Below are 72,089 nucleotides of genomic sequence, written 5' to 3'. Positions count from 1 at the left end.
ACAGCGTGTTAGTGTTCTAAGGGCCCACTCTGGGGCCCCGGCAAGCACAAAGCATTTGATGGGAGCCGGTGGTGGTGGTTGGAGGCTGGGGGGGTGTTGAGGAGAATGTGCATTGGAAGGTTTGGAAAAGGGAAAAGGGGCATTATCTGTCGTATGAACGGTAAATTGTTTACTGGCGGAAACAGGTGGAGAATAGCCCCCTCCCTGCTCCCTACAGTTACATAAGGCCTTCACTCTAAGCCGCTAAAAGCCCAAAGCCTCTCCAACACTCCCACCCAGGCCCACTCTTCCCCTTCTCTCAGCCTTCCTTTTCAACCTTGGCTGTTAGACCCAGGCCACCGCATCCAGCGTCCGCCTGTGCTTCACCAACACCGTCACCGATGGCCCAATATGTTGGCTCAATGTTCCCTGTGAGACACCCCAGTCTCAAAGTGAGGGCCTGTTGAGCCTTCATCTCAAAACCCAAAGTATTGTTTCTTTTTTTTTGTAAAGGAAACAGAGAGGACTCAACAGGCAGGCCACCCATTACAATGCCGAAGGCTGTCATTGTCATTTTTGTGTACCCTTTGTCCACCCGTTGACCTTTTAGAAAGCGTTTATGTGCTATGGAATAGCCGCCTGAGTTATATTTTTACTTACAGTGATGTATTGGATAATGTGCTAAGCAGGTAAATGTCATCTTTATTTGGCCAAACCTATCAATAAAGTTGTTATTGATCCTGAGTGCTTTATCCCTCCCCCTCTATTCCTTTGAGGAGAAATTAATCAAGTTGTTGGGATTCGTGTGGTCACCATAGATCTTTTCGAACACCCCTTCAGGTTACAGATAGCCCAGGCAGCTGTTGAATTAGTGCTTTTGAGTTCCTCTTCTTCTTGGCAGCTTGTTTGAGAATTAGACATCGATCAATTGCTATGGATTGTATTACAGCACAAAGATAGAAAATACTTTTTCGAACCAATTCCTGTGCAAAACTAAAGGAAAAATGAAAGAAAGAAAAAATAAACTATCAACGAATATTGAAAAACAGCCATTAAACATTTTGCTCAGTTTCCTTTTGATAAATGCCTTGAACAAACATTGCTGATGGTTTCAAGAGGACAAATCTGCTATCTTTCAATCAAGTCTTCTGACTGCATATTGAGTTGTTTAAAATGAGTGACTGTCATCAACTTGAGAGTGGAGTGAAAAGACCGGCTTTTGAGATGTGTCAACACAGAGCACAGCCTTCAAACTGCCAATCCATACAAATGTTGACCCTTGAACATGAAGTACAATAAAATATTATGGTGAATCTATTTTTTTGAGGGTAAACTCTGTGACCATTTGTTATATCCAACTCCCCCAGTGCCCTTGGATGAAGTTAGACGCAGAGAGTGCTGGTTAAAGGACTATGTGGAATTCTAATTATCGTGCACCTTGCAGTCCCATTTATCCATCAATTCTCTTCTAACACACAACTCAATATGGCTTGAGTGCTTGGCTTTGGATTCAGTGATGGAGACTTAACAGAAACACTGTTTTTGATCGCCATCCTGTGGCGATGTGAAAAATAAACACAGCCATGTACTGCCTATGGATAAGAGAATTGCCATCTGAGAGTGAATGTGACTCAGTAAAAAACAAAACAAAATAGATGTAATTAAAATACATAGTGCGATTGATTTAGCTGTCAGTGGTGTGTCACTTCATGTGAGGAATTTCAGTTGTCTCAAACACACTTTGCAATTCAGTGTGTAAGCATAAAAATCACTTAAAACAAAGCAGGAATTTAGAATAAGAATCTACACTGTTTTGGTTCATTTGTTAAGTGTAGATGCACTGCACGTAGCTTGTCAAAGAGACTGGGGCTCTGGGGCACCTTATTTCTACGTGTGTGCAATACGAACAATTACCAATAGGAGGAAGCAGACAACTTGACTATAAACTCTTTGACCTAGTTTTGGTCTGGAACATTTTGTTCTAGTCTGTGCTCCCTCACATGAGGTCAGACCATAAAAGTAGGTCTGAAACTAAGCACTCAGGCGACTTGTCTGACTTTTTTTCTGTTTTGTTTTTTTGCTGGCATTATGACTGTGTGAGAAAAGTTCTCTTCTTGATGTCGACATTGAAGATTCCAGGGCTTATTCCTTCAATCAGAGCAGTGAAAAGATGTTCACACATTGAAGTTGCGAAAAACATTGTGTCATCGTACATCTGCTGCATATTGTGCATTTCAATGCAATACATTTCTAACTTTTTGCTCCCTATACTGGTACACCAACCATACAGTGTGGTCTGTCTGGAACTTTTATTTGATCAGTGTGCGCTTCTGCCAACTCATGCATCTCAGAGATACCTTGAGCTATTACAGAATTAAACCCTTATCAAATGTGTTCATGCCTTAAGGGATTTGTGTTTTCTGAAAAACAATAAATGTTGTTTCAAGGAGCAGTGAACTGTGAGTGTGAGAGATCAAGTTACAAAGTGTGGAAGCACGTGTGCACACATGAATGTTTGTGTGTTTCTCTTTCTGTTTTGGTGTGTGTGACAGGGAGAGCTCGTGTGACAGTATGCTACGTGCGAGACACAGTAGGAGAGGAGAGAACATCTGTGGACAGACCGCTGTTTTGAGACGGGGGGGTGGTAGAGGTTGATTTGGAAACAGATTGTGCAGTACACACACACACTTTCTATTGTTAACTATGTTCTTGAGACATTGTACAACCGTCCGTACACAAACACACACACACACGTCACAGAAAGTTAACGATAAGAGGATTATAGTTGTGTAAAAACTTTACATTGGCTACCACCACCCACAACAACTAGAACAGCGTGACATCATCGCTCTCACGAGAGAGAACAGAGATGCCAACACACACAGGCCTGTACCTGTGTGAGGAGATGCTCTGATGCAATGGTTCCATCAGACTTCGCTTGCAACGTCAACAAGGGCTTGATTCAGCTGCAGGATCTCCAGTAAGCTGTCGGCAGTCACGTTGCATGCCTGCCTGGTGAACACAATGTACAGCGCTACTCAGGCCCCAACTAAACCAATGCAAGACTGTTGCTGCTCACCTCAAGAACCTCAAACCTTTTTTGTTCCGTTCGTGTGTGTAATCTGTCCAATACTGATTTGTTGGAGGATGGGGGTACTGAGCTGTGTCGTGTTCATGTGATACTCAACGCGCTTAAAATGCAACAAGTAAAAGACATTTTGAGAATTTGAGATTGTGTCTACAGACAGGGCTGTGTGTGCGTGTATGCACTTTAGAGCGTGTGTTTTTGTGTAAGTGTGTGTTTGTGTGGGTGGGCTTCTGAGAAGAATGAAACACAATTCAATAGTCTTATAGAAACACTTTGTTCAATCCATACAGGCCATCTGGATGGAGAGCCTTCAGCAGGAAGCCATATTTCATATTCCGCCTCGCTTGCTTCGTTGTTGCATGCAGCGTTTCAAAGCGAAAGCAGTCACGTTCAGTACACACTGTCCTCACTCAGGTTTCATCTAAGAGAAGTGTCTCTCATTCTCGCCTACGCACACACACACGCACACTGAACTCACCACCTCGAACTAGTGAACGAATCAGCGTCACGCAAATTGTTGATAACCTGGTGAGTGACACGATTTTGGATGAACGCCATTATGGAACTTTTAAACGAGCAACTGTCCAGTTAGTCAAACAGTTCCTGCATTTACAACCAGTTTTGCTGATAGGAGGTTCTAAAGAGTGGCTATAAAGTTTCCAGCAAGAACATTCCATAGCTTCTTTTTCTTTCCTCTTTTGGCAGAGCAGAGGCTCACAATGCTGAACTATTTAATGAATGGTCAATACCAATGGGTCAGAGTACCGAACAATGTAAGAGTAGGTAGTACAGACCAGAATGGTAAGGTACTAACAGACAGCAGTAAAATGCTTGGCTGTAAGCTACTTGAGTGAGGAACATTGTTTAGTCAAGTTAAAATCAACTACCACTTTAAAGTCAAAACAACTCCCAAGTCTAAAGTCATGTGTGATGTAGACTACCAATACTTTTGTGTTCTGAGTCTTTCCTAATCCCCCACTGTGACAGCGACATTAAGGACCAAAATCATGTGCATATCAGGGGAAGTGCAATCACATGAGTCCTGTTTGAAATCCTGTCCTTAGAGAACGAGAACATTTGAAACGTCCCCTTAAATGGCTTTGAACTGGAACTTCCAATACGTCAATAGTTAATGCACAAAATACTTGCTTTGGTACACTGGAACGACACGTGGCCCAGCCTCACTTCAGAGAACCCCTGCCAGAGAGAGAGAGAGAATTTCTGCCTCTCAACTGTTCTTGGTCTTCTCAGAGGCAATGGCCACAGGGGAGAATGGGGAGCTGCGAAGAAAGGCTATGATCTCTCCAGTATCTACTAAGGATATGATATTCTGACTCTGAAAGAACTTTAGAGAAAACATAGATCCTACAGCTCTGGACTAGAGACTAGCAAAGGTGTACACCTAAGGCAGGCAATTTTCCCAACTGTTATCCTAAATAGATCTGTAATTTCCAGGTGGAATCAAAGTAAAAACAAATGGTTACGGAGTGTGAAGTGGGTGGCCCTGTATTAAAGTCGGGTGGTACAGCTTCACCTTCAACAGCTTCTTGTGTGGATGAGCATAACTCTACATGCAGGTCATGTTATACATCCATCATGTAAATGTTACAAGAACATAGAAACTGCAAGTGGCAGCTCGGATCTAAGATGGATTCGAGAGACCGCAGATAGAGTGCAGCTAGTTTAGATCAACACTTGTATTATTGTTTTGTTGATTTTATGTAAAGCACTTTGAGCTGCAATTCTTGTATGAAAAGTGCTATATCAATAAAGTCTTACTTACTTACTTACTTACTTACTTACTTACTTACTTACAAGAAGTCCATCATGAATTTCAGTGCATCATTTGTGACATTGAGGGAAAAAAAGCAACAACAGCAGTTGATCTCTATATCAAAAGACATGGTGTTCCAATTAGAGGGGAAGTGTGTGTGTGTGTGTGTGTGTGTGTGTGTGTGTGAGTGTACCTTTGGAGCGTGTTTGCACAGACACCGGGCTCACACTCTACTAAGTACAAAGTCTGACCAAATAACTATTGGACATGTGACAATGATGTCCTCCCAACATAATCCTCTCTTGGTAGATCTGTTATGGGTTTTTCCTTTAACTGATTCGGATGTGCTATAATTAACAACCTCAAGGCAGTAAACAAGAACAGGTAGTCCTCAGGTTTCCCAAGTCATTTGTATCTTATTACAGTTACAGTGTCAGATTGTCTATAACACTCTAATACTCTACTGCGTGACCTTAACGCATAAGGTCAGAGATTTTTCCTGCAGAGAGAAAGAGAGCGAGAGCGTGGGAGACAAAGAGCGAGTGTGGGAGGGTTGTGTAATGTCACTGTGAATGTTACAAAGTGTGTGTGTAGAACATCAGCAATATGCATGACCAACAACGAGATCCAACATGATAGAGATGTCCTTGTTGTTGTAGCTGAGTCAACAAACCTGACAACAGAAAAGAAAACAACTGATCATGTGACGTAGGAGAAACGGCACATTTAGGCACATTTGGAACCAGTTTCACCTCGAAAGGTATTGGTTAGGTGCAAAGTATCGTGTTTACCAAGAATTTAGTGCTATTTAGAGGAAAACACAGATAAACGTAATCTCTGGAGTTGAGTTGCATCCCTATTGGGCAACGGAAAGTTTTCATGGAAACCCTTTATATCCCTATAAATTGACTTGCGTAATGTCTCTCTGTCCAAACCACCTTCCCTGAAAACATTAATCAATGTTTTCCTCACACACACCCAGACATGCATCCTTCCTGGACACTCCCACTCCATGATGTCCAAATCCTTCATGTGGACAAGGTGATCTACTACAAAGTGACCCTAATTGGCTGTTTCCACTTCTAATGTTTCCTCAGACCATCCTATGTGTGTGTGCTTACTCGTGTCCCCGTCTGCATACTTCAGTGGGTGCCTGCCTGCGACACATGAACGCAGACGCGCAATGACACAGACGCGGTATTGGGTGACGTGATGCCACTCAGACAGGCAGACAGAAAGCCAACCAGACAAGGGAGAAGATCTCAGACGGCCTGTGTGCCCGTACTTTTGTACAAGGTCTGTGTTCCAGCAGCAGAGATGCAAATCAGGCTAGCAACGGTGGCACGCAAGCTGCCCGGGCACCATGCCAGTCACAGGCTGGCTGACACCGTGTGCCAGGGCGGTTGAGCTCCAGCCGGTTCCTCCTACCCAGCAGAGAGAAAGGGTGGGGTTTGTAGTACAAAAAGTACAATAATAAAAATAAAGAGTTGACAATCTTGTACCACACAGCACACATTTATTGCCATGGAATGTTGTACTTCTGCTCTGGTGTCGAGACAGCCAGGATTCACCTCAGGGTGCCCCGCTGCAGTATCCAGCCACAGCCTCAAGGGGGCTGACTGTGACTGGTTTCTAACATCTGAACAGGTGGACACCGGTCTGCCCTCAGACTACCCCCTGTGTTTGTCATTATAACTACTGGCCCGATCCGTGTGTGTGTGTGTGTGTGTGAGTGAGTGAGTGAGTGAGTGAGTGAGTGAGTGAGTGATTGGGGGAAATTCTACAGCTCAAGTAATGCCTGGCAATGCCCCACAACAACTACTCACCGAGCATCAAAGCTGCCAGCAGCTTTTTACCTCACACACAAACAATTGCAGTTTATTTTTTTTCAGTTCTCGCTGAGGCCATGCTGGTTTTTGGACCGTAATCAGCTAAATCTTTTAATTTGTTTTGGCATTTAGTGTTCTCTAAAGAGGTTCCTCTCATTGGCAGGGAGGACTCTTGTTTGGCCCTGATAGATGCCAGCTTGCTTCAAGGAAACAACCTAAGTTGGTGAACACGGTTAATCTCCCAGCTTGGGCCAAGTGCATAGTACAGTCAAAGACCTTGGGAGTCTCTAGGATTTCACTTCATTTACTGGTTGTAACCTTATGACATGATCAGCTGGCATTACAAGCAATAACTGTTACCACTTAACAGACTTAGCATTAGTGATTGCTGTGTTTCTGTAGTTTCTGAGGATACAGGGATAAGATGTGTTTCTGGGAAAAGTAAGGAAACTCATACAGTCCCTGATACTGAGAAACATCTTTTCCCACTCACCAATAAGATTAAGATAACAGTCAAAGGGTAGAGTGGATTTTGTCCCTTCACGTCGAAAGAGATTTGTCTGTTGTTTATTGCTTTCACACACTGCTAACCTGAACCTAAAGTCATTTAAATTGGGTTTGCTTTATCACTGTTTCTTTAATAATTGCTATAGCCTTGATTAGAGATATGAAGTTTTGTATTGGAAACATCACATTAGCAACACCTGTTTAGGTTACAATAGAGTTTCACTTCCACAGACAGAGTTTACATGCGTCTTGAAATATCTCTTGGTGGGGTCAAACCCAGCTTGCCTTTCTAACAGCTCCCTGCCCTCCTGAGAAGGATGAGAATGTTTTTTACAAATGCTTTAAGACACAGGAAACGGCATCGCCCCTTGGTTGGGGTGAGAGGATTTCACCAGTGTACTTGTTTGCCCTCTGCGATAGAGGAAGTTGCGGTGCAGGGAGTAGGTTGCATCAACGTGTTTCGAGCGCAGGGTGGCCATGGGAAACCCAACTTGAAAGGAGGGTCACATGACTAACTTCTACATTTTGCCGAAGTATAAAAGCTGAGGAGTTATTATTACACCAGTGCAAACGTTTCTATCAATCATCCATCACACTAGTAGTAAGAGGGGTTTGACAGAGGTGCGGCAAGAAGTAATTGGCGAATATTTGGAGTTTGGCTATGAAGGGTGAAATGTTTCTATTGTATTGATCTACTGTCTATCTTATTGTAGGCCTATCAATTCATTCATGTTCATATAAATCCTAGTCTGTCTATTTCCAAGTCAAATTCACTTAATTGAATATTAGATTCCAGGATTTAGTAGTTGGCGAAAATGGTAAATGATGAACAGCAAAGATGTTAAGTGATCGTATAAATTGTTCTGTCATTGAATTAAGGATGTCAAAAGTCACAACATCTGTACCTTCTCATGTTTGGAGAGAAAACAAGGCCACCAGCGTAGGGTTTGTGTGTGCATGTGTGTGGATTTCACTCTGTATTTACATCAGAATGAGGACAGAGTGTTCCTTGACCTTGTGGATAAAAACATGCATATAACCTCTTGACTCTGAAGAAGGATGTGGCTGCAAAAGATAAACCCAAGCTGAAAAAACGTTTCTGTCTTCCTCCCAGAAGTGGAAGTTTGCATCAGAATGAGCATGTTCTCTCATTTGCTAGTGCTTCATGATGTAACTCATCACAGACAAATACTATTCCTAAATTATATTCACACGCTGCAAAATGTTCTACTTTGAGAGCTGCTTTGTTGTGTACTGGAAGACTGTTTTATCACAGTTTTGGAGCCAGCAAAGTAAGACTAGTAAAGGAAGCGGAAAAAGAAAGGGTATCATTTTCGAAAAAGTTGGCACTTAGTTCAAAACACACGGTTCATGTCCCGCTATTTTGGTGCTCCATTGCATGTAAAAACGCAAAGTAGCTAAAGAGACACCCTCAGCACCTAAAATAAAAGGGAACATATTATGTCCATTATATTTATTTAACAAGTATTGTATATACATACTGTACAGTTAGCTGTTCCCAGAACCGCTCTGGAATCACGCTATATCAGACCTTGGATGCGCAACAGAACAGTGCAGTGTACTAATATTCACGAGCACTAATGGACTTCATAATATTGCTTCTAGAAATTGACCCTGTGTGACGAATGCCCCTTTCTGGGTGCATACATGTAAGTATCATGCGTACAAACAGCGCCCAAAGGTTCTAAAGTCAGAGACTGTTATTTCCTATGACTTCATTTTCCCTCCATGCCAGCAGGGATGTGGTGGGAGGTATGTACATATCTGTGTGCATGGGTGTGTGCATTTTTGTGTGTGTGTCTCATTGCCTTTAGTTTAGCCCTGGAGAGGTTTGTCTCATCAACCCAGTTTCACCCCTAGGCCACAGTAACCTGGGTGTCTCCTTGCTCTCACCTGTACAGGTCTTGTTATTGGTTAGCAATGCTGTTTTTCCTCCAGGGTGCAGACTTTCAATGGGGCAATAGTTTTCTCACCTGTCTGAGGTGTTATGCAACACATTCTGTTCATGTTTCCACATCATAAGGACAAACAGCTTTAAGTCTTCTAGGCTGTGATATTTCACGCAATGAACATACTATATGTATAATCTAATTGATAAATAAAAACAAGTTAATAATAAGGAAACACCAATCACCTAGAGAATTTTTTTTTGTGTCTAGACGAGAACCACCCATTGGCATTCAGATCTGCCTGCCTTCATAACACACATAGTCACAACCATGTTTACGGAATGTGTTTGCATACTCAGAAACTTTTCCCTTCAGCTTCTTCCCATGCACTCTAATATAATGCTAGAATGTTTGTATTGCAACAGTTACATTTAGTCATTTAGCAGATGCTCTTATCCAGAGCGACTTACAGTAAGTACAGGGACATTCCCCTGAGGCAAGTAGGGTGAAGTGCCTTGCCCAAGGACACAATGTCATTTTGTGCGGCCGGGAATCGATCTGGCAACCTTCTGATTAGTAGCCCGATTCCCTAACCGCTTAGCCATCTGACTCCCAGTTAAGTTTCCTCACAGCCTCAGATTTCTCGTCTCCCGGGCCTGATTCATCTGAAGTAGGTCATACTCCTCACAAAAATCCCTGCAATTGAACAATCAGACTGTCTGGGTCTGCAGGACTGCCCAGAGAGCAGTGAAGATATTCCTGGTGCTGTCCTGGGGTAAGTTTTTTTTTTTCCTGATCATTCTCACTGTTGGAGGTGGGGAAGGGTCAGATCATGTTTATGTTATATAGGAGCACCTGCAGTCACCATGGAGAAAGCTGAATATGTGACTTAACAGAGTGAATGGAATTATTCAAGTCTTTGTCGTTTGTTGTCATATATATATATATACATATATATGTTCAACTGAACTCCATGTGCATATAATATACATCCTGTGATTGTGTCAAGTTCACCTACAAAACCTTCCCCCCTTGTTGCCCCCCCCCCCCTCCCTACCGGCCCATGCTTCTCTACACGTGACCCCCCCTTCACTCCCACCAGACACACAAACTGTCCTCTCACGACCCCCCCAGCACACGGTGTCCCCATGTGCTACCCCTCCACTCCCCTCACCCCACACCCTGCTCAGTGCTATGCCCACCTTGGCTAAGCGCTTGTTTGGTAAATGTACCTCAGCAGGATAGTAGGGGACAGGGGCATGGGGACAGTGGGGGGTGTACTTGGAGAACTACCCAGTCACTAAGCATTGCTTACGGATGACTGGTTTTGTTCCAGACACAGGGGCTAAACTGTGTCCTTGCTGACTCTAATCCCGAGTGGAGGGGTGTGTGTGGTGGTGCTGGAAAGGGGGGGGGGGTTAATAGAGGTTAACCCCAGGGGGTGAGTCTTTCTCAGTTCTATTCCTGTGGTAAGAATTCTCTGGGGGCACCACGGACAAACAGGTAAAGTTTGGTACACACTCATGCACTGGTTGGGAGTGTTTGGAAGAGGTAATGTAATTGAAGGAGGTCTAACGATTGGGTCTGGGGATAGCTTGAGACTGAAATGTCTTCCGCCCATTCACAAGCACATCACACACACACATCAGTGCATTTGTATTGCACCCCACAGAGAAGTGTTCTCCAATTCCAGCTTTCCTTGTGTTGGGGCCTGGTTTACCAGTAACACCCGGGGGTCTACCGGCAACTCTCCCAGTGGGGGTTCTCCCTGCTGTGCCTTCCTGTTATCTGATCTTCAATCCCAAAAGACAGGAAGTCAGACCCTGCCAGATTCTACCGATGGCCCAGACGTCAGCGGGAAAAGGCCCTGGCCAACAGACTGGAAACGGCTCCTTCCTGACAAACACAAACTCATAGAAATGCACACAAACACACTCAAACACACACAGACAAACATACACTCATACATGCATACATACTGACACAGGCACACACAGATCCCTACCTCTTTTTCATTATATAAAGCTCCTCTCAGACACAATCATCTTCCATCAAAACATTTAAAATGCCAATTATTTTCCTAGTGTTAGTGTGTTTGCATCTGTGAGTGTGTATGTGTGTGTAAATCAAGACAATTTCTGTAATATATTAATACAGTAATACATTTATTTTGTTTGGTAGAAATGTCTAAGGCCTCCTCCTAGGAACATGTCAGCGGATGGCCTGATAACTTCTGGCCTATCAACATAAGCCTAGCTGAGTGGCAGGAAGTGGAAGGGCTGGGTGTCAGCTAGGGTTTCCTGTGAGAAAGAACAAGTAGGGTTTGATTTTTTGTTTGTTTCTGTATTAATTTGTGGCTTGATTGAGTATGTTGCATAATATCATAAGTGTATTTTACACCAGAGGGCTGGTTTCAATTTGTGACATAGATGCTTGCAGGGTTCTGTGCTGGTGATGTGTCTGATTGGCTGGTAGGTGGCATTTAACTCTGTATAACTCGAGACAACTATAAACTCGGCAAAAAACTTCCCTCCCTTGATCTGCGCCTCGTCCATTAATTGTATATAGCAGGACAAGTGATCCCTTACTTCTCAGCGTGAGAAATACAAGGTGTTGCATGAGAGCATGAGAAATGGCCGAAATTTAGAGTCTCTCTTGGCTAATGCGTAAGACTTGAGAGCCCTGATATGGTAAAAGTACATGTGAAACACATTTTCATCAACAGTGTTTTTGAAATGGTCTTGTAGTTCCCCTGTCTCACCACCAGTAGTGCTCCAACATGTCCGTTTGGTCTTCTCTGCAGGTGGCTCATGTCCAGAAGAAGTGAAAGCTCCAGTCCACCATCTGTGTAGTGAGGATTCAACCCTGAGCCGACTTGCAAGTTACACATAAAGTCTGTCAACTAAACACCCACTTGTTGAATATCTCACAAGCCAGAGAGAAATATTACCTGTCTCAAATTTAAAATGTTCTAGGTTGACAAACCAGGTTATGAAATTGTACATTTGATGATAAACCTAGATGTTGGATAAGGAAAGGATAAGAGTAGCTAAAGGAGGCAAAGAGATTAAGCTTTATTACCTGTTATTAAAGTAAATAGTTTGCTGAAACTCTGGCACAAGACCAAGAACAGAGGCATTCACTTCAGGTGGAGCTTTAAATCTAGTGGGATAGCTTACCACAGTTATCAGGAAATTAAGATTGGGCTAAAGTTCACCCTTATCATTTACTTATTTTTTTTAAAGCATGGCATGAGAGCAAATTATTACAGAAACATTCCAAAAGTACTATAATAAGCGATTCCCTTTTCAAAAACAGAACATTACTCACATTACCCACCCCTAGTTTTCACGTCACTTTACGGGTTATGTTGTTGAATGCATTCCAATGCACCACTCTCCTGCACATGACATGAGGCACTGAGTGATTCTTGGATAAAAATAACCAATCACACTGCAGGGAATTTCACTTCCTTGTGAGGCGTAAGTAGCTTCCATATGGTCCTATTCACATACACTAGGCACAATCTGCTGACAGGTTTGGCACTACACAGCGACAACATCTCAAGTTCCAGGTCAGCCATCTTGCCAAAACACAAAACCCGCTCCATCGGTGTTGACCCAGTCACGTCAGGTGTCCAAAACAATAGTTCTGTCAGCATTGCAGCGTTTGCCAGTCACGTTTGGACTCCCTGCGGGTCCCATAGAAGGAGATCAAATACAGAACATAGGACATGCAAAATATAATACAGTTATCCTTGTTATAAGGAAAACTTTTTTAATTGTATAGACAAAAATAATAATTGTTCAATTAATTTTTAAATCGTTTCATTTAAATCCAAACCAAGGGTGAGATATGCTTACCTTAACACACCGGTTGACCCAGTGGTCCGGGAGAGAGAGCTGAGCGGGCACATGACCGGCCGCTCACATGCAGGACTAAAAAGGGGAGTCAGGTGGCTGAGCGGTGAGGGAATCGGGCTAGTAATCCGAAGGTTGCCAGTTCGATTCCCGGTCATGCCAACTGACGTTGTGTCCTTGGGCAAGGCACTTCACTCTACTTGCCTCGGGGGAATGTTCCTGTACTTACTGTAAGTCGCTCTGGATAAGAGCGTCTGCTAAATGACTAAATGTAAAATGTAAAAAGCACGAGACTCTTGCAGACCCCGACTGTACTTTATGTTTGAATTGACGGAGTTGCTTAGGTGCTTTGGCTCTGGATCAAGGAACACAAGCCATGGGACAATGCAACAAACACACTTCACGCTGAGTTGACCTTTGAACTGTGGGGAAAAAAACTATGGCAATCTTGACTGACTAGACAACAGATGGTACATTGCAATACTTGTTTCGGGTGATGTATACAAAATTTACTTTTTGGTAAACATTTTTTTTTTGTTGGTTGCTGTAAATACATATAAATTGTTACATTTTGGTAAATTACTACAAGTTTTCTTTCTTAAAGTTGGCCTATAAAAAGGTAGCAGGGTTGTAAATTTACTTGTATAACTCTCCTGGCTAACCACTTTGCTCTCCAAAGAGAACCTCTGTGTGCTCTTTAATAAGACAGTACTAGTTCTTATTAACATTATAAACAGGAATGTCACTTGCACCGATTAGTTTCAATCAGTTTACCAACTAGTAATCTAATTATGTTCTCATGGCCTGGCATATTCTTTCCTCTGTCATGACAACACTGTTGGCCAGTAACTCTCTCTCTCTCTCTCTCTCTCTCTCTCTCTCTCTCTCTCTCTCTCTCTCTCTCTCTCTCTCTCTCTCTCTCTCTCTCTCTCCCTCATGTATGTGTGTAAGCCATATCCATGATGTCAATAGGTCACTAACTGTTCATATTTTTGTTCCTCGCGCAATGTTTCCTTTTTGGCATTTTAAAACAACACAAACAGAACAATTTATGTAACTAACCACCAATTTGCACCTGGCTGGGTTAGAATGTGAGAAACTGGGAAATGTTTACACTTTTCTCACTAATATAGTACTGTAAAAATAATAAACCCAGCTTCTCTCTCCTCAAGCTGGATAAAACTTACCATTAGACCAACCTCTTAGCATCTGAGGGGAAACAAACAGTCAGTCTCAGGCAGATTCACCTCATCCAAAACCACCTCGGCTACAGATGCACTAATTTCCATCTGATCATGGGGCAGAATTGTTAATCTACAGTACTTGATCGGTGTCTCCATCTCCATTTTGGCGCTGTATGCCCCTGAATAGCCTGTAGTAGGTGTCCTTTCCTGTGTTCCTCTGTTTCTCTCTCAGCAGTGCTGAAGTGTCAGGGAAACTACATCCTGTGAAGGAAGGTGAGGGCAGGATATGACAACCTGGTGAGGGAGACTGTTCAGCCCATCACGCTCACACACAGAGGTCGAGACGTGTGGGAACCGAAAGACAGAGAGAGACTCCGTGGGAAGTGAAATAGAGAGACAGCGATAAGACAGTGACATAAAGTGAGATAAGAGAGGGAAACCCTGAATAGGAAAGATAAGATCCAGAAAGAGTGGAACAGGCCATTTAAAGGAGAGGGGGAACTGGGTGTACCATAGTCCTGTGACTGAGTGTAAAGGGCCCTGTGAGTGAATTATATTCTTCGTTATCCACTCACGACGTATGATGTAACAGCAGCAGCCTAATTCAATTTTCAGACAAAAACACGAGAAGCACTCTTATGCCATTTTACATCAGGAATTACCACCAGGCATTATCTGGTGACGTGACTGCAGCAAAGGGTCAAATACCCACATAACCTGGTTCGCTTACGCATAGCAATTTTTGCATTAGCGACAGGATTCCAACTCTGAGCTCTGAGTCAACATGGTGGCCACCTAAAATTAAGAGTGACTTTCAGTAGGAGAATGGTGTTAGAGAGACGTGTTTGGGTGCACTGTGTGACTAATAGCAGATTTCAGGTTTCATAGGGTAAGTTTGTGTGCTCGTGGGATATCTCTCAGGCGCATGTTTGAACTTAATCGATTGGAGATTTAGCAAGCATTTTTCGAGACCTGTCATTACAGTGCTCTGTGCCAGAGACGCCAGTCTGAAGGCACACTTGTTCCAAAGACATTCCGTCTTCTCCTTACTCTGCACAGGAAGTGGCTCGGAAAGTGTTTTTCTCCGCCTAGTGTCTGGGCACGTGCCAATGACCGTACTTTGAACCAACAGCTGGAGTCTGAGCCCAGCCAAAGATAGCTGGAGTGGGACTCTTCTTTTCCCTCTCACCCCAGTCTCCCTCTTTCTCTTTGATATTTCCCTATAGAAGTGTCTCACCCTTCCCAAGTCTCAGACTCTCACTATCAGTGGCCCTCCCTTCCTTCCTCTTTCTCTTAACATGTTTCTTTCTCTTTTCTTTCTGCCTCTCTCCCTATACCTCTTTCTCTCAATTTTTTAACTGTGGCCAAGAACTGTGAACCCCCTTCCCCCGCCCCCCCCCCCCCCGACACAACCACCCGAATATATGTCTCTACTGGTACACCTTGATGGGAGTTACTCACAGGAAGGAATTACTGATTTTTCCACACCTTGATCACTTCCTTTGAAATTATCTTTTTGGTTGATGTCAGGGTTCTGCACAATTCTGAACCATGGATGTTTTTTGGATTGTTTGGAAACCCACATGAATTATACAATTGTCACACAGTTTGCATGATACACTTTCTGGTTCACTTTCGTACTAGTGGTTTCCTATATTTAAACATTACATTTTCTAAGCTGGCTCGCATAAATACCGCCCAAAACGAGCCCTCATTACTGATTAACATGCCCAGAGCTGTTAGTGGTTCACTGGAAAACAGGATGTGATTTCACAGGTAATCTGAGATTTACAACACATCCTATTCAACTCAACCCAACGTTGTTCTCTAATTAAACTGTAGAAAAATAGTTATAAATGCCTTCAGAAGTTATAAAGGAGAAGGCCTGCTGAAATAGAAGTCTAATTCTCTGAGTGAATTTAAAGGCCGGTTTATTTATAGAACAGTTCTAATTTTTTGTTGATGCGGCCATCCATTCACATGTTGTTTCTGCCCAGGGCTGTCGGAGCTAATAATAGCCCTCCGTTTTCCAAAAAAGAACTGGTGTTAATACGCTCCAGATTTATTTTTTCTCTCCACTTTCTTGCATCTTACTCACTGCCAATTCTGCACGTCATGTTATGGAAACGAGTGCTCAGGGATGTGGTAGGTAGCCAGATCCAGCTGCCTTCTGCACTTGAAAAAGGTACAATTCAAGCACACTTAAGAGTTGGATACCTTTACAATAACAGCATTTTTTTTTTATGAAAAAAGTTGAGGTAAAGAAAGTAGTGGATCCAGTAGTAGACTGGATCAAGTTCAAAAGCTCAAACAAACACGTTTGTTCAATAAATCTTGGTAGGTGTGCTACTATAAAGCAACTTTCATTCTGGTTATTATAATCCTGCCAGTCTGTACAATGACCTAAAGATCCCAACAGCTACAGAAATAAACTGGTATAAAATCTGAATATTATTATGTGTTGCAGTATATAGTAACCGAGGGATGTTGGCGTGTACCAGTTCCACACTATGCAAAAAAACAGTTTATCCCCCTGTATCTACTGTATCTTTGAGATCATCTTTTAAGACGGAATTCATGCTTAACGCACAGTCCACACTGACAGTTGAGTAGTAGATTGAATTCAGTTTGTTAATGTGGTACAGCCCATAAAGTGTCTGGACTCAGGGGCTAAAATCACGGAACACAATTGATTGATTTACTGTAATTCTAGTTAGAGTTATATCACCGGTGGAATAAAAAGGGCTCCTGTCACTTATCTAAAGTTACCTGGCAACCAGATTATCTTTCCTAAACCCAACTAACTACTGTAAACCCCACCAGGTTTGGATTCAGAACATTAATTTACCCCAAATGCCATGTTGTGTTTCTCTGAACCCTGTTTGGGAGTGGAAAAAAACCTGGTTCATTCACACAGGGGGAGAAGGGTGTGTTTCCTCACGGACCAGAGGAACAGGATGTGAGTTTATGTGTTTACGTGAAGAGGAACATTCCCACCTTAGCTGGGAATAGAGTGCAATTTATAAGTGTAATTTTCCTAATGGAGAACTGCAAAAGATTACGGACTAGGTCTGGTTTTGTCATGGGTCAGGTCACGGACAAGCACTGGTCAGTTGACTTGACTGTCCCAGGTTACCTTTTCAACCTAGATGTGCATGAGATTAAAGCAGACCGGACATCTTGTTAAATGAAGACATACAGGTCAATGTCTGCCTTTAGAAACGGTACAACCTTGCAATTACCCCTGTAATCCTTACAGCCTGTCTGATCCCCCTACTTCAGAGCCTGGAGAATGGCACACATGTCACTGTCAGACAAGAGCTTCAATTTTTTAGTTGGTGTTACAACATCTTTTACATTAGTGTGTACTGTTCACATGCATAAATAATTTTGAATCCAGAAAAAAAGGAGACAAAGAACACAGTTCTTTTTCTAAATGGGGAGGTGTTATATATGTCTGAGACATTGGCTTTGACCTAGCCAGACATGCAGTGGCCTTTTCAGTGTGCGAGAGGTAGTTGACTCGTGTCCAGAGTGGTGACCCAGTGTGACTTCTGACACCCATCTCTTGCAAATACGAATGGCACATTGACCCACTTCAGGTACTTGACATTAATCCATAACCTCATTTAAGCAAAGCATCAAGCTGTCAAACTATCAACGTTTAAATATAGTGATGTACGTACATCTAGCACTTAAGTATTTTTTCTCTCCACAGTAAAAGCATGGATATAATGTATCTATACAGCTGGAATGATGGAAACGGTAGACGAGAATAGAATGAATGGGCTGACTCAGGATTTCTGGAACTAAAAGGAGAAGGAGCCAACTACTAGGTTGTTGAAGTGATGTCATCGCTGGAAAAATGAATTATGGGGCCTCTTTCTGGCACTAATAATGGGCTCCTCCCCTCCTCCCTTTATTAAAACAAACATTTAATATGTTTACCTGATGGGAAGTTAACTCACAAAGTGGAAAACAGATGACTGACACCAAATGGGATTGTCAGTGGACACAAGATCAGTGGACTTACTAAATGACAAGAACCATCTAATTGTATTTCTACAACAAAAGGTTTTGTTTAGCACTGCAATTGTGTTCACATCCAGTTCTGTATTTGTTTTCTTGTGATAATTATTCATATCTAAAAAGAAACAGCATGTATTGCATGGGAATTTAATTTGCAGTTACAGAAGAATTTACCGTAAAGTCTAGGCCCCCAACTAGAGTGAGTATGAATCAAGTCATTCTGACTGGGTGGGTGTTGGAGAGATGGATAAAGCTGAATAACGTTCTTTCACCTCTTTGCCCTCATACAACATCACTCACAGTGGTGTGACTGCAGCTCCAAATATAGACATGCTACACGTCACAGTAAGCTCTGGTGTGGGGGCAGGGTGGCATGACATCTTCCACGCCCAATCATTTGTGAAAAATACTTTTTTTTTCTGCCTGACGTGCCTGACACAAACGTTGGGGAGGGGTTGAGAGTTGGTAGTTACCTCATTATTGCAAAGGGTTGGAGTGGGGTTAGTGTAGGATTTCTAAAGCACTGTTTCCTGTGAAACATGCACACTTTGTTACTAGGCAACTTGTGTGAAAAAAATATGTATTTGGAAATGGCATTTCTAGGGTGTTTTAAGGCAACCTCTGAATTCTGAGGTATGTCTTTAAGACACAGCAAATGTACGACAGTTTGTCTTGTTTTTGTTGTTGTTTTGGATCTTGTTATTGTGTAAACCAGTACTGTCCTTCTCCTTGTTGTTAAGGCCAACAGAAGTGCTCCAGAGAACGACACCTCATTACAATATTAACAGTCTGCCTAAGCTTCCTCTTTCTGTGGTACATTGTTTACACAGTTGCTTACTCTGTCTCCATGGACACCGTGTCCCAACAACGTCAAAAGAACGCAAAAAAGACTGTCATCCCTTCATAACTCAAGAGGGGAAATCCAAAGCAACGCCAGACTGATTTAAAAGAAAGTGAAACAGCCCTTCCATTCATATTCTATGTTGTCTATACTCTGTTAAGGTAGTAGTGTCTGTAAAACACAAGGACAGGGTTTGTTTATACTTGAGTTCTTTATGGAGCAAACAGCCCTCGGTGGAAGTTGAAAGGGAGAGGGAGATGTGATGAGGAGGAGGAGGGGGTCTTGTTATTTTGTCTGGGTCTGGGACTCTTCCTGGTTGACTCAAGGGGCTTTCCCCAGTCGTCCCTGTTGCCTTTAAATCTTCCCTGCACCCCTTTCTCTCTTTTTTTTCTCTTCCCAAAACACTGCACCTCTTTTACTTCTCAAAGCTCAATGTCCTCTCTCAGACGCTCAATTACCTCCCTTCTTCCAAATCTGGAGGACAGATCCATGTTTTTCACAAACAGAGCAAAACCCTCCTCTCCTTTATGCCTCCCTTCCATCCTCAGACCCACTGGTGGTTGGCCTTATAAGGCTTGGTGACAACATTCTGGTGTCGTCAGTTACAGTTGTTCCTTCCCAGGCTCCGCCCAGTTCTCTCCTGGTAAAACAGAAAGCAAGGTGTTTCCCTATCCCCTCCTGCCGACAAGCATTGATTGGGGGCAGGGGTAAGGGCGCAAGAATAACATAAACTCAGTATGGTTGACATCATCAACTTTTCTTACGTTTCAGGTTTGCTTCTTGCATGGCCTCAAGACGTGTGTATAGTTTAGTGTGGGTGTTGTTGTTGTTCAAATCAATTCAAATCAAATGTATTTGTATAGCCCTTTTTACACGCAAGCATGTCACACAGGGCTTCACATATGCCCATAGAACTGCCCCTCAACCAACCTAAACCCTCAAGGAAGACAAGGAAAAACTCCCAAAAAACTCTCAACAGGAGAAAAAAATGGAAGAAACCTTGGGAGGAGCAATTCAGAGAGGGATCCCCTCCTCCAGAGACGGTTGGTGGGAGAGAGGAGCAGAACACAGGCTAACTGAGTTGTTGTTAAGTTTCCACTTGTTTCCAGACAGAGCTGGTCTGCCATCTATGTAGATGGGTCTACGTCCGTCATTGGCAATGAAGAAGTCCCCGTTGTTTTTCAGCTTAATGATCCCTTGTTTTCTCGATATTTTCCAGGCAGGCCCTTCCAGTGACAGATCTACATCTATCTGCTTATCCTTTGTGGCCCTGCCCAGAGTAATCTCTCGTGACCTCATGAGATACCGGACCATCCGTCCTCTAAGCGCTGCTAGTGTCTGGTTGTCAAAGTCTGGGGAGTTCATTCCTGTAATGCTGTCTACCAAGACCTGCCAGCGTGTTGTGTGTGTGTACTGTATATGTGTGTGTGCATTCCCTCTCGACCTTGATCAAGGTGTTTGTGTCGTTTCTTCATGGTCAACCTCGAAATAGATCTCACCCAAACACACACACACCATTCAACAAACCCTTCCTTATACCCAAGCCACATAAGTAGACGTAAACTCTCTAAGGCCCTTTTATTCTCCTGATTGAACTCTCGACTGAATCTCAAGGGCAAACACACACAAGGATGAAAGGAAGAGGGAGGGTGTTGTGTACCTAGCATTAAGCAAATGGGCCAAAATGTGGTATTCGACCTTCTCGGATGTGAAGAAATTACCTAGATCCGACGCCCACCTCTCTAACAGCAGGGAGTGGTACTGCCAGTACTGCAGCCATCCTGACTGGAAGCCTCCCAGTGTATTTATGGCTCTGGCAGGTAGCTAGGATTAAGCATGGGGCTTTGGCTAACTGTAGGAGGAAGTGTGCCAGAGGCTACAGAGGGTGAGAGGGGGGGGGAGAAGAGATTGAGAGAGAGGGAGAGAGATGGAGAGGAAAGAGAGACAGGACCTACATCAGACATGCCTACACCTCTGACCTTCTGTCTGTCTTTCTGGACAGAAAAGAGGACCCAGAGAATGGGTGTGACCCTTTCTCCAAATCCTTCAAAGCTTAACTGTAAGAGTGAACTACAGTATATAATGCAGCCTACTGAAAATGTCCACGACCACGTGTTGAAATATAGAACTGAAGTCCCCTATTTCCCATATGACTGAAGGATGAATATTTGGTCGCACATCATGGATTTCAAAATGGCACCCTGACCACACACTGTTGCCATGGTAGGGGTTGCTTCTGTTGTTGTTTCTCGGTTGTCAGGCATGGCCCTGAGATAAAACACCTCCCTACTCTATGCAGCAGTGTGACTCAAACGGAGAGATGGAGCTGGCCTTGTTCACTGTCTGCTATGTACACACCAAGCAAGCTGATTCATTTTAGAGTTATTCTGGAACAGGAACTGTACTGACTTACAGGAAGTGTTGCACGGGAGAGTTTTCAGAACCAGGTGATGGTGATATCTGATACTAATGTAACTGTAGCACCTGGATTTCATCCTCAAACAATGTGCTGTCAAAACAAGTGTCCAAACAGCTCTGTCAGTGAAGGAGCTAATGAACAAGAGTAGCTGGAGGCACAAGGCCCTGGCAGTATCATCACACACGCTTTACTGTACAGCCACATTTGCAGCTACTCCTCAAAATCAGGTCTCCTAACAAAGCAAACAGTCAACATAAAAACATTGTCCCAGACATACTGACAGCAAGGCAGCTCATAATGTGTTTGCTCTCTGTGTGCGCGCACCTTTGTTATTTGTCGATGTGCGTGTTTCGTATTTGTGTATGCTTGTGTGTACTGTGTGTGTCTGTGTGTATCGTGCATGTCTGTGTGTATCGTGTGTGTACTGTGTGTATCGTATGTGCGTGTCAGTGGCTCAGACACAGCTGCTCCAGTGGGCAGCTTCAAACCGAATGAGACGTGACATGTTAATGGCCTGCTTAACAGTCAAGTTAATGCAACACACACTGTTAGGGCGGCTGCACTGAGTCTGCACAGGGAACTCCACATATGTTATTTCCTTTCCCGGTCAACCCCAGGTATGTTGGAACCCCCAAGGAGGCTGCTCTGACAGAGCAAGCGGTTGGTTTCAACTCTGGCCACTGTGCGACAGAAGATTACATTGTAATACAAGCCCATATGCTGGCCTAGCTTACCTTATGATATTGGTTCAATTACTGACTGCTCTCTGAGGACAGAAGCTACAGGGCTCCAGATCCTCTGTCAGATGCTGTTAGCCTGAGGTTGGAAGGAAATGAAGCCTATTAGAAACCTGGAGGGAAACCAATGGAGCTTTGGCTGGGATGGCACTGGGGTACATTTGTTCCTGCAAGTGTGTGCGTGTGTCTGTGTTTGCGTGTCTATAGTTACTTTACACATAATCTAAATGTGGGTGGGTGAGTGTGTTGCACTGTATTTGCATCTAGACCTATGCATCTACATCTAATTCTAAACACTTACAGTAATAAGCGCCCGGCTCTTAATTTTAATGACACTTTGTCCAACTCTAACTGCTCATTTGCCTTCATGGCAAATGTACTCGTTTTATGTTTGAGCAGTACAGGTGATAATCCATCTCTATTTACCTTTCCTCTTGGCTGACGTCTGACAGAAACGATAGAAGCTTAACAGCTCAGTCAACTGTCTGTTACATAACTGAAGGTATGTAAGCCCCGCAGTGCCTACAGAGCTACGTATCCTTATCTGGCTGGATGACTGGTGTACTGGGTGAAAGTGTAATCCATTGACTGAAAGAGCGGCTTTCTGCCTCAGTGAACCTGAATAAAGTCTGAGGGCCGTGTGTCTAGTTGCCTGGGTTAATGTGTAAGGCTATGTAAAGCAGGGCTGGGTCCCACTATGGCAATGTATGTCACAGTCAAATGCTTATCAGGCATGATGTCTACAGCACGATGCCTCATGTGGGACTTTGGCCGACATGAAATATATCCTTACTTTTCTCTGTTTGTTCTCGCCTGTCCCTTTTTCCAGTTTATCATCATAAAGGGGGAGGATGTTTTATAAATGTCTGGGAATGCGATTTGAACGGCTGTATCCCGGGGTACAAGAGTACTGTTCATGTATTACAGGTGTTACAAAACCAGAGAGCCCACAGCAGTATATGTCCAGTGTTGGCGTGTGACAGCCTGTAGTCATACTGTCTGGTTCTGCACCCTGAAGTTCTAGAGGCCATGTAGAGCGAAGGCTTGTGTGTCAGTTGATTCGGTCTCCTGTCTGGACTGTGTCCACGTGAGGGTACAGCTAATCAGTCCAACTCTATAATTAGTATAAGAAACAGGCTACTGAGCTGGTCTTTGATGTAGGTCAGTAGCCTAACATTGTGGGTTTGTTTTTGAGCACTGGTGTTGGTAAACAACAGACTTAACTGTATTATAGAAGCAAGACAGTGTGTCTGTCGTGTGTGGAGCTTGTGGGAATGTCAAGCTAAATATCTCAGCTTCTTATCGAACACTCAACAAGAGTATCGTTTTCATGGCTGATTCTCATTTGTCATTTGTGTCATCACAGTTGAATTGGTGAGTGTGGTTGGCTATGGATACAGACATCCCAACCTGCAGAGACTCATTTCCGGGAGGTTGCTCCCCCCCCCCGGGACGCAATCCAGACGCATGATGTACCCCCTCAACCTGCATGATCCCCAATTTCCGGGAGATTGTACAGCATTTGCGGGCGTCAGGGAGCCGCTATTGAAATGTGGGAGACTCCCGGACCTTCCGGGAGACTTGGGATGTCTGTGGATAAACCTGGCATTTTACCTCATGACTGCATTAGTTTTCTGCTACATGCTCAAATGAGGGAATTGGATGCAGTAATCACTTGATTTGATGATTTTTATTACAGACATTGCAGTTTGATGCTTCCCATCGCTGCAAATGTAATTGTGGTTATTTACCACTGCTATGAGCCAGCAGCAAGGCTCGCTTGCCAGCCATTTTATTTAATCATTGTGTGTGTCTGTGTGTGTGTGTGTCTATTGGTCAGTCAGTTTGTTGTTTGTGTCTCTGTCTGTCTGTATTGTGTGACTGAAAATCTGTGTGTGTGTTTTCAATGTTTACTGAACAATCCCCCGTACACTGTATACTCCTGACACGTGCAAACAGTTAACTCCAGATGTCAAATTTATCATATATCAGCCACTGATGTTCAGTTTGTTTACTATTAAGCTATACTGTATAATGGTGTGTAGGGCTTAGGTAATTTTAAAGACATGAAGATATGAAATACTAAGTCATTGCTAAGTATTATTTGATAATGTTGTTGAGTTATTGGGTTATTATACATTCTGAATCATTGCTGTTCCATTGAAGTGGTTGTCCTTGACTCACCTCACTAGTGTTGCACTGCCTTACAAGTACCTACTGTTCCCAGACGCAGCCTCTACTGAGAGCATTAGCGTGAACGTGTGTGCGTGTATTAGTGTCTGTGTGTACATGCTCGTGTATGTTTAATTGCGTACTGAGGTCTGCTTAGGCATGCGTGTGTATGCGTGTGTCTGGATTGGGTAGCATTCCCTATTGGATGACACAACACCCACCAGACAGTCTTAGCCGGAGCTGGGACATCTGAGAGAAGTCTGGCATCCTGACTGCCTCTGACTCAGCCTTCTCAGTAGCAGCCACAGTATCAGGAACCCAGAGTGTCCCAAAACAGCAATTGTGGGGATTTGAATTGTGGGTACAGTTTACCGAAAAAGTCGATGACTCTAGGTGCCTAGCTCCACCAGTCAGCTCCTTGTCCACTTGGATGAATATTCAGAGAGCCCGGTTCAAGCCCTGGTCACCCATGGAAATGCTGCTCAGCGCAGATGTGTGTCAACAAGAGTTCTGGCACAGGCCCTGCCATGCCACTGAGCCTGGGATCTCACCATCACCACACCCAGGACATGCCCTGAGGGGTTATGAAACATTCCTGCTAGCGGCGCTCTGCACAGTCACACACTGAATACCCATACCAAGACAACCTTGAGGATTAATCCCTTCTTTGGCAACACACAATGATGAACCCATGTATAATGGATCTAGCAACAGGCCACTGTGCAGATGTGGGTTACACAAGGTGTGGTTGATTTACTAAATCTTATACAGACTCAGTGGTGAGGGTTTAGGTCAGTCCGATACACAGCTGTGTCAACAGGCTCTGAGGCCCTGAAGCTGCAGGAGTCTATTGTTTCCCCCTGTGCACTGCTGCATCTCCAGGCGGGGGAAGATTTGACTCTCCCTGGTGTCCGTGCGTGTGTGTGTGTGTTTGCGGGTCTGTGTTTTTGTGTGCATGTGAGTTTGTGGTCGTCTTCTGTGCATCCAGATGTAATGGAGGCAACGTTTCACAGAAGAGGAGTTGGACATCCTGGACCTTCACCCTTGAACAGAATTATGGGATTGCTCTTTGTACCAAGCCCCTGGTACCGAGGTTGTTACATCAGCAGATTAGGGTTGAGAAGTTATCCATCATTTGGTACCCATCGGAGCAATCTAGACCAATACCTGTTACGTCATCACTGCAGTGTGTGTGTGTGTGTGTCACAATGAGCTGTTTGGATAAGTTGTTGCTTTGGAAAGACAGACTAACAACAGTAATACCACATGGTGTTGCACATGTGGAAAGACCAACAAAGACAAAATGCTTGGGTGTCCTCTTACCTTCTTTAGGTTTCCATATTGTTGCTGTCACCAACTGTCAGAATTAGTCTGTTATGATAGATTTTGTTCAAATGGTATTTGAAATACTTTGCTTACACAGACAGTGTTGAGTGTTTTCTGAAGTCTGTTTGGAGAGCATTATAGGATTATTTCAATGGGTGTGTTGGGAAGAATAGTCAGGCACAGATACAGATCTTGAACATACAATACCATAGACTTAACCTAATTGTTTTGTCCCTTGAGAACTGTTTTGTCCCTTGAGAACTGTTAACTAAGAGACAAAACCTTTCAAAACCATTTATTGGCCTAGGTCAGAGATCACCAAGGCTTATTGTAAACCCTAAAACTACCAGCCACTGATAACCATTCCATCAATATGGAAAGCTACTGTATGTAAACTCCTTAATGCGGAATCCATGACGATTCTGGAACAGAAATAGAACAGGTTATGCAATGATAAGGAATGTACTGTAACCTCATTTGACGGTTTACAGGGTTTTCATCCTTGGGATTTCAGGTAAAGTGTGGCATTGCTCTTCTCTGATTGAGCCGCAGCAGCAAGCAAGCCCTAATAAGAACAAAAGAAAATGAAGCAGTCTGAAAAAATGTACAAGTCTAGAAAATGTAATACCTTGGTATGACCCATGACAAAAAAGACAGACCAATCTTTGGGGATCACCCATCTGCAGCTGGGTTATCATCTGGTTATCTGCAGCAATCATTGTATGCTTGTGTAATGAGTTATCAGTGTTATCATCAAATTCTATCAGGCTCTTGCAACAAGGCAATTATTTTGCCAATGTAAACTAAGTACTCCACTGCCATGCCGCCCACGTATATAGGCAGAGTCCACCACAACCAGAGTCAACTCAGAAAAAGTATCATTCAGTGTCCATTGATGCATATGAAGTTGCATACAGCAACTCATATTTTGGTGTCAGTACTGTAGTCTGGCATGTCAGCAAATTATCTTTTATCTACAACAGAAGTGTTTTAATGGCAAACCTGTAAACTGTTGTATGTGTGTTTAAATGTAACATTTGCATTCAGGATTAAGTATATGGTGAACAATAAAAGAAGCTGTTAAGTTGAGGTGAAATTTTACTATCACTGGGCCGATATCTTGAAATAGACTATACTGCAGTTGATGCACGAGACAATCTCCTTAAAATGTTCTTTCAACAATTCAGCAGTTGTTTTCGTTCACTAGCTTTATTGGTACATAAATGTTTTGCATGTCAGTGACTTCAGAACTTAACAACATTGAGATTTTCTAATTATCCCCAAAAGCATTCCATAATCAGTCTTTTTAGTCAAATAACATCTGTTGAATGTTAATCACTGAAACCAGTAAAATTATTGAAACGGAGATATAAAATTCTCTACGCCTTTTTTAAAACACGAAGTAAACCTGTGTTGTTCACTTTGAAGCAGTATTTATGGGTAAACAATGAGTCGATTCATTTTGACATTTTTAGAGCACGCAGCCAACAATTTGACCTTTCCCAGAAACCAACGTTTTACAGGGAACTGTCACATTTAACTTCATGCATTTTAGGAATGTACAAAGACATTTATGTTTTGAGGAGTGTTTGTTGACTGAGTTTTGGGTCACAATAAATACAGGTGTTTTAGACATGCATGAACAACAGGAATGTTGCTTGATCATGCTCGACATTGATCAGTGCTTTGATAAAATAGTATGAATGCAGACATCACACACTCTCATTATCCAGAGTGTGAATACTCTTGGCATGCTTCCATACCTCATAGTTGCCCTTACAACAACACAGCTTCACTGAGTCATTACATAACATCTTGGTCATGTGAGTAATGAAATGTTTTTATTGGTCAAAGGGAGTCCTGAGAAAATGTCTCAGTTATTTACAAATCAACTTGGCCTCAAATTTTAAGCTCATATCAGAGCAAACTACCTTAAGAAGCCAACTTGGCCCTGATCCGCTCTCTGTTTGGTTTAGATTATTCACCAGAAAAACATGTTGGGAACAAGACTGGCCTTACGTGACCTGTACGGAGCTTTTCCAAGGAACTTTTATTCAACCGTACAGTATGTACTGAACAGAGACCAGTATGACAAACAGAATGTAGATTCATGGAGGAGAAGACAGAAAGTCATCCCAACCACAAATCCAGTTGTTCTTGTTGTGTCTTCATGGAATGTTCCTCCAAAGGAACTCCACTAATCCAAAACTTGTTGCTTGATGTCTACATTATTTAGCACATGACACATACGTACATGCTTAGTGAATATAAACTAGGTCAGTATTTTCAGCTAATAGGTCATATGAGAACTTAACCCTGGTGTTATCTTCGGGTCATTCTGACCCATCAGTCGTTGTGACCCACCGTCGTATTGCGACAACTTTACCGCATACAAAAACAAAGTAAAGCATTTTCTTTTAACCGTTGGGCTGTCTCAGACCCCCCACATTGCGAAGGTTAAAAGAAAATTATTTTTATTTGTTTTTGTATTGGGTAAAATTGGGTAAACACAACGATGGTTCATTATGAACCTTTGGGTCATGTGACCCGAAGGCAGCACAAGGGTTAAGACGTGGGTTTGAATGATGAGTGGGGGGCCTAGGGCGACTCATGAGACTGAAGAGTCAGTCTCGGAGTGAAGGTGACATTCTAGGAGGTGTTTGAGCATTTTAAAAGAATGAATCAATTAGTAAGGATAAGGTAAGACTTGTTGATAGACCTGTCCCTAAATAAGCAGTGTCAACTATTAGATGTTGCACAATGTGTCATCATAGTACACTACAAACAAGCACAAGATGAAAGCAATACAAAAGTCCAACTGCAATAAGTTGTACTTTCAAATTCATTTATAAAATGTTTAGGGTTGAGTTGGGAACACATTAACATAAAAATACAACCTGAAGCACATAAACGCCAGGACCAGTCAGTTTAACTTTGAGTCAACTGAACTTTCAGAACTGAGGAGATGATGACAGATGCCATGACAGATGACAGGAAATTGATTCTGGAAGTAAAGTGACGACCTTTCCTGTTGGGCAGACATGCACACAGGCCCTATGGCTGCAGAGAGCATGTTTGTCTTGTCACAAGGCCAGATTGTGTTCCCTGATGAAAAAAAGTGTTTGAAAATGCACAGTCAGACAGGGGAGTTTTTTTTCTTTCTCCACACCACAGCTGAGAAAGCAAAACTAAATCTGTGAGGACTGAACAGGATTTGGGATTGTCATTTACAGTACGTCTATCATAAAATGATATGATGAATTTATAAAGGGGATTGAGGCTAGGGCTATCTCAATTGCGATACTACCTTAGATAATGTATAGCTCCTCTTTTCTGTAAAGGTTAATGTTACCTTCCCTACAAATGTTGCCAACATTTGGCCGCGTGGTCAATATGACTGACTCAGCCTAGATGTTTCCAGCTGCTGAGGTTTGATTCCTTCTATTTACCTTTCTTAATACAGAAAATGTCTACTTAAAGTAAACAAACAAGTGTTAAATCATAAGTGGTTCCATCTACTAAACAGATGGTATTGTCATTAGCAGGTATGTGATCTTGTTTACCGAATGGCTACCCTGAACACAAAGCCCCCCCTGGAGAATTGGACCAGCCATTGTATTGACCTCATTCACTGTTGTACAGGCAGACGGCGGACTTCCTCTGTTTCTCACTTATCACAAACAAACTGACCCTGACATTCTATTTCTACGTATAGCATCAGCATGTAGGCTACTCTATGGGAAAGGAATGCATAACACGGTACCTCAAAATAGAAGTCGAATTGACTTGTGCGATTCCCTCTCTCTGTACGTGGCACCAGCCTTTAAAAATGCACTCCAGTCACAAGTTAAGCTGAGGACTTGGGCATTGGAGATGGATGTTATCTCTACTGGATGTCAAAACTGTTGTGTCATCCCTGGACAAAAGTTATATCAGTTGTTGTATTTTCTTTACTTGTAAGTAATTAAACCAGAAAAAAAAATGCTATTTTGCAAACACAACATTAGGTATACTTTCCATCCTTTATGTTGTTGTTGTTGACCTAGATTTAGTCTGGTGTGAATTAGCTGATTGCACCTTTAAGGCAGCTTTGAAAGCTGGGTGAGGGGCCAATGGAGTAACAGTCTACAGTCTCAGACACTCTACTGCTCTCATGGCCGTCTGAGGCGATTACACAACACACTGGCTCGACCACATACCGTGATCCAGCTCTGATTGGTCCACAGCAGTGGGACACAGGGAGAATACCCTGCCCAACAAGGACACAGCAGGAAAGGAGTGGTGTGCAGGCGTTTGTTAAATGGCTGCTTGTCAGTGCAGTGCCCCAGTGCTGTTCTCAGTGATACAACTCTCTCTAACTGTTTCTATCTGTTCAGTAAGGGCAGGAAACATCAGTCTAGAGGACTCAAAAGCCAACCCGGCTCAGAACATGTTGTCCAAAGATGGTGGGTTTCCAGAAAAACATTGATTAAAAAGAGTCAGAGGCGAGCCCAAGTCAACAAATAAAAACCTATTTGAAAAGTTTTTGGTTTCAGTTTGAGGGTTTAGAAGTCTTATTATGTAGGGCAGACTACTTCTTCTGCATGATCATTTGTCTTCTTAATGAAATTGCTGTTATGGAAGAATCTAAATTCCAGATATGTCTGCAAGAATCTTGGATGGTGAAAAAGAACAGCTTTCTCATCTGAGAAGCCCAAATATGGATGGAAGTGCAAAGTTAAAGCCAGTAGCACGGAGACTTTGTTACTTCAAGAATAAAACATAATAAATGGTGCAGCTTCTCATAAACAATACGGACCACCTAAGATGTCTGCAATAGAAAAAAAAAATGTTTAACCTTTTCTGTTCAAACTTACAAAGAAGAAGCTACTGTACTGTAACTTCAGTGTTGTATATGAAGAGAGCAGAGGAGACCTGATCCAGAAGCTGATGTTTGCATGTGCATGCGTGCTTGCGTATGTCTGATGTGATACGGACGGATTCTGTTTCTCTCTTTCATCTTTCAGCCCTCCTCTTCCACTCAACCATTCATCAGCGTGCCTAGGACAGGGCAGGAGATGGGTAGGCTGCCAGACATTCTGTTCTTTGTGTCAACCACAACACGCCAATCCTCACGTATTTCTGTAGTCCCTCGCCCATTTGCGTGCAAACGACCAATCTAAATAAACAGCCTTCTGTTGCCAAACAGACAGACCAACTGTCTTTGAGAAAGTGATCAAACTGTCTGTGTGGCACAGACAGTTTGCTGCTTTTCAGAACTTTTCAAAGTTCCCATGAAGGAAAGGATGAAGTGAGGATGATCCTTCTGAAGCATGGAGTGTTTGCAAACACTGAGCGAGGTTTAACAGGCAGCTTTTGGAGTAGTTGGTGGGGATCATGAGGATAGGCAACAGTGTGAAGCCGGGTCTTACTCCACACAAAGACTGCATCTGTCCAAGTAGGACAGAATGTACCACATGCGTAGTATGGTGTTGTCATAAATTCTCGTTTGCATGCATGGCTACTGTACGCATGTTGAACTTTCGTTGTGGATCGGGCCCCTGGGGGAAAAGGAAGCCCAATCCACAGGTGAGCCAAACAAACGTTTTTGGGGCATGTCTGAGTTTACGTAAGAGATTAACCTGTCCCTTAAGTATGTGAGTATGAGTGTGTGTGGGGGGGTGTCTGTTAGTCAGTCGAAGAGATAGAAAAACGGTGTAAAACAGGAGAGACATAGTATGAGGCGTGCGAGGAAGATTGTGGCCGACCCCTCCCACCCTGGTCACTCCCTGTTCCAGCTACTCCCCTCTGGCAGAAGGCTGCGGTCCATCAGGACCAAAACCTCACGCCATAAGAACAGTTTCTTTCCATCTGCTACTGGCCTCTTCAACAAGGCCAAGGACTCCCATTGACATTCATTCACTTATTTAACTATTATAAGTCCATCTAATGGCAATTCAGTATGCATAAGCCACTTTATCTCAGTATCCGATTGCACTATGTTGACCATTCACGCTGCTCATTATTCTTATTTTTATATATATTTTATTTTATATTTAAATTGTTGTATTCTTAGATTGTTTAGTTCTTAGAAATAGTTAAACTTTTGTACTTTTACTTAATTTAAGGTCTGTATATGTTTAGTGTTTTGCACCTCCCTGCCACAGTAAATTCCGTGTTTGTATAACATACGTACATGGCGAATAAACCGAATTCTGATTCTGATTCTGAGTGTGTGAAATATGCATTTCAAAGGTCAGCTAACAGCTAAGTAATCCTTTGCTGTGTGTGTGTGTGTGTGTGTGTGTGTGTGTGTGTGTGTATGTGTGTGTGTGTGCGTGTGTGCGTGTGTGTGTGTGTGTGCACGCCTGTGCCTATGTAACTAAGTTGGGTCATGTGTCAACGAGTCATGTGCTGCATGTTCTGAATGGCCCCTTTCTTTACAGCAGGGGGACACTGGCTTAAAATGTAGGCAGGCTGTACAAACCCACCACTAGCAATCTGTTCTGTTCATTCACCCACACATAACAACAGTGAATTGGGGTCAGGTGCATCTACTGTACTGTACATGGACCAAACTTATGGTACAGAATGTTCGAAACGAGGCCACTTACAGGATCAATTTAAAGGGGAGGGGTGTTGAGATATTTCAGGAAAACAGTAATCTGGGAAGGAGTGGAGGTAAAAAATTGAAGACAGTTCACTTAGGTGGCTGTCTCAATCTGGGTTAGGTGCACTGAGGCCTTCATTACCACTCCACCCTCACAATCTTTTATGCAACAGAGGTTTCCCTACCGCCTCGAGTGCACACACACCTAAACAGCTTGCTACCTGTATGTAAGTACTTACATGGTATGATCTGGGCGCGACTGTTCTCAAAGGGTTCTCTGACATATTTTGCAGAGGGAAAAACAAGGGTTACATTACACTGCATATTTTGCTACATCTCAGCGACAAGCAATTAGATAGACAATCTTAAGAAATAGCTTAGGGGGCTATGGGAGGCAAACTAAAACTGTACGAACATCCAGATCTCTAGCTCCAGGGTGTTTCAACTGACTCAAACCACGTCAGAAATGCCGCCCCTGGCTGTTCCCGTGTTAAATGTTTTTGACAAAGTCACATCTGACTGTAAAATGTTTGGAAACACAGGTGTGGGAATGTTTGTTAAGCATGTCATGCCTGCCATGTTATCTACAAATGAGGATACATACTAAGTTACATTTGACATACATAAAGTAGTCTCACGCAAGTGTAAGGTGTGTCTGCATGTGAGAGCACGTTGAGGTAATTAAGTGCATGCCGGAGAGTCAGGTGCATGAGTGTATTGTACGGACGAGCATGTTAATATATGTATGTCCATACTGCCATTTGCATGTGTGTGTATACAGTCTGTGCACTCGAGTACAGACATTGGGCTCACAGGTTCCAGGAGAGTGTGAGGCTCGTTGCTCCAGGGACTTCCTGTATGAATGGTGGAGCGCCAACCCCCACCCCCCGTTGCCATGGAAACCGGCATCCCGCTCTGATCTGGCTTTCCTCGCACGCTCTCTACGGCTCCCCTTTCATAACTCAAGTGCCAGCTCTAGCTCCCACTCCACTGGAGTGAACTATATCAAGTTCAAGCACCAGTCCTCCAGGCCCAGATAAACTTCCAACTCCCAACCAACTCCAAGCACTAAGCTCCTCGATCCCAGCTCCCAGCTCCAATCTGTTAGCTGCCACCTCCTAGATATAAGCTCCCAGCACTCAGATCTCAGTTCTAGCCCCGGTCTCAACCCACCCCCTGTTCAAGCCTCAGTACCCCAGGTTCCAGCTTCAACCCCTGGCCCCAGCCCCAGCTTCTCTGCAGGGCTTCAAAGCACTACCATTACATAAAGGCCTCTCATTGGCCAACAAGTTTGGTGTGCCAGCCTTTCTCTTCACAACGCAGCCATGATGTCTGCAAGAGTCCAGTTCATGCTCATGGTAACACAGGGGCATGGGAAGGGCATGTTTACGCTCTAATCTTATCAGTTGGCACCATGGCATTGCCACTGCCTAGTTGCCTGGCATAATTAGGACGCAATGTTCAGAATGTCTGTGTGGTGGGACGATAGCAAAAAAATTGAAGAAAACGTGACCACAGAAATGCCCAGCATTTGAAACAATACCGTCAAAGTGTTTATATTTTGATAGATATACTGTAGTAGGAGCCAGGAGATGGGTTCTGGCACCCTTACCTACACAAAGATGTTTTTACTGAGCCGCATGGTGAGGCTAAATAAAGGCCAAGTAAGACATCAGAAATAATGAGAAGTCGAATACAATGACTATATAGTAAATCTCTATACTAATTTTTGACATGTGAAGACAGATTGACTCATTTGCTAGTTAAAAACAATCACCCAAGATTCATCTTCCATCATGGATCGTCAACCGTGGCACGCCAACGTCAAAATGTACCTTTGCCGATCCCCCACTTATGCAGACAATGTACAATATGTGCTCTGTCGACTGAGAAGAGCCCCTCTCAGCAGGACTCGGGTACATCTGTACTCTGGGAGAGAGTGGTGGATTCTCTCCCCAGGGGAGTGGGGCCAGTGGCATGTGCACTCGGGGCACCTGCATCTGCATCTCAGACCCCTGGAGGAACAGCTGGGAATGTTGTTTGTTAATATCTCTCTCTCTTTCTTTCTCTCTCTCTCTCTCTCTCTCTCTCTCTCTCTCTCTCTCTCTCTCTCTCTCTCTCTCTCTCTCTCTCTCTCTCTCTCTCTCTCGCTCTCTCTCTCTCTCTCTCTCAATTGTTGACAGATCAATTTCTCTGATCAAAGATCGTCAGCAGTTTTGATCTTTATCATTCCAGGGAATGAACGTTTATCACGTGTTACACATAAACTCCCTTTAATAAATGATAACAAAGACTGAAACACTGATAAAATAGCTAGCATAATGTTTATATTATTATTTTGAAGCATTCTGTATTTTGAAGCAATTTTATGTAGACATAAAACAATCCATCAGACCTTTCTTGCTGTCCCATTAGGGTCACATACATATACTAACAGACACTGGTACAAGAGGATATAAAATACTTGTTGAGACTAAACTAATTAGCGGGTATCACAAGAAGAAATACATGTAACATTTACAGTATTTTAGTCTGTTTTTACTTCTGTTCTTTCACAATGAATTCATGAAAATACTATTCTAAGAATATAATCTTTTGTAAGATCTCCTTTCCTAGAAACGTGTATGTGTACCTCGCAGTGATTTACTTTAGGCTACCTAAAGTCTTCCAGTCACACCTGAAATTAATAAAGGATGGAATTCAGTCACAAAAGAGTAAACAAACAAGCGTGGCTGTGCAATTTAGGCTGCACTCCTCTGAAGTAGGTAAAGTTATCTGTCTGCTAGGAGGCTTATTAGCTGCCAAGCAGCATTACTTAACACGTATGGGAGTCTTTGGGCTGGGGGTAGCTGCCCACCTGTAGCATAGCGCTGTGAAGTTCACAACCCAGGGAAACCATAGGAAGGCAATAAATATCCCTGAGTACACAACGTTCCAGCTTCCACACCAGTTTCAAAAGAGACTGTAAGTCTGCAAACAAGGGAGCGGATGAAGACAGGTGTGAGATAATGATGGCAGCAGCGATTTATGGGATGCCTAAACACTTGTTTTCCTCCCCCTCCAACCAATCCTTCGCTCAAAACTATTCAGTAGGCACTGTTCTCGGTGCAAAACTCCCTCAGTCTGCCCACCAGTGTGCAATTATACTGTAACATCAGAGAGGTCATAAACAGGTGTTGATTTATTAGATGTGTCTGTAGGAGCTTTGACATGTTTGGCGAGGCTTGTCAAGGCAGACGTGTCACACGTGGAGTCAGATGGCTGAGCGGTGAGGGAGTCGGGCTAGTAATCTGAAGGTTGCCAGTTCAATTCCCAGCCCTGCCAAATGACGTTGTGTCCTTGGGCAAGGCACTTCACCCTACTTCCTTCGGGGGAAATGTCCCTGTACTTACTGTAAGTCGCTCTGGATAAGAGCGTCTGCTAAATGATTAAATGTCGCACTGTGTGTTAATAACTGTCACGCACTTGTAGCAATTCATGTCTAGTCTGTTGTGTTTACCCCTCCCCCCACCACAACAGCCTTGTTCTAATCAATTTTCTTGCCAAGCCTGACCTACAACTTGAGCCTTCCTTCATTTCATACCTGTAGTCATGTACATACGAGTTGTGGTGAAAAAAAAATTCAGTATAAGCCAACTGTGGGTTTCTTGGGAGGAAGCAACAGTGAAACCAGTCAACGCAGCCAAACACAGCCCTCAGGGCATAGGTGTCTTTTTCACCTTTATGTTTGAGCCCTGCCCTATTGACAGCAGTGGGTTATGTATCAGTCTGACATCTTTTAATTGTTTGACTAACGTACAAGTTCCTGCCCACATGGCTTAAAATAAATCTGTGTCTGCCCAGAGAGCAAATCCCTCTGATCAGCCAGAAACCAGAGCCAACTTGTTAAATTTGCTGACATTTTAACAATCCACACCTTTGACAGATATTTAGTTACTATATTAAGTATGTACTTTATTTGCATTTGTACATTGCATGTACATACTATGTTTAATAACCATTAATGGTACTATAAAATTAAATGTATTAGAAATATTTAGAATAATGCAATAATTTTGCACATTCTACAGCAAACAGTCCATTCTTGTGTACAACATGCCCATTAAATTAAAAACAAGCTAGCTGGTTGGTGGCATGATTGGTTCACACGTGAGAAAATGCTGGGTATTAATGCAATAACAATTTCTCTTGCAAGAATTACCCAATCGAATTCTGAGAAATACGTTGGGACACAACAAATGTTTCCCCCATGTAAAATCACACACAAGACTTTCGTAAAAAACAGCCTGTGGGATAACTCCTTTAGAGATTTATTTTGTCTCTACACACATGACATGATTTCTGAGAGGTGTACGTTGGTGTGGAAAGAGAAGACAGAATGGAAAGCATGCGTCTCTCCCCTCTGTCTCTCTCTCTCTCTCTTTCTCTCGCTCAGTTACTCCTCTAGTTTACTATGTTCTGCACTTCAAGTATAGACAATGGTGAGTTCACAATTAAAGATGTTTTGTTTATCCATTCATCACTATTGTGTACTAAACCTCCTTAGAAGTCCTCTAGACTATGCATTAAAAATACCTTCATTAATCTATTGGTCAGGCCAGGAAAGGGAACATGCCAGTCACTGAAGACTATTATAGTTTATTTGTCATAAATAGTTGCCTACTAAGTTCCTCTTTTCACCGGTAACTGCTGGGAAAATAAACTTGAAGGAAACTTGGCTTGACGACATATCCAGCCAGCCGTCTCCACCCAGCAACACAAATCCAAACAATCTAATCTAGGGCTTTGATTTAAGACCGAACTCAATGGGGTCTACATAACACTGGCCATATCACTTAAGTCCATACTTTTGAATTGACAGTCTTTTTTTATTTTTGACAACCCATTACAAACTAACCATGTATCCCCAGGTATTGTTTTGCCAGTGATCAAAGTAGTATTGAGTATGAGCATTGCTGCGATTCTCTGTCAGAAGAGACAATTGTCAAAGAGCACAATTGCTTTCATATACAAAACACACTGCATATATGAATAGCAATGTAAACAATAGGTACTGGACACCAATATTATGGAGTCACAAGCACAGGGAAGAGGAGGGTAACCTTCTTTTCCACAAAACAAAACAGCCGTCTATTCCCAGCGCGGCCTTGAACTTTTCCTGCTCTGTTGACGTCCCCCAACTTCCTGAAAGCCACTGACAGTCCTGAACCAGGGGTAAGGACTGGTTCAGAGATGTTTACAAACATCCTCAAACCAACGGGCACAAAGAGGCAAACAACCACAATGGAATAGAAACACTTGCATAATTGCAGGCTGCCTTTTTACTATTGACAAACTTGGGAACTTGATTGTTGTTTTTAACTAAGGCTATGAATTCTCTACAGATAAAACTGTTGGGACTTATTTGTTGAGTTTTTATATCTCCAAATTGTGACCATAAATTGTGGCAAAACTGCCCAAACCTTCAGCACCAGGTATATTTTCAGTACTTTACACACCATTACGTTGAAGAACTCTAACTTACTTCCTTTGTCATTGTTCTTTTTCCTGGTTTTAAAAATGGCATCTCAGACAAGATGAAAGTGTCCCTTTTCTTTTTTCTATCCAACCCTTGGTACAGTACTATTCAATTATTTCCTGTTAAGAGAACGAGTCATACATCTGGGAAACCCAACAGAGTAATGTATTTCATCTTGCCCACCTAATGAGGTAACAGTGGGAGCTTATAGCCCTGTGTGACCTTGTTGCTAAACTAATAAGTTTAGTGGTGCCCTCTCCTCATGCTGTTTCCTGTCAGCTAGTTGCACTGTCAAGGCCTAACATGCAAAGAAAGGCTGTGCTTGACGATTCCTTTCACAGGGAAGCTCAAACAGATTAGCCAAACACACAAAAGGCCTCACTTTCGGAACTTTGCCTTTGGAAAAAACGTCAGTCAGCAGTAACAAAGACTAATTTCGACAGGTAGCGTTTTGTTTGGCTCTGACATTGCTTGTGCTATTTGTTGTTTGTTTTTCTTTTTTCCAGCGCTGCACACTACATGTAAGACAAGAAGCTTTGGGGAATATGACGGTCACGGGTGTGTACTGTGGAGAGCAGTAATTGGAAAACACTGGATTACTCTAAATGCATTCAAAGTATAATTATCTTCCAACATGGGCCAGGTATTGCTGAAAGATAAAGCCATCATACTGTAAAAGTTGTGGATACTCTGTTCTTCATATTCACAAACTAAGAAAACTGAGCTTTTTCACAAGAGGGGGGTGATGATGTAAAAGGAGGACTATTTGTCCCAATTACTACCACCACCACTACTCTATACACACACCCAACCCCCAGCCCCCACTCTGACGTCAGAGCACAAAGCTCCAGTACTCTATGATATGGTGTGTGTGTGTGTGTGGGACCCTGCTGTGGACGTCCCGCCATGGTACCATGAACTGAGGGTATTACCTTTAAATCCGAAACCAAAGGTGGCTAACCTCTTTTTGTTTTGAATAAGATGTTCTGACTGAGAATGGCCACATTCCTAACGTGTTCCTCGACTAATCAGCAATGACCACTCCCCGACCAATCAGCAATGACCACCCCCCAGATCCCCTCCCTTCAGATCACAGATGCAATACAATGACTTTCAAGGACCCTGTTCACTCATGGCCTACATAAGTCATGCTCATCATACCAGAGTCACTTGCCAATTGTTGACACAAGCCTCATTTGCCTGATACATTTCACAAGTTTGCTAAGATATTAGTCATCTAACAATATTAATTTGTATTTGTTTTATTTATTTGTAGATTTCTAAAGAGGAGTTGCTATTCATATCTACTTTTTCAACAATAAATATCAAGAATCTAGCCAGACTAAAGTATAGTTCTTGCATGGATTTAAAAGTAATAGGGGGGCAATCCACACTCTCCATAAGACACAGTGAAAACTCCATCCAGATTCCAGCAGCATGACAGAATAACATCAAGACGACCTACAGCAAGTGCCCCTGGAGGGACAAAAGGTTCATGCCTCAGTTCAGAGGTCAAATGTTCAGGAGATTCCTCTTCTTTGGAGAGATTTTGGAAAAACTGCTGGGGGACTGGTAGCACAAACATGTTCTTCTAAACTCTACATTCATTCTTTCAATGATGCACCTTCACAACCCAGTAGACACACTATGTCACCACACTGTGTTTTGTTGTCCAGATTGTTGTGTATCTTTTGGATCTACAGATGACATCATGAGAGGGGTGTGTGTATGTGTGTGTAAGTGTGCCTGGCTCAATGAGACATTGAGTCTGAGACAATGCTTGTTTACTGAAAATTAAGAAGGTCATGTTTCTAGCCTTTTTTTACTTTTAACAACAAACCTTGTCTGTTACATATTGTTTTTCTCATGCAGTGTTTAACATGCAGTCATTCTTTATGTGTTACTTAATTTTTTTATTTCTTTCACTTTTCTGAATCACTCAGTCGGCCCTTTTATGAGTAGATGCTGAACCAACTTAAAATGTCATTTGATGGCTGCAACCAATTCATCCTGCACTTCAAGCACCTAGTGTATTTCCATTTGCAGGCTGAAAAAAAACATAATCAAAAGCTCATCATCAACATCATAGAGCCAGAGTGTTTTTTGCTACAGCACCTACACATTATCAACCAGGTTTTGCTACTGGGCCAACAAAGTATCTTTGTGATGTAACAAATGTCTTGTTTGTCTGTGCTGCTGGACTATGTGAAAGTAGCAGAAACCACCAGAAATCTTTCAGGATCCTCCGCGCCAGCGTATGCAACTGAGGAGACAGCCAAAATTAGATTCCCAGAGCGCGCCTCTGAAATGCACTGTTACACAATGTATGTTGCTCTACTCTATGACGAGGAATGTGATATGTGGTTTTAATAGAAATGCAATCCAAATCTACAAGTTGGGGCCTGTTGTGTAATACAGTTACAGGTAAAGAGTTGTGTAACAATTGTTTTTGTTTGCGTTTTTTTTCTACTTGTTTTTGGTGTTTGTGTGTAGTGGGGGGACAAAGCCACTGTTGGATGCCGTTAGTAGGGCACAAAGGCAGTCTGACTGATCTGATAGACCGTGTCCAAACTCCTCCTATGTTTTTGTCTTCCCCATCAGCCCCCATCCTCCCTCCTCCCCCTACTCCAGGATTTATGGCAAGTTCATAAAATCCTCTCAATCTGTGTGAAGATAAATTATTCTTGAATGAAAGAGCTAAGAAAAAGGAGCATTTGTTAATCTTGGAAAGCATTGTCTTTGGTAACTGTTGTGAAGAACATCTAAGCAAGACATTGCAGGCAAGGACATGTAGCCTAATCCATATAAACGCAAAATATCCAACTAAAACAGACTAGGGGCATTAAAAAGCCACAAGTAGAACATTATAGATACGTATGCAATGGATTTTCTCAGCAGCAAAGTTAAATCAATTTTGTTCCATTTATATAATATTGTGGAGTGGAGAGGTTGTTTACATAATGAAGGAACAAACAAGTTGTATATGTCTGCAAGGACACAGTGCGCCAAATGGTCTCCTTGCATGCAAGCTTAACCACACAAAGGCTGGGTCTGCAGCCTCCAAAACACACCCACCATATTTCCATCTGAAACAGATGTTTTGTAGTTGCATAACAGGCATCACTCGAACAGTTAGCTTTTCTTGATGCCTATGAGAAGTGCCCAGTCAATCCAAACAAAATGTACCATTCTGGGCCACAGGTCGTTCCCTGTCTTTAATATTTAACAACATGAATTAAAGAATGAAGGTCATAGGTCATACTGGTGCTTTAGTGCAAGGGTTGAGACCTGGTCACATTGCTTCTGGACCAAATACTGAATTCCCATATTAGAATGTCATCAGTCCTTGGTGAACTGAACATGGATTGATCATATTTACATTTTGTTTAGGGCATACTAACACTGGCAGTTTAATGTCCAAGGCTGTGTTCAACCAAAAGGTCACTTGAACAAATAAGATGTCTAAACGTTCATAGATCTTTAGATAAGTTGGCCATTATTCTGTTTAGTCATTGCAGAAAAATAAGCCAGTTTCATTACTCTTACTCCCAACAAGGGACCACAGCAACAAACACCTTCTCTTTGTCAAATCCTGACACTGCTATCAATCCAATATAGTATTTTGAAAGTAGACAACAGCATGACCTAAAGCCAAATTACGTGACTGAGCTGACAAATGATGGCTCCTTCAAAACTGCAGTGGAAGAAGTCTTGTTCTCATGAGTTTAGTCTGACGTGAAAAACAAAGCAGGAGTAGTTTGTTTTTCTGTTGCTGTTAGAGCTGTTAACTACATTTACATTTAACAGACGCTCTTATCCAGAGCGACTTACAGTAAGTACAGGGACATTCCCCCGAGGCAAGTAGGGTGAAGTGCCTTGCCCAAGGACACAACGTCATTGGGAGAGCCGGGGATCAAACCAGCAACCTTCTGATTACTAGCCCGATTCCTTAACCGCTCAGCCACCTGACTCCCTCTACCTCCTGCAACTTGCACCAGAGCAGGGCAGACCCTGACTTCTCAGGGAAGGAGCAGGCTTACAAACACTAGCAATGCGCACCAGCTCAACTTGCACATTGGCTGCCAATGTGACTGACAGAAAACCCAACTGGAGTTCATTGTTTTCTAGTTGTATAAAACCTGTGGCAACATTTGATGTTGAGTGGTGTTATAGAACAGACACTCAAGCAAGGAATGAACTGGAACTTTGTCAATCCACAAGTGGAAAAGGTTAATGGGTAAATATATTATAAGTTGTAGTGTGATGTAGAGTCTTCAGAATGCAGTTAGCAGGTTCTGCGTAATAGACATGCTATTATAACATGATTTTTGTCTTGTTTACTGACTTTTTCTCAACAGTAGGGTCTAATTTTATGATGAAGGTTTTTCCATGGAGAACATGTCTTTAAACTTATGTTCACTTTTCCCTCCAATTCAATAAACTGCCATTACATTTTAAACCAAGACAATGTCAAATAAAAGAAGTGCAGATTGATGTGCAAATGACACACTGGGGATAAAGAATCCCCAGTAGCAGGAGAATCCCCAGTTGTAGTTCCTAGCATTTGAATAAACATCTGTGAAATAGTCAAACTAGCCACAGCCCAGTTCATATGAACTGTGACTAGTAGCCTATGTGGGGTAGCTACATTGTCATAAGCAAAGATATCACACAGTATTGTGTAATAATGGCTAGTGTATGACTTGTAACATATATCATATTGCACTTCATTTTCTAAGCTATGAAAGACAACAAGAATGTTAATGTAAACATGAGGTTTATTGCAATGTGCATTTTGTATCCATACATTGTGAATAGCAGTTCCATGGACACAATACAGCAACAAAACCCCACGTTACAAATTGTTACAAAAAAATGAACCTCTTACGATACCTGTTTCTCCCTGTGAGCTTGTACACATGGTCCTGGGACACTTGGTTTGTGAGTATGACGAGGCAAGTCTTTGGTAGGTAGAAAACAAGTTAGTTTGGGGAAGTGTGTGTTCCTTTGAAATCAGGAGACAGTAGGCACTGTTGTCATGCCGTTGTTTCAAGTTGGCATCCAAACATAATAGAACCAATACATCTGCTAAAGTCAGGAGTGTGTGTGAGGCGAGATAAAACTAACACACGCCAGACACCACTCATCTCCTGTAATTGCTGCTAGTCTTGAACGCTTCAACTTTATACACAGTCATTTACAAAACTAGGCAAAGGGGCCAGATATGTCCACGCCCCTATAGTAATCATCTGTTACCTGACAGTATACATTGCTCTTATTAATGATACGTTTTGATTTTGCCAGAATCACAAAACATAAACAAAGAAAATAGCAGGACTTTCTTCCCCCATAAGCAGCAAACCCCAACTGCAGAGAATATAAGCAATGCTTATGACTGAATCATTGTGGCAATCAGCAGCTAGGCAGCTAGGCTGAGAGCATCGACACCCCTCTTACAACAGTCAACTCCAACACCTCCACCCCAAAGGAGTTTAGGTTGTCCTCTTGATTCTTTTGCTAAAGGAATAATGGACATGTGAATACACTAAGTGTAGATATGGGTACAGTCATATAAAGATGAACAGTTTAGTGACTCCACTGAGCTTGTATAGAGATATGGACAAAAAACATCCACGTGGGGCTCTTGGTGAGACTGGAGGGACGTCTCAAAGAAGTTCCTTTGTCCTTGGCTTGACCTATGACGATGGAGAGGCTGAGAAAGTGCATATCAGACACCCCTCTTGTCAGCTTGGGTCACTCCCCTCCCCTCTTCCTGGGGCCAGCTCCATCACTCTGCCCTCTGCCCCCTCTACAGCGGGAGGGGGGTGTTAAAAGGGCGAGGCTGGACCCCTCCTGGTGCAGGTAAGGGAGGAAAGGACACCGCTCTGTCCCAAAGCAAGCGCTCTCCGGCTGGGTAAGCCCTCTCTCTTAGCGCTTTTGTCTTATAAAAAACGAGAGACAAAGTCTGATGTCGCAAGACTGGCGGGCTGGCCTTTGCGCCGCCCACTCAGAGCGTCAGTTTGTGCTTTTGTTTCAATTACATTGGTGGATGTCTCATCGATCTTTAACAGGCAGCCAGGCTTTCATCAGAAATGCGGCCACCGGCGACGTTTACAACTTAGGAAGGTCCTTTTCAGGTTTGAGCGGAGGCTCCGACGCCCCAAGTCCAGAGCCATTTACACAGCCGAGCCGGCACTGATGCATGGCTGCTCATGGCCCAGTGAGCCCACTCCTCCTCCTCCACCCACCACTGGCTGGTTGTCGAGGGCTAGCAGGCTGTCGGAGGGGACGCGGGACTGGAACTTTTCCATCTGCTCGGGGCTGGCCAGGTTCTTCAGCAGGCTGTTCTCCCTCTCCAGCTGGTTGTTCTTCTCTGCCAGCTCCTTGATCTGCTCCTTGAGGATCTCAACCTCCTCACGCACGGCATACATAAGGTGGTTCTTGACCAGATCCTGAGAAGAAAAGAGAAGTATAGAGGGAGAACGTCACTTTCATGATTAGGCACAACTTAAGACAGACAAAAAGCATATCGCTCCTCTTTAACTTAAGTTATTAATTCCCGATTCCGGTTGATTCCTGTTTTTTCCACTGAACCCATGTAGAAATCCGTTCAACTGCAAATGGCTTGTCACAAAGTAAATTTAGCCCATATTGTAGAACAGTATTTTACAGACTCACTAAAAGACAAGATTGACATGCAGCAGTAATTTTTTAGGAGAATCTTTCACTTTAGATGGTCTGGTAATTCTACAGTCACACAGACACCCTCTGCAGACTTCCTGCTTACTCTTCCCTCTGTGTCAGTAAGTGCACTACCACATGCTTGTCACGTGCATTGAGGCGTGCAGCCAAACTTAAGCACATCCCTCAAAACCCTGCAAATGTTCCTCTCACGCAAAGCAGCACTGGGCACTGGCCTAGGCTACTGTGGCTTCGCTTGTTGGTTACTAGGTTACTGCTATATCCAGATTACTTATTACACAGGTAGGCTTACTCAAACAAAAACTTTACAAATGTGCAATCTTGCATCAACTTACCATTGCCTGTTCGATCTTGTTGTCAATGGCCACAACGCTAGCACCAGAGGCACTGAGGGAAAAGAAAAGGAAAAGAATTGTCATCATCCATCCCAATACATATGATCAGTTTTGTCAACACCAAAAATTGCTTTTCTGGTCCAGATTTCAAAACACTGTTTTTATTGACCTTCAGGTAGGCCTACTATGAGGGGCAAGTTCAAAAGATTTAGAACAGCAGATAATAATGTATCTGCTGTTGTTTTTTTGGACTTCACACCCTCCCATTCTTAGTTGAGTTTCACCGGTCGTCACAGGTTTCAGTGTACTCTGTTAATGTACTTTCATGTCCTTAACGCGGAGACGCATCGCCTAGACTACTTGTATTGCTGATTAAGTAGACATGGTTATCAACATGCGACAAACGGACGTTTAGTTAAGCTTCAAAATAATTATTAGCTATGGTCATACGTTGACGTTACTATACATTTGATTGTATCCAACAACAACGTCGTTTGTTTATTAAATATAAATTGAACTTTTAGATTTCGAAAGCTTCTAGTTTTAACAGATAGCCTAAAATGTAAAATATTGATTAGTAATCTGCAAGAAAATTACTGATGCATGAATTAGCTCACTATTAAAATCCGTTTTTATTACCTGTTGTCAAGTTTGACTGATACGACGTCTCCCCCCAATAACGAGGAAAAGAAGGAGATAGAGAAGTTATGCAGCTCGTAGACCGCCACCTCCATTGGTGATTTGGCGAACATCTCCGTGCTCATGTTGAGTACCAGACTCGTTTGAATAATACTTCTCGCCACGTTTGCGATCGGTTGATACACTAGATATTAATCCGGTTTGTTTCTTGATTCAGCTACAATCACGATGCACGACTCGACTTCTTTGAGTGCTGTGCAGTTGTTGTGATGTAAGCTACGTTAGTTTCAGTGAGTGATACTATTTCTGCCGCCGGCTTCTATATAAGAGGACCGCATCCTGACGTCATTTGACGCGGGACTGCCCCTTTTCTGAACTCACTCCAGCTCAACAAGCTTGCAGTTGATCGCCGACCAAGTTCTGACTTATTATACCAAATAAATAAGCAGTTCAAAACAGCCAGGTTAATTTACGCAGCAAAAAAAATTCTGGGCGTCAGGAGTTACATGAACTGAAGTATGGTGACTGTAAGTTAGAAACAGCGATATTTTCAACATTCTATTATCAAAATAACCAACAATAAATAAGCATTGTATAAAGCCTCGGGCTATCTCTTAGTTATTTCCAGCAAGTTAACTATATCAACTTATCCTCTATGGTAGGCATTTTAATTGTATCCCACATTAATTTATTTGTAAGTACCATATAACTGCAAGCTCACATTATTTTATGGAGGCCTATTTAACATCTATATCTTTCTAAGTAGCTACAATAGATTTCATTGCAAGATTTTATTTTTTGTTTTTGGTTGCATTAACATTATATATATTAAAATACGCAATAGCAGGACATTATTGCGACACCTCAGTTTATATTTTGGGGGGAGATCCTTTGGTAGTAGGTACTTTTCCACTCCCCAGTAAATTTCCCCAAAAGCACCAAGTTCAGAACTATATTGGCCTCTAGTGGTCAAACTGTAGAATACACGTAACTGGCTTATATTTATGACCAGACTGAATCAAGTCAAGGACACAAATATTCAGTTGGAATTTTTCACTCCTCTGTTGACAGCAGCATTGTCTTTTGAAAAACTAAGACATCCACACAAAGACATGAAGACGTGGAGCACACTGTGTGTCTGTAGGAGTCATCCAGTGATCCAGTGATCCAGTGATTCAGACACAGTGAATGCAGAAAATCAATAGAAAAGTATGCATGGGATGCATCTTCATTTATATTAAATTGGAGAGTTACAGAGTTTCAGTGTGCAGCACCATTCAGGTCATGTAGAATGTATATGCTTCCCTGCCTGAGTACACCATGACATAAAAGATAAAGAGGTTTGAAATATCAATTTCATAAAAGGACTATTTCCAACTTGTGCCCACACCAAAATAACTGCCTTGTTGCTATGGGGCAAACACTGTATAAGAACAAGTTAATTATAGGCCTACTATAGCTCCACCTTTTTGTACAATCTTGTTTGTGCAGGATAACAAATATAATAACATATTATATAAAAACATGTGGCACTAGTCATGGATACAAGAACAACCTGAGTGAGAAAAATTAAGGTATGCAAATTACAAACTGGTTTTCTGTCCTGTGTGTGACCTTTTTGTTTTAGCGCAGGTATTATACCAATAACACATTTTAGTGCACATGGGAAAAGTAGCAGATTGTTGGTGTGAATTCTTAGATGATTATCTTTCTGTGTGTAAAGTTTTGCCGCTATGTGATTCTAACAGGCTTAGTGATTTTGGTTAGTGAAATGGAATAGCTTTTCTTAGTTAATTAATAATGTAAAATGTACAATGATGTGATAAATAACATTTATGCTGCTGCCACACCTAGTCTAATACCTCAATGAAATTTAGAATGTTCTCCAAACTCAGAAGTAAATGATATGTACATGATCCGCATAATTATTAGAGAGGCGAGACTATGTGTCAATCTGGACCTTAACAAGATTGAACCAAAACCCCTTTAACTGTGGAAGTGCCATCTATTTAAACCTGTCGGTTTAAGTTTCATGCGGCAATGTGCTACTGCCTGGCTCATCTGTCGACTGTACTTTGGAGAAGACTGCAGTGCTCCAGGGGCATGAACACCTACAGAGCTCCAGTCAAGCTAATTATCTATGGTTCAGTTCAGGGAGGATTCTGCTGGGTAGGCGAAGCCAATGAAAAGTTGAGCAGGAAGGCAGCCAGGACCCGGTCTATTAGGTACCTGCTGTGAACTGTCATCCAGCAGGCTAGCCTGCTGTTCTGAGACGGTTAAGGATCTGTTCCTTCACACTGTGGCGTGTACTACCATCTCTGTCTGGTGCTGCCCAGCTGAGAGATACACAAAGAGAGAGAGAGAGAGGGAGAGAGAGAGAGAGAGAGAGAGAGAGAGAGAGAGGGGAGGGGGAGGGGGAGGGAGGGAGTGGAAGGGGGGATTGCAAGAATGTATGTGTGTGATACAGAGATGCATATCTAATTCCCCCATACTTTAAAAACATGAGGAGAGATTCCAATTTACATCTCACGTGGGAAATTGAGTGACTGTAAAACGCAAATGTTAACAAAGACCTCAGCTAGTTCATCTGTTTTGGACTGGTGCTTCTGAGTCAGATATGTCTCCAGGCCCTTCCTCAGAGTGCCAACTCCCGGTGAGTCATTGCAGCCAGGCGTTGAACCATTTTCCATCAGATGTCCCCAGACAGAGAGCCAATAGAGTTACATAAAAGTTCTGCATCCCTATTCCCATGATTCTTTGTAAAGCCAAAGCTCCTACTGTAGTGTGCCTGTTCTACAAAGTAGAATTCTCAAGCTTTGATTTTTCTTTTGGGTGCCCTTAGGGGAACTATGTGGTTTCGAAATACACAATGCAGCGCTGACCATGGGATCAAGAAAACATCATCATTATTATTATCTTCATTACAGAGTAATATGCCTTGAATATACACTGGTTCCAGACCTGCTTAAGCATGAGGCAAATGCCTGTGGTTGTCCTGTATCATAACAGTGGTTAATATAATTTAGCATTTTTGATCTCTCAAGTTTCTTATCCACTCAAACGCCACACTATTCTGATGCTGATATCTACTTGAGATGTACACATCATGAACAAAACACAAAAAAGTTTTTATCAGAAGCCATCCACTCAGAATTGCCGAAAGGTATTGAACTGAAGTAAAACGTGTTCAACAATCTGAGGAATCCCTCACTCCAAGGAACGGCATTTTAAATGTCAAAACTGACAATCCCACTCCATCTTCAAACTCTATCTGAAAAAATCACTTAGATCTGGAACTGCTGCATCACGTCACATCACCTACGCCGGAGAGGGAAATCCCCCCCCCTACACACACACAAACACACACATACACAAATACACACACTGTCTCTACTCTTCATAGATTCCGAAGCAGAACAGTTAACATACAATTCTGCCATGGTGCCAATACCAAGATTTTGAATCTATAAAAGGGGTTAAAAGCCTACACACCGCCACTGCACTTACCGGCGACCCCTCCTGTTGAAGAGACTGGGTGAGTAGGGGGGCGGGCAGTACACGGCTCTCTCAGGGCCCAAGAGATGTTGTGGCCGAGGCACCGAGGCAGAAAACCGATAGGAGCATCCCGCACAGGGTGGTCTTGAGGCAGATTTTGCCTGACTAGCTGCAGGGACATGGGGACGCGACTTCAACTGCCCCATACCAGCAGACAAATGGGGGAGCGTTTGTAAGAAGGGGGATGCTTTCACAGTTTCTCTATTGTATTGTTGTTGTTGTTTTTTGTGTGTGTTTTTCTCTCAATGCACAAAGGAGGTGACAGGGTAGGCACGGTACCTCTGGACCTTGGCCAGAGGCTGCGCACACAATGGTAATTGTGTGGTTAGAGATGTCTCAGCCTATTACGGGGAATCCACAGTGATATAATACGACAACATACCCCATAACACAACAAACCCATGCAATAACAGAGCACTTCATGTGAATCTGACCCACACAGAAAGAAAAATAAGTTCATGGTCAATATTTTCTTGATACCGGCAAAAAGTATTTTTGCCGGTGTCATATTTCAATGACGTCATGGAATCCTTCTAGAACTGACAGTGTTTTATCTTTTAAACTTTTCAGAGGAATATACTGTTATCATCATACCTATCTCTGTAGTTCATAAAAAGTAGTTTTTGTTAAATGTCATAAAAGTACAATAGTGCTTTGTTCTTTGACATAAAATGAGTTATAACTCATCTTATCTTGATACCGACATGTGCATGCTAAATGTCTAGTCTTTCTCAAGACGTCATAGTAAAATCAATTAAAACTTGAATAATGCCCTTCAATATCTCCAAATCTTTGGGAAAATGACACTAATATGAAAACAAGTTTTGACAAGACAATTATGAACTTTAACCTTTTCATGTTCCTGTTAAATTTGCCTGAAAACGCCTAAACAGCATACCCAAAGTAAATTGGAAGCTGTTCTTGAACCATTTGGAGTACATGCATGTAAATGATCTCTTTTGAAAGCTGACACTCTGAAGTTATGTCCCCTGTTGTCAGGACCCCTGTCAGTCCTTCTAGTGTTGAGTAATAGAAGCTTGAACACAAGGAAAGTGAAAATTTCTATTTCCGCCTAGATTTTGTTTTGAAAACAGAGGCCTGAAGAGGCCTAGAGGTGGTAGGTATTATCTGGAAGACTAAATTGGACCACAGGTTGAAGCCTTACCCAATTCAAATCAAAAGTCAAACATAATACCACAATATATTCATATTTGACACATGTTTTTATAAGAGTACATCCAGGAATTTTCTAAAAGGGTCTTTTGGAGACTCCAAAATGACCCTTTGTAACCAAGGTCAAGGTCAAATAAAAAGGTATTATTTTTCATAATTGTTATCTCTGGCCCATCTCTGGTACTTAGAAATATCATATATAATAGCTAAATCCCTAATTAGTAATACTGAAACACAAAAACTGAAGCATGAACACATTGGAGTGCTTTATCTGATTCCAAGGATTGGCGCACAAAGAACACTGATTCTGTCAACCATATTGCGCAATCGACTGTTATTTTGAAGGCTCCACAGACGCATACAAATGAGGTATTGGCATTTTCAGCTAGCTGTCAGCTACAAGGCTAACGAGCTAATTTCAGAGCCAGTCGAAGCCAGTTCGAGAAATTTGTTTAGAACGAGTGTGGGGGGGGGGGGGCGGGGGGGGGGCAGGACGCACAGACCTAGTTGGCTTTAGAGGGCTGTCAACGGGGCATGGAAGCTCCTATTGGGTCGAACAAGGTGTCAATCAAAAGGGGAGGGTTCAACGGACATTTTGAGACCTTCATTTTGTAAATACTCCGTTGATAAATCAGAGAAAATAACACTTTTATGTGAACAAGTTGTTTCTTCCGTCGGCTAACTTGCATAATGAAACAAAGGATAATGGCTATTCATGAACGTAAAACATTGTATTTGGACGAATTACTTTACATGGTTAGATACTTTGAACCCTTGGGACTTACGCAGATCAAGTTTTGATGGCATGATTTGCACACCTGGACCTATTTGAACAACTTAGGGTGAGTACAACTTTTTTCTTTGGCATTGTTGAAGGAATGTTCACCGGAAAAAGACGTTGACTTTGCTTGCTATTGCGACTTGATCTTGAATTGGTTTATTTCAATGGAAGCACAAGAATCGTAGCTTTCCAACGATGTATAACATGTGTAGCGTCTAAAAAATATATTTTTTAGAATTTAGTGCGTCGTAACTGAGGAAGGGGGAGGCAGCATTTTTGTCTCGCGGGCGAAACAGGAGCGTAAACAGGTTAAAAAAGGTTGCTGCTGAGTCAGTGTGTATTTTAATCCTTGATACTTACTGTAAGAGTCATGTCAGACAAACAACGCCTTTCCACCACAAAACCCCTCAGGAAGACCAATTTTCTTTGAATTAAAGGGTTATAAGTGCAGGCATGACCACAAAGCAATCTTTAGTTTGATGGCTGGCTTGTCTTTGTTCTGTAATGGTCGGATTAATTATGGAGAAAAAACAGAACCTGTCTTACCATTAGCCTCACATGCTCTTAGCAAACACTATACAATATACATTATGTAGTAGTTATACACAGACTGTAAAAGACCATAGACTATCATCATAATATGTACAGAATAGTACCTAGCATGTTGTCTGTGTACTGCAGGCTTTCTATAAATATGTTCTTCTTAGTGCTTTTAGAATACATCTACTAAGTGCTACAAAACTAGATCTGATACAAAAATCTTTGGGGATATTAGCAATATGTGTTTGTGTGGCTTCTGTGGACATCGTCGATTTGTGAATTATGACAGAATCAGTCCTTCTCCCTGCATGGTCAGAATCCTGCCTAACCTTCCAAAATGACCCACGAACCATGCAACCTTGAGTAAATGATCACTGGGCATTGTCCCTTGTTAACCGAATATCATCGAATCAACCAGACATCCCTGATAGCAGGGGGACAGATCGATGACAGCTCACAGCTCGATCCCACCACACAGCCAACTCAAGGGCACCCCAGAAGAGGAGTCAAATAAAAGCAATGAAGAAAAAAAAAAAATATATATATATGGGTGATTTCTACCCCAACCCCCTCAGTAATCATGCCGTGTTTTACAGTAAGTGTGTCCTTCTCAATGGATAGCACTCCATTACATTTTTATAGGAGAGGACAAATCCAGAGAGAAAATGGTCAACCACAGTTACCATGGTGAGATGACCGTGGAGAACATACGCCATTCTTCACATGTTCTAAGGAATGATACTTATATGTATATGTTACTAATGACTTTGTTTTGGAGCTATGAGTAAAATGAGGCAAACAGCAGCTATTCTGTTTCCACGCCCACGCAGGGTTCTCTTACATCCATGGAATTATGCAGCGCCTTTGTAATTATGATGTCTCGCACGCTATTGGCGTTAGCCCGTGATATCTGATGACACAAGAGCCATGCTTATGTAACTCTCTATTTGAATAGTTACAAAACCAGCAGACATTAGATGGTGTTTGTCTCACCACAAGGTGTGTGTGCATGTGTGTGCATGTGTGTGTGTGTTCCAGAGTAAATCATGGAGAATGCCCTGTCGGTGAACCTCACAGGTGTACCATCTGTTTTAACACAACACCCAACCTTAAAGGTTTCTCCTCACAAACTAGGAAGGAAACACACACACACACACACACACAGGGCCCCCAAGGACTATATCAGATGGTATCCACTGCTCAGATACACACATGCACAGTAGCCCACAGTTCCATCATGACTCACACAGTCGGCGACAAAGGGGGGGCCTATCATGGCTCTATTGACATTTTGAACATGAACTCCAACTCTACGTAATAAAGGAGTGTCGCTGTTGTTAATACGTTCTCTCTTAGCAACCCTTGATCATGTCCCGGCCAGCTCCTGCCCCCATTGGCCAGATCATTCTCCTTTAACCCCCTCCGACAGGAGTTCTGTTCCTCCCAAAGGCAGAGCTGTGTGTTTTTGAACATCCTGACCTGTTGGCAGAGAAGGGTAGCCCACTCACTGAAGTTTTATGGCACACTGTGAGAGGTCTCCAGTTATAGAACAGCGGTTGACTTCACAAAGGTCAAAAGGGTGTTGCTAGGCTCAATTGACCATGCTGCATTGGACAGCAATGAACTGTGGGTTATTTGTAGTTACTCACAGTTGAGTCTCTCCAGCTCTCATGGGGCTACTCGTTTTACAACAGACATTTTTTTTTAACAACTTGCTGTTCTGAAACTAAATATCAGACAATTAAAATATGTTGCAATTCAGTCCCATTATATCTTGAAAGCAGAGCAAGTATTCTGAAAGAGGTTTCACTGTGCTTCTGATGACTGGGGGAGTCTAGAATGTTTCGCAGGAGTTTCAAAGGTGTTTCAAAAGTTCTACATTGCTGAATCCAGAAGACTTGTCGTGGAACACAAAGTGAGCAAAACAAGGAGCATGTTCATGCGGTCGAGTATTTTGAAACAAAAGGTTGAGGAGGTCAAAGTTTCTTTGCCTCCCCCACCCTCTCTTTCTCAGCTGTGTCTGATCAGTAGGAGTCTCCAGAGGGAAGGGAGCTGACATGGACGGTGGGGTACAAAGTGTGCTGAACACTCACAAGACTATCCAGACCACGGCCAAACTGTAAGCGATGAGTTGCTGAAAGAATATAAGATAACCCACTGCAATGCCAAGAAAACCCAGAGAATGCTCCTTGACATTTTTGTTTTTACCTTGACAACGTTGATTTGTTGTTATTGTTCTTGTTTTTTACTTTGGAGTAAACCATTGGCCATCTGTAAACCATTGGCCTGCCACTCAAAACGTTTGACTTATGGTGGCTTCCCCTTTCCACTCTTCTCATCCCCTAAACTTTAATCCTTTTCATCCTCCTTCATCAATCCCTCTTTTCTATCTCCTTCCTACCTCTCCCTGCTCCATCTTTCTTCTCCCCCACTCCCTGTGCCTGTGTCATCCAGTTCAGCTGTGTGACCTCAAGACAGCATGACCAGGAGGGGACTAGGGACAGACCTAAGCAGGACTGACCACACAGTCTGTCCCATTCACTGTGTCAGCAAAATATGGATTAAGTGGCTGACATGTGTAGATGTCAACTGCTAGAACAGTCCTGACTGACTCTCACTGTCTGTTGCTTACCAAAGCTGATGTACCCACACCTGCATATGATGACACTCTTTGTCCACTATCTCGCTGCGCTGGTGACACACAGCTTTTCGCTCATTCTGTTGATCCAGATGAGACTGAGCTGTACTGTTCTAGCCTGGTCATGACTAATCCACTGTAGAAACTGCGCCAAAGGGCACGAAAATAAATTGCCGCTGTTTCCATACCTTTTAAACCTACCCCCCCCCTTTTAGCCCCCCCCCCTACTCTGATGTACCATTGTTGTGACTGTGTTGTTACTTTAGTTTGTTTTGTTCATTCATAATGTCAATCATCATAGTTTTGTAAAGCAAATAGGGTTGCAATTGTTAAGGTTTAGACAGGCACTTCAGGCAGCTAAGGGGTCCCTTCTTGTCGGGAAAACGGGGCGGGAGCAAGTGCTCGCTGGAATTAGGAGGAGAAACGAGAGAGCGCGAGAAGAGGTAGCCAGATTGAAGAACTAGCTTGTAACCCCTGTATGAAGACAAATAAAAAGTATAAAACATCTGCACGCCTGGAAGACATTGTGTCCAAGTGTGCAACACTTATGAGAATGAAACCAGTCTGCATGTGTGTTGATCATTTTTTTTGTCAACTCTAATGAACACTTTTCATGCTATCTGTCCTCTCTGTCTATGCCACACTTTCACAAGGCCCCATTGAACATGCATGGTTGTTACATAACCCAGAACATACACGCATCTTTTTGACGCACACACACACCCTCAAACTTTTTTTTCTCTATATACTGTCACTCTCACACACACACATACACACACACACAAACATACACACATGTATCTGTGTATCAAATGCACTCACTTTTCATCTTGCCGTCAGCTTGTATCTCTATCAGCTGTGCAGTGTGCAGCTGCAGGATCTCTATCAAAGGCTCCGGCTGTGTCATTGCAGGAAGGATCAATGCTGAACACTCTCACGGACCGGAAACCCATGACACGCTCACGCATCGTACCATGCGTGATATCGCAACCAGGTTTACATGCTGTTCATTTCATGCATGAGTTTGTATTTCAGTGGTTTGTAAGAGTTCTAACTTAATTTTTGGAGAACGATTGTCATATTTTTGATTGGCTGCACAGGGTGTATCCAATTTTATTCAATAGGATTCATCATATATTAAGAGTCAATGTTTTGACATTGTTTTGGATGAAAGCTTGGCAGGGGAAGCTACTGATCCAAGCAGGCCTGGTGTGAGTCAGCGCTGGGAAGTTTACAGGAAACCTGCCTTTCTGGAGTTCAAAGACCCCCCTGCCCGCCCGCCCGCCACCCCTCCCCACCCCATATCCCCCCCACACACACACGCTCAACCACCGCCACCCCCCCCCACACACACACACACACACACACACACTGAGACTAGGAGTTCTGTCATCAGCCAGCTGGTGAACATGTACGTGTATAAGGAGCGAGCGACTATCTGACTGTGGAAAAACTGGAAAAACTGATACGGTACTAATAAGTGTCCTCGTGTGGCTGCATACAGTCTAGCCTGTGTCAGAGAGACATGTCTTTCTCCCATGATGTGCCCTACCAGACACAAGCTAGATCTACTTCAGGGTAGATCTAGCCTCTTTAGAATGTCATCAGACACAGACTCACACACCAGAATGAAACTGTAGCTACTTATCAACAATGATCACAAGATCTCACACGCTTCAATGTCTCTCGATTCCTCTTTCCATGAGTTACAAGGGATTACTTGAGGACACAGCTAATGCAAGCAACCACTGCAAGTCATTCTTTTACGTGATTATTTTAAGTAAAATTAAAAAATTTCTGTCAAATTGCGTTTTGTAACACAAAGTTGATCAAAACACACGTGTCATAAACATATACCCGCTCACACAGAAACACACAAAAATTAAAGAAGTCTCATTGCGTGTCATTAAACGGACAGTGTCATATAGACCTCTGAACCATTTCTCAAGACATGTAAATGTGCTTAAGCTGGCAGCTGATTCCTGCACATTCCTGACCCCGTTCAGCAGATAGAGGGAATTCACCAAACACCTGAGACTCGGCTCTCCTTCCGATTGGATTACATCTTTGCAAGAGATGTGAAATCTGAAAAAAAAACAGGGGATTAAACCAGAGTGGAAAGAGAGGAAGAGGAATCTTAAAAAGAGAGGCATTCTCTGCGTCTCTTAACCATTTTTATATGCCTGTCACATACCAGTTGTTTAAAGGGTTAGATGAGAGAATAAAGAAGGATCTAAACGTAATGGCCATAATAGTTTTGTGGGCATAGGTGGTGGTGGTGACGTCAACGTGGCTACGTGCGCTGAAGAAGGACAAGAGAGAGATGGATGATCTGCAGATTGAACTAAGATTTTGCCCACGTACGCAAGACAGAAAACGTGTAGGAGCCAACTTATCAGTGTTCTCCATCGCACGTTTCACCCAGGCTCAGAGGAGGTTCCCAAAACATAGTGACAGCTTGGCACCATGCCCAGTGAGAGAGAGAGAGAGAGAGAGAGAGAGAGAGAGAGAGAGAGAGAGAGAGAGAGAGAGAGAGAGAGAGAGAGAGAGAGAGAGAGAGAGAGAGAGAGAGAGAGAGAGAGAGAGAGAGAGAGAGAGAGAGAGAGAGAGAGAGAGAGAGAGAGAGAGAGAGAGAAAGAAAGAGAGAGAGATAGTGTCCTGACTCCAACCCAGGAGAAGCATAAAGTCGAATGAACAATAAAGACTAGCGAGCGCTCAGCGTTAATCAAACCAGACTGTGTTGTTACAGAACAATGAATTATGTATGGAAATGTATTCCCTTACTAGTGAGGAAGTGGTGAGTTTCTAGAGTTTGAGTGTGTAGGTTAGTGGTTGCATGCCCAGCAGAGGGCCTGAGAAGAGCCTTATCATTGTTTCTACTGTCATTGGGACAAGGGGCTGTGGAAAGGACACGAGTGCATGTTGTCCAAGAAGCTTGTTTTTTTCGGTAGTTGCATAAGAATTGGAGAAATGCCTTAAAGGAGGTCTAGTTAAACAGTGTCTTATCTGATGTGTTATCTGATGTGTTCATCTCCTCGTTCTCCCTCCATCTCGAAAATATGAGTTGTGATTGATTTGTTTCAAAGTTGTTCCCTTTAGAAACTGGCATGTTCATTTCATTGCACTAGGTGAGATAAATTAAAACAACACAAAGTAATTTACCCAGGTCTGAGAGGAGGTATTCATGGTCGTAGGGACACAGTAACCTAGCTATTCTGATCCAGTTTCTGAGCACAGCTGCACAACCATCCTAATGTTAAATCCTGTGTGCTGAGTATACTCTGTGAGTTTGATAGATCATATATGTATAAAATGAATGACCTACAGTATAATGTACTGTAGAAACATAGCTGTGTTTTGTTGATATAAAGGAAATATTAAAGCTCCTACAAATAATTTGTGCCCTTAACCTTGAAACACACACGCACCTTGCACAAATGCACAAATTATTATGCAGAGTACAAGTGAAGTCAAATCAAAGGGGTATGTTTTAATGAAGATGTTTGTCAACACGAGGGTGTCCAACTGCCTGCTCTTCATCATTACGCGACTCATCTCTGGAAACAGTGTTGTGTGAACAGTGTTCTAGTGAGATTGCTAATCTCCCTGTCAAGACTGTAATTATGGCTCCAGCACACAGGAAGGAGCACAGCAAGATACCTCATAAAACTGAGTCTATGGGGAGGACAAACAGGACCTCCTCTGAGACCAAAAAAACACCACTTAACAACATTGTGAACCGTGTTCTCTCAAATAACTCTAGCCAAAATATTTACAGCTGAATTTAGTCAGGGGTGTAGCCTACCTGGTAGACCATACCAACATTGGTCCTCCCTCCCATTATAATACTTATCTCTATACACATAGAGATAAGCGGTTAGCACAACCATACAGTGGCCTGATCATCTGGCAGACTAAGTTTCTGAGGTAATTATTATGTCTCGGACATGTCTGTATACATTTCTTTTAGTAGAAATTCATGGTGTAGGCTAGGTGAGGCCACCGCGCAAATTCCGTCTACAGCAAAGTTTCCTGCCGGCGGTTTAGATGAGGTCACGCCGAGCTCCAGAATTCCGGTCAATACCTTTTGTTTACCCTGTAGAGGAAGAGTGTATTTACATTTCGCTCTCTGAATCCAAAAAGAGGGACACATTAATGCTGCTCACTCATGCGTCCTTCGAACATATAGGCTTGTCCTCAAAACACCCTGCCTGTAAAGTACATAAGAACAGGAGAGCAGAGATGTACAAGTTTCTTTCAGTAGCCTACACTAACACTCATTTTTACCGCTGACCCTTAAAACACGCCTACGTGTAGACACACACGCACACACAACCCCTAATCGGATATGCACCCACCGTGCACACATTGACTTACAGTACTTCTAAGAGTGTGCGCAACAGTTTATTCCCCCTCTCTGAGAAGACCACAAGCAGATTGGTTGGTGACAAAAACACAAGATAACACTTGATGTGACTCCTACTGGAGGACAAGGTGAATGTTGATACACATTAACTGCACCCACACACAAACTCTCTATATTTAGAAAAGACCATGACTCATGCCTGGAAGTGGCATTCTAAAGATATCCCACACACACAATATGGGCAACAATATTTAGTTTTCTGTCTTTGTGGGGGTGTGTATGTGAGAGACAGTGTGTAGCCTACACAAATGTCTTTGAGCAGATATTGATATTATCTTCAATTATATTGTGAAATATTTTTATTATCAAGCTATCTTTGTTCATGACAAAAATATGTCAAGCTAGTTTGCATCAAGCCCCCTTCACCAGGCGTCAAAACATCACCGCTAGGGCTATCTTTTGCCCCGACACAAATGTATTACACTACAAAAGAAAGCATTTCATGACTTGGCCGTATCATGTGATATGATGGTGTTGTGTGCTCACTCTGCAAGGGGAGCCCTGCCCTGCCCTGTACCCTATCCGAGTCTCGCAAGACTGCTATCAAACACCAAAATAGGGAAATGAAAAAAAGTAGGAAGAGAAAGAGGAGTGAACAGAGGGAGGGGGGAAGGGCTTTCACAGCTGTTGTTGCTGCTTTTGTCTGATATGAGGTCTTGGCTGTACTCCCAGTTCTTTAGGTAAACTTTTTTTTTTAAAACACAATTACCTTGAGACGCATTTCCCTTTACGAGGGAAAGGAGAAGCAAGGTGCTACACACCCGCAGCGATGTCTCAACAAGACAGAAGTATACAGTAGGCTACAGGTTCAGGAGATTTGTAACATTTTGAAAGACTTGTGTTGTTGGTGTTTGTCTGTGCATGTGTTGCACGCAGTTCATTACAGTATATTCAAATGAATATACTGCATAAATGTAGTCAATTATTACTGTGATAGGAACGGAACACACAATGATTTACACCCATTTCCTGCAACACATTTAGATAGTTTGTTTCCCCAAAACATAATTTTAAAGAGTGTTATGAGTGAACCACCACCCATGAGTCTTCCATGTACCATATCGTAGATTGTTGTGGACTGTATGAGTGACAATGCTGACACTGGCTAAATTAATTAGCTTCTTATCATTGAATCGGCTTATAAGGAAGTATTTATTGCTGTAATCTTTGTGTCCCAGGGTGTGTGTGTGTGCGTGTGTGTGTGTGTGTGTGTGCGTGTGTGTGTGTGTGTGTGTGCGCGCGTGCATGTGGGGCCTACGTGCTGACATAGACTTTGAAGGAGAGGAGCAAAAAACCTCCTCCACAGTCTAGAATGCTAATGTAGCGAGACAAAAACATTAATAAGAGCCCTCTTCTCTCCGCTTCCATCTCTCATGGACGTTTCCACGGTGACACATGTAAACCTGAAAAGGTCATGTGATTTTGAATAACAATGCATAGTTCCATCTCAGATATTGCCAAAGGGATGCCCTCTTAGGGAGTTATTACACTTCTTGTTCCCTTAGCAACTCAGATTATTGAATGTAAAAAAATACTCTTGAGACAGGTAGCCCATTCTATGGGCTACCTGTCTCAAGAGTCTGTCTGCCTGGATGGGGACAATTTTAATGCAGGTGTTCTAATTTAAGCCATCATTCTCTTCTGTATTTAAATAACACTACAAAGTCACCCTGTTCAGTGTCTGACAATATTTATTGAACAACAGCAGATAGGCCAAACAGAATTGTTCCATGATGGTTGTTCCATATTATCCCAAGACAAAGCTCAACTATACTCCATTTTGTGTGTGTGTCGTTAATGACAATATTTCCAGACCAACCTATTGACACCTTCTTGTTTGTTAGGTAACACAGAGAGAAACCGAGACGGTCCCCGTTTACAGGGCAACGGTCATCCATCTGTTAAGATAACACAAATCGCATACAGTTGAGCGGTCACAATGTCGCTTTCACCTGCCGGCAAGGTTCACCCAGGTGTCCCGACGCCTTGCAAGCTGGGTCTTGTTTTTTAGCTGTCACACGTTCCAAATAGATTATTTTACACTGCATTCACTTACATCCATATGATAATTTATGGAAATTACAGTTGTACCAGATTGAATAAAAAAATCAATACAGTAGGCTACAGTAATCTCAGTTTTCTTTACATTTACACAAATACTTGATAATGTTTTGCTAGTCAGGTGTAGCTAGAATAGTTTGATTGGTTGTCCTTACATGTAACTCTATAACCGTGCCCAATGCCAAACACTTTAAAGAATTAAATGCAAGATTACCAGGTTATGAGGAAAAACTGTTTGTGTTCAGTAAATGGGCCATGCTACAGTTAACAAAGAAACAACAACGATATTAGGCAAGAGGTCACTTTATTTCCATATCTAAGCAAACGAATGTTCCCATTCCACACAAAATGCTGCGTCATGCCGGTTAGTGATGGAAACTCACACAACCCCTGAAATTTAACACCAAAAAACTTAAAGGAGAAGTAAATTACGACCGACGAGTTCAAGCTCTAAGTATGCAGGTAAGAGAGATCATCCATTAAAGTGGCTGTACCGCTGAAGCAAATAATGTACAGACTTTTTCTTATCAACACATACTGTATAAACCCCTCTGCCCTGGTATGACCTCCAACCTCAAGTGTACCGTTAAACCACAGGAGATAGAAGTTGAGTAACCAGAGTATGATCACATATTCCAGACCAACTCACAGTGCCAGTCCTACACCAGATACTTCCCTTATAGGACACCTTTTATATATCAGACATTGAACAGGTACATACAAAGCAGAGTGCTTTGGGAATTGTCTGAGACTGAGAGTGTACATGTGTATGCGCTTGTTTGCATGGGTATGCATGTGTGTTTGCATATGCTTGCATGTGCATGTCTTGGTGCATGCATTTGTTCACGTTTTTCAAACCTGCAATTGTATGAGCGTGTGTGAGGGAAAGAGGAGACAAAACTAGAGACAGAAAGCAGCAGCAGCATGTTTCACATTCTTGCCTCAGTGTCTTGGCTTTCCTGGCAGACTGAACTCCCTGCCTCCCTGAGCTAAGCTGCTTTAGCCTCTTTCTCTCTCTCTTTCTCTATCTATCCCTCCCTCTCTCTCTCTCCCTCTCTCTCTGCTTCTGTCCGTGTCCCAATCAGACCTATGTCTGTTTACTCAGTCTTCTGTTTAAAACTCCCTAGCATGTTAACAAACAATCATCACAACTATGGCTCTGACATCCCCATGGAAAGAATCTAGTCAGGGTTCATTTCATGCCATGGGTGATTAGTCATTCACAGTGACTGTGAGATGGCATCCACAGAGACAGGAAAGAGAGAGACAGGAGGGAGGCAGAGATCGCTACAAGGCGTGAAAGCGTGACATAGATACCCCGAGATCCCCACACACTCATGGTACGGCCCTTGTATTGTAAACAAAGCAGTGAAGTGAGGTCTCAGACAGGATGCATCTTGTTATTTTTTGCTCATCTCGGCCTGCCAGCTCTTTCCCTCCCCTTATTGGGGAATGGCCAGAAACAATCAGTGGCTCAGTAGACGACTTGGCACACAAACTCTCCCAGCACTCTCCGGTCTGTACAGAACAGCCTCCAGTTAGCACAGAGGAGCTTGGCAGGACAAATACATCTTTTTATTCTGCCAGCCAATGGGCCAGAGTGGAGCTGTAGCCTCGGTTCCAGCCCTGCCTCAAGGCTGCATGATGACCAGCCCCAGTGACAGCCTCAGTCCCAGTCACAAGCTCAGCTCTTACCCTCACCATGCCCTATGCCATCCCATCATCAGTCCCAGTCCTGCCCTAACAACGCCCTATGCAGCCTCAGACTCAGCCTCAGCCCCCGCCACTGCCTCATTATGCCTTGGCCATGACTAAGTCCAAGATACACCCCTGCCGACTACTGTCCTTCACAAGTGCCCTACCCCAGCCCTGACCATGCCCTGTTCCAGCCCCTGTCCCAGCCATAACCCCTGCCTGAGGCCCTAACTGTGCCCTGTTCCAGCCCTGATTGTGTCCTTCCCAGCATCTCACCCGTCAAAAATGAAGAGAGGTTGGGGTGTGTGTGCAATCATGCGTGTGCATGTGTGGAGGTGAAGAGGTTATCCATGAATTTCTTCCTCTGTGAGTGACAGCTGCAATAACCTTGTTGGCACTGTGTCACCGGACAGAGAGGAAAGTACATACAGTTTCCTGTAAACAATAGAGTAAACTTTCCAGAGAAGTGATTACCAGGGTACACAGAAAAGCTTCTTGACCAAAGTCAGTCTTCCAACAGAGTAAATGAGGGTTTGGAAAGTTGGAAGCATTAAGGGCAAACAGGAAATTGTGTTCATTACAATAGTTTTGGATGGTGGTGGTTACAGTTAAGTCTGTGAATCATTGACCTTGTTTGACTAGGTTTCTTCTTTGTTGTGAATCGTTCAGTTGTATCAACCTGTTTTTAATCTCAATTTCTCTACTTTTGCATCTGTGCCACAGCAAGGTTTGTTTGAGCCCTGCCTATTTCATGCAAGATGGCATGTCTTCAGAGCTGCGAGTTCAATGAGTAGACAGATATTTGGATATGGTCTGATGAAAAGATTGTGCAGGCAGCATTACCCAACTGTTGTCCACCCTGTGGCACAGTGTTAACGTGCTTAATCTCTGTACTGAGTGATGGGAAAAGACTTGAGGAGAAGTAAGGTTGAAAAAGATTCAAACCCTGGAAGTTCAACTGAGGTGACTCTCCATTAGGACAGAAGTTAGTATTGTAGAATTTTGTACAGTCAAGTTAATGTGCCATTTATGTAAAGTTAAATTAAATTAGGCACTGTCGCAAGCCAAACTGGCAAACATTGTGAATGCGTGAAAAAGTTCCAAAGCACATTATTATAATTGTATCGCTGCAGCTTTCTACGGTTTGCTTTTTTACAGACAAATAATAAACCTTAAAGGATCAAAAACGGAGCATCTTATAAAATGTTTGTCATGCAGTGCCTAGTGAGTTGTGTTTTTACAAGACTTTCATCAATCTAAGTGTCATTTGAACACATTAAACAGGCTTACAATGTTGAAGAAAGTATTACTTTTTATAGAACCTTGAGGGGACAAATAATCCATGTCATAGAGCAATTGTACTAATCACCACACTTGAATATAATCGTTCCTGTCACAAGAAAGCATTACTACAATATGCAGATTAGAGAAGTTGTGATAGGAGCTGTACCTTGTAATGGATGGTAACATCTGACGTCCCTATAGCAGGCATAGTGTATATGTGCCAGGGACCCTGCCCTGTGGCAAAACCTGTGCCCTGTGGGAAAACCGTAAAAATGATCCAGGTGTGTCTGCTAGTCTGCCCTTGTGTGTGTGTGTCTATTTCAGTGTGTGTGTGTGTGCATACCCAAAAAAATTATGCCTGGGGGGGGGGGATATGTTCCCTAAGAGATCGTACAAGGGACAGTGTGTTCCCGCCATGCTGCCCAGGAAAACTCTGATAGGCCAGTGTTGAGCCAGCTCAGACCTGCTCCACAAAGGGACTGTCTGTGTGCATTGTTTGGCCACTGAGAGAGAGAAACACAGCCTCACCAAGGAAGAATAACCTGGATAATAAAAACCCTCTCAAAACTGGCAACACAATGGTCTCTAATGGCTTTATCTAGATGCAACTGTCAATGACATTCATTCTAAATAAACTTGAGACCTTGGTGTGAACTTCTCACTGGAAAATGTCAGCAAATAGTGATCAAGTGATCACTATCTAGTGATCAATAATGTGTTTGCACTGAAATATCAGAATATGGCATTAGTGGCTTTTTCTGATAGCTCCAGCATTAGCTCCATTTCATCTGAGGTGGAGTGGGATGGGCAGGGTTGACAGCCTGGTGTTGTTATCAAAATGGGCGCCATCGCTTGTGTCCAACCAGATAAGACTGTGTGCAGTAGACATTGGCACTCAACACCCCTCTAAACTTATATAAGAAACACTGGTGCCAGCTAGAACAGTCTCGATGAGTCGAGTTTCACAAACGGGATAACTTAACGAACAAGAAAACTTGCTAATGGATGGGTGGTGCTTTTCTTTTCTGTGAAGTCCTTGATTAATCGTTGTTTAAGAGCCTTTTGATATAACATCAGTCAGTTAATTTGTCTTGTTTGCTGTGCCAACAGTGATTGGTATTCAATGTCGAGAAATGTTCTAATAATCTTTTCTTTTTTTTGCTCTTTACAAATCTTAAGTCATTGTACTGTTGGGTGGCAAAAGTGGGCCAAAGTTGAATGTTTTCCCGTTTAAATTGCATTCTTGGCAACACAAAGGGTTGTTAGTGGATGTACTCCATATTATAATACTCTGTCCATATCGCAGCAAATGAAACGGAAAAATCTACTTCTTAGACACTACACACTAAGCACATTCTTAACTGGTGTGTAGATTTTAAAATGTTACATAATTTACCACTATTGCAATTCCTACAAAAGGAAGCAATTCTCATATTGAAAAAATATAAATGTTCACTATCAAATTGTGGTATACCAAAGAGTTAAAAAAATATATCTGGTGTGTATCTTGAACAACTCGCCTTATTTACTCTTAAGTATGTATCAAACTTGCTGCGTATGTAATGTCAGACTTGCAATAGGTTTGTTCTAAAATATATGGCACATAACATATGATAAACCTTGTTGGGCTACTTTTTAGACTAAGTTGACAAGATGTCAGCAATTTAGAGCCTGTGGTCTAGGGGTCACAGTGTGCTGTGTCTTGGTATTTACAGCAACCTGATTCATCTGACCCTTGGAGCTTTAAAAGTACAGGACTAGATTATTAGATTATAGATTATTATGTTTATCTGAGAAGGACAATAATCAGCAAAACAGTAATCGAATGCGTCTCCACAGTATGCTCTAATCTGTGTGTGTGTCTACAGTAATGCCTTGTGGTACCCAGAAAAGTATTACCTTACACCCAGTACACACACAAATACCCTGCAAACACACACACACACACAAACACACCATTTAGCAGGGACTCCGATACCAGACAGACCTACTGGCGTAGGACCAAAACCCACTCACCCAGTCACAACAACTGTGTAATTCAAGGAGTCCATTATAAAGACATCACTTTAATTTTATGTATAGTTTCCTGTCCAACTGAATAAATCTATTAAATCAATAATTTTACAAGATAAAGACATATGTGACATACTGCAGTTGGCAACACGATGTAGTAGAAAATGTACATGGAACATGGTGTAAATATTATATTTTTTTTTTCATCCCACTCATGTTGACACAAACAACTTCTGAAGAGTTTTACAGTACCTTGAAATTTCCCCTTATCGCAGAACCCCTTCCGATACCAACCTATTTTTAAGATGATTGTCTCTATTTTGTCTTTACTACACAATATTCTACATGTGACTTGTTTGCCGTCGGTCATTCCTTTTTTAATCTCCCTTTATTTTCCATCCTATTGTTTAGACTATCATTAACATCCTCTCACTTTTGTTTGTTTCCTCAACTTCCTTACTTGCAAGTTGGGTCTTTTTCCCAACTTCCTTCCTCCCGTTTTCTCCTCTAATCTCTCTTTTGTTTACATCCCTTCATCTGCCATGAGAACCCAAGTAAATTGCCACATGTCTTTTGTAAATAATAACTACACTGTACACTGTAGAATTGAATTTAGTCTGTTATTGTGTCAAGCTTACGTCATTGGAGTTGTGTTTGGTTCTCTCTTCAAACTGCTGGGTCCTTTTGTAACGTTCTTGTCAGTTTCAAATGAACCACAGTGTACATGATGTAATCAAATGAAAGTATGTGTCTATTCAGGATGACCATTGTGCACTTCCAGTTTGTGCTGTTAGTAGGCTACATGCTAATTATTCAGCATCTTAGTATCATGTAAAGCCATACAATGTATGTGCTAACACTCCCTTCTAAACACCATTAGCGTGAACTTAGATGTCACAAAATACATGAGATTGCCCTTTACAGACCTTTACATGTTAATATGTATGGGCAAAAAGTGTGAGGTATGGTGCCCACCTTCATCAAATATCAGCACTCAATGTGGGCCAAATGTGTGTGGTTACCTCAGGCTAGTACATCTAATATAATGAGAGTAAATTGGAAGTTGGATGTTTTTCATTTGTAACCCCTTCATTCAGCTGTCTCTCTCCTACTTATCTCCTTGTACATTTACCTGACATGCCTGACCACTTTATATTATGTTAATTCTGTTATTCAATGCTAACAATATAGTATATATGTAATTGTAATCGTATACATAGGCCTACATTAAAAGTTCAAACATGCCTTGCCAAATGCCTTGGCTCACATACTTTCCTTGTATACATAAAATAATGAATTGTTGAATACGAAACAACATGAAAGTATTTTTCCTTAAGCATTTTTACAGTATTTTCAAAACTGGGTCAGTGTCTGGTTTTCTGGATTGTCTCAACACTGTTAGTTCACAATATAGAAGAGCACTTTCCCCTCCAAAATAAAAGTCCCTAAATTCCCATCGACTATTGACTCAGCTGCGTTATAAGTCTCTAGGCTACAGTCTAGTGCTGACAGATGATGTCCAGGCTAACCATGCACTTGACCCTGTGCTGAGGTGACTGTTATTGACAGTTCGAGTGGCAGGCTGAGGTAAGGGTTCTTCCTATTTGCAGCAGCCTAAAACTAAGCTCCTTGAAACCATTTCCTTCCCACTTTCCCCATTGAATCACAAATCATTTTTCCTGAAAAATGCCTCCTTATTTAGAGGAAGGCCTTGGTAACCATTCATGACGTTTGTGCCTCCTGGTCATAACATTGGAGAAATGTATGAGGATATGCAGTAAATGTTACTCAGTAAGGCACTGTTCTCTGTTTTGTTTGACATAGTCATGCTTTGTTTTGCTTAGTGTTGGTTTGACTGGAACAGTGTGTGTCTGTAAGTATGCGAGTGAGTGTGTAGAGAAAGAGTGACAGAGACATGGACAAAGAGAGACAGGGATAGCAAGTGATTCTCAAAAAGAGAAACGTGTGTGTGTGTGTGTGTGTGTGTGTGTGTGTGTGTGTGTGTGTGTGTGTGTGTGTGTGAGAAAGAAAAATATGATAGTTGTGTCCTCACCATTCCATGCCTGTACTTGAAAGTACATGTTGGGCAAGAAAAGGCAAGGCATGGTTGCACATAGACACACTCACACAAACACACACACACACACACACACACTCAACACTGAGTATTTAAACTAATTAACATCTGGATGGTAGCTCACCCACCCTGCACCCTCCTTGTATCCTCATGTCCAAAATCATTGGGGTCAACTTCATTTCATTGTAGTCAAATCAGGAAGTGCTCTACAGTGCGTACACTTCCTGGGAAGTGTCAGAGTTTGGCTCGAAATCAGTTTCAATTCTCAACACAAGCTTTCAAATGAGCACATCTGAACTTGAGTGCATGTTTTTGCAATCAATTTAAATGAGTTAAAATCAAAGCCCAATTGACCCCTGACCTTGCTTTACTCAATCCTGTCTTTGTTTTCCGAGTGTGCTGGTATAATGTGGAATATTATACAGATGGAAAGACCTGCCAGTCATACTTGAACAAGTAAAGTGTCTGGAAATGTATACAAGATGCTATTCATCAACATTGTCATCGCAAGTTATAACACAAGGTCACCCTGCAACATTGACAATTACGATAAAAATAAATTTTAAAAGAGTTGTGGATTTTACATAGCAAGTATAATCTTATTTTTCCAGTTCATTTGTGAGGTTTGCAGCTTTGCAGGAATGAACATAGCTGCAGTTCACAGCCTAAAGGTTTTTGACCCTCTGTTCAACAATGTATCAAACTGGTACACCCACTCTATTATAAATCATCAAGGACAGAGTGTTCCCTTTACAAATAGCATTGGCTGGAAGCCCTAGTCAATATTGTCTGAGTAAAAATAATAATGATATTCCACTTGTATCTGCGAATGAATAAGGTATGACACGAGTCAAAGAAAAATGCACAAAAATCATGATGATTGTTATATCAACATGGGAAAATCTTAAATCTTAAATGGTGTGGTCATGCTTAAATACACCACACCATCTTACAACTACCAATAGCATCAACTGTCATTAGGTTCTGTAAATAAATAACCAGATAACATGTTTTTTTTTCCAGTGAACTATCTCATATCTAGTTTTTTTTTAAAGATAAATTAGACTATTGAGAGGCATCCCTGACTTGATTAGGGTAATACAATTTTAACCCAAATACCCAGTGTCTCCAACAATCCCACTGCTGAATGTGCATTTGACTAGCACCTGACAAGGATAATGGCTTGGCAGGGGATAGGGTAACTACAGGCCTGTCTACAGTATACACATCCATTATTAGAAATACATTTAAACATGCTGTATTTCTTGTCTTATTTTTTAGGAGCAGAAAACAAACAAACTGTTTTCCACTGGGATTCACTGTTTTGGAATAAGAAGACCCCTGGGTATCTTCAGTGCACAGCGACTTCCAGGTAAATGGAATTGAAACAGTTCAGGTGAGGCTTAGGGTAACATGGGCAAAGGGTAACTGCCATATGATGTCATCGTACTTGGTGAAAATTAGACTAGAAAATATGACTTTATTACAATAATGAGCAACCACAGAAGGCTGTTTATCACTTAGGCAATGAACATCCTCCCCATATCTTTGTTTTACTGACAGAAACACAGCTCACTTAAAGTAATAATACAGAACTCAAAGGTGGGTCTTTGATAACAGGTCCTCATAACGTTGTTATTTCTTGCTGAACTTCACAGTTCAGAACTCAGAAACCAAGAATACAATGTGTAATGTGAATGTGAACAGTACCTCCAAATTATCTTAAGTGTATGCTCCCTTTCATAAATAAAACTCAGATTAGAACATATGGTTAGTTACATGGTAATTTGCTAACTTTATGTGAAGGATGTTCTAGGGGGAGTAATAGTTAAAGTCTTGGATGAGTTAAAGCTGTCAATGAGAGTCTGCCAACTGGCAATACTCTTCAGCATGTCGTGTTAATCCTGACAAAGACTGCTCAGCGTCTTTCCACAGACCGGTAGTTTATAAACAACATTTGGTTATCCAGTTATCCAGACAACAGGATTAAGTCTGGTGAATTTCAAACTACACTCATTGGTCGACAGTCTGATTAAATTAATGAAGGAATCAGTCCTATAGGAGCCATCTTTAATAAGGACTGTTTACATATGTCAAATTAGATTTAAACATGAAGTGTGAGTTTTAAACTAAAGCCTAAGTCCAATTCAACTTTACTATGATACAGTTAAAACATCCTTTAGTTTTAGGGGTTGGAAAATGTATCTTTAAATTGTGAATGACAGATTTATGGCTCAATTAGATTCTTTCAAGCCTTGGGGGAGAGACAAATTCTGGCTTTCTTGGCAAACCGGGTTGGTTTGTTGTCATGTTCGATTTGAATTAATTATTACCGGTGTTAACATCAAATATCACACATCACCAAACACCCTTCACAAAAATTAATCGAAATGGAAACATACGATCAACAGTTATTGTGAAACTGTATACAGTGCAACTGGTGTATAGTGAAACCGAAAGGGACAGTGTAAAGTCTACAAAGTATTTTTATGTACATAGGTTGAACCTTTGGAGGGCAGGAGACGAGGTAAATGCTGGTCATGATGCTAGAAAGATATGAGGTTAGGGTGAGGGCAGTGAGGATAGGGGGAGAGTGAGGAAGAGGAGGAAGCGCAGACTAAGGTCCAATTTGGAGGAAGAAGAAGAGGATGAGGGGAGCAGGTGAGGTGCAGGTGAGGTGGAAGACGAGAGAAGAATAAAAAGCAACAAAAGCACGGAAACTACAGAGTGGAGGTGTGTATGACAGCTGACTGACTGTTCGTTTTGGCCTCTTACCTGTGGAAGTAGAGCAGGATGGACAACATGGTCTGGTCGTTGCTGTTGCAGATGCCTTCGTTGAGCAGGAAGCAGGGGTCCCTCACCACTGACTCTAGGGAGTCCTGCCTCATGATGTTGTTGAGCTTGTCAGTGTTCAGGTTCTGGAAGACCAGCTGGTCCCGGAGCTGGCGGAAGTGGCTGACAGTGGGGCTTCCAAGGTGGCCGTGGCCGGCCCGGTTCTGCATCGTGTCGCACCCACTGGCCAGGTCCAGACAGCAGCTGCAGCAGTCCAGACCGATGGGGGAACGGCACTCCTCATCTGACATGACGGTGGAGGAGAGCACCTTTAGAGGAAAGGAGGAGGAGGACAGGTGTAGAACCTCTCAGCACGAAAGTGAGATCAGGAAAGCTGAAGAGGAAGACTGGCAAGAATAGGAAAGCTCTTGTGTCCACTTGTCTTCTCCTTTGGCTCCCGCCGGCTTGTGTGAGTCTGTGTGAGAGAGGTGCAGAGAGAGAGAGAGAGAGAGAGAGAGAGAGAGAGAGAGAGAGAGAGAGAGAGAGAGAGAGAGAGAGAGAGAGAGAGAGAGAGAGAGAGAGAGAGAGAGAGAGAGAGAGAGAGAGAGAGAGCAGGGTGTGTTCCTCTGCGACGCGGCCAGGACTGCTACAGCCCAGGTGATTTGATTTGGATAGTCAAGTGTCCCAGACAGTCACGTTGCTAGGTCTTCTCCTCCTCGCTTTATTTCTTTCTTGTTTGGGCGTCCTTGCTCCTCCTGTGACAGCAGAGCCCACGCGCACACACACTGATTCAGCGGGTTATGCGTTTGAAAGAAAAGCCCAGAAGCCGCTTATCACTTTTTTTTCTTCCCTCCATTACACTTTCTCTTCGCTGTGTGTGCTTAGAGACAGAGGGAGGGGTTGGGGGGTGGAGAGGGGTGGAGGGAGAGAGGCAGGAGGTGGGGAAATCCCTGTGATTGGTAAGTAGTGCTGCCTAGTTTCACACTGCGGGTCCTCCTCTTTTTCCTCGTCCTCCGTCTTTCCCAACCTCCGCAGCCCAGTCAGGAGAGGGAGGGAGGGAGAGAGAGAGAGAGAGAGAGAGAGAGAGAGAGAGAGAGAGAGAGAGAGAGAGAGAGAGAGAGAGAGAGAGAGAGAGAGAGAGAGAGAGAGAGAGAGAGAGAGAGAGAGAGAGGCTATGGCATGCATACTGTATGTGCTATGCTTCACTCTGCAGCACTGGCAGTAGCAAGGGTGTCTTACTGAAAATAAACACATACACACACACCTACATACAGCTGTGGCAGTTTCTGTGTCTGAGTCGCCTGTTCAAGTTAATAAATGATATACTGTTCATATCTTTCTGTTTGTGTTGTACATATGCAATGTTCTGTGTCTCTCCTTTGAATTTCTGAACATAACCTTGGGATTTCAATAATTGGTGGTAAAAAGGAATGTGTGTTCGTGGTAAACATCAATACTGTTATCTTATCTGTTCTTTATTTATTTTGTTGAGCTATGTACCAGTACAATCAGGGCTAGTATTTTGGTTGAGCAACGCCTGTTCTAGTTGTTTTTTTTTACCAATGGTTTCATAAGTCTTTTAAAAGAATGCATTCACATTTGCACAATTTGTCTGGTATGTCGCTGACCTCACAGG

The 72,089-nt window shown here is 42.5% G+C and overlaps 1 protein-coding gene across 4 annotated transcripts; it reads right to left on the bottom strand.

Moving 5' to 3' along the window:
* Positions 1 to 42,524: 42,524 nt before the first annotated feature.
* tsc22d3 (TSC22 domain family, member 3) lies at positions 42,525 to 70,941 on the bottom strand. 4 transcript variants are annotated; one of them, XM_062475729.1, is made up of 3 exons: positions 70,457 to 70,941; positions 44,800 to 44,851; positions 42,525 to 44,214 (listed from the first exon to the last, which is right to left on the bottom strand). In XM_062475729.1, the coding sequence occupies exons 1-3, from the start codon at positions 70,762 to 70,764 to the stop codon at positions 43,939 to 43,941; spliced, it is 636 nt and encodes a 211-aa protein (XP_062331713.1). In that variant the 5' UTR covers positions 70,765 to 70,941; the 3' UTR covers positions 42,525 to 43,938. The 4 variants fall into 4 exon arrangements, with proteins under 4 accessions (XP_062331713.1, XP_062331715.1, XP_062331716.1 ...); XM_062475731.1 differs by lacking the exon at positions 70,457 to 70,941 and adding an exon at positions 48,946 to 49,380; XM_062475732.1 differs by lacking the exon at positions 70,457 to 70,941 and adding an exon at positions 45,439 to 45,753.
* Between the last annotated feature and the right edge of the window lie 1,148 nt (positions 70,942 to 72,089).

This window comes from Osmerus eperlanus, chromosome 13 (genome assembly GCF_963692335.1).
Source record: "Osmerus eperlanus chromosome 13, fOsmEpe2.1, whole genome shotgun sequence".
Taxonomy (NCBI): domain Eukaryota; kingdom Metazoa; phylum Chordata; class Actinopteri; order Osmeriformes; family Osmeridae; genus Osmerus; species Osmerus eperlanus.
Note: the sequence above shows the minus strand (reverse complement) of the source record. Positions and strands in the feature narration are given on the sequence as shown.

What these genes read in the sequence shown, in the direction of transcription:
- tsc22d3 (XM_062475729.1), bottom strand. Translation starts at nt 70,764, where the DNA reads ATGTCAGATGAGGAGTGCCGTTCCCCCATCGGTCTGGACTGCTGCAGC. An exon ending in ATCCTGCTCTACTTCCACAG is followed by an intron (nt 44,852 to 70,456) that starts GTAAGAGGCCAA and finishes CTTTTCCCTCAG; the next exon opens with TGCCTCTGGTGCTAGCGTTG. An exon ending in ACAAGATCGAACAGGCAATG is followed by an intron (nt 44,215 to 44,799) that starts GTAAGTTGATGC and finishes TTTTCTTCTCAG; the next exon opens with GATCTGGTCAAGAACCACCT.